At 46.3% G+C, this 72,089-nt stretch overlaps 1 protein-coding gene across 1 annotated transcript; it reads left to right on the top strand.

Moving 5' to 3' along the window:
- The first annotated feature begins 2,949 nt into the window (after positions 1-2,949).
- On the top strand, positions 2,950-41,641 carry LOC139057775 (uncharacterized protein DDB_G0284671-like). The gene is made up of 4 exons (XM_070536532.1): positions 2,950-3,213; positions 14,867-15,058; positions 18,345-18,536; positions 41,504-41,641. The coding sequence occupies exons 1-4, from the start codon at positions 2,950-2,952 to the stop codon at positions 41,639-41,641; spliced, it is 786 nt and encodes a 261-aa protein (XP_070392633.1).
- Positions 41,642-72,089: the final 30,448 nt, after the last annotated feature.

A 72,089-nucleotide genomic window follows, 5' to 3' on the forward strand; every position in this document is an offset into this window, starting at 1 on the left:
GACACAGCTTGCCAGATCGTTCGTAAATGGCTCGCAGTGTTCCGGGCTTCCCAAAAAGCCTGTATGACACTCGCCATAAACATTTTATAGTCCCCAGGCGCCTTCGTGCTACTGCTGTCTCCGTCCCGCCGTATTGGCCTCTCCAAAAAGCTATTGTCCCGCTACGACGGTACTTACAGGATGCTACGTCAAGTCACTGACGTCACATACCGAATCTAACCAGTCCACGAGCAAGCGCCATCTTCGCCACCGTCCTCTACTATCGTGCAAGTTGTTAGATTTAAGCCGTATGTGACGGGCCCCTTTGGTCCCTAACAAATAGCCCGGGCCGGTGCTCTTGCCCGAGCGTGTGTTGGTGGGGGGGGGAGGCTGTACTGCGGTGAGGCAGTGAATCAGCTGCTAGCGCCGGTGAATAGTGATAATTTTCAAATGCACTGTATTCGCGTAACAATACAGTGTCACGCTGTACTGACGGTAAAGAACAATGACGTGTGAAAAGTGCGAGTTGCAGATTGAAAACTTTATTGTGCACCCAGCCAAAAATGTAACACTCCAGCGCAACAATAGCGGTGATTTCCTATGACATAGTTACCAGCGCTAGCAAGACTAACGGAAAAAAGGTGGAACAGGACAGGGCGCTAGATATCAACTGACAAGCTTTATTCAGAAAAACATGCAAGAAACCACCGTATGCTCCAATAAATGCGCAGATAGACGCATAAACAAATGTACCATGTAAGAGAAAACCAAATGCACTACGAAGCTGATAAACGCTCACAGCAAGCCATTCCAAAGCATTCATCAGGTTCTTCTCAAGGTACACCTCTTTATCAGTGAGTGCAATTGATGGAGCGCTTACCCATTCATCAGTAGTTTTTGAATGCAATACGCCTAACATATTTCGGTATGTAACTGCCTAGCGAACCGTCTGAGCACTTGCGTGTTATGAAAACACGGGGAGTATTTACGTGTACACCTACGGCAGTGGCCAGCCAAGTGGCTAGCGCCTACCAGAGCGTTTAGAGCAGTCCATACGGCTAGTCCGCCCTCGATCTTTATTCACGTTGTTTTTCCGTAGGCAAGCAGTTTAAAGCTTTCATCATAGAGTAGGGATTCAACAAGAGCGAACGCTCCCATAGAGCCCAGGGGCCGAACCGACTGCAGCGCACCAAGCTGCTGGCGTTAAAAGCTAGACCACACTTCAGGCTTCGGCTTTGGGCGCGCGTGTTTTGAACGCTAGGTGGAACGCATTTCGCCGACTGCGCTTATCGCGCGGCATCTTTGTTTCTTTTACTGCTTCACCGCGCCAAGTCGTCATGCTGAATCGGTCTATTATTAAATAAAAATGACTGCGAACGATATTTTCAAGTCTCCATCAAATCTGTGTCAGGGGCACTTTCACAAAGTGAAATGAGGAAATGTTTGTTTTGCTTTAAATAAGTGCTCGTTCCGGGATTTTTTGCGTTCATCCAGCATTGTGGCACCCGGTAAGCAGCAGTAGTTCGTGTACTAAGCTCTAACGGACCGCTTCAGCTAAAGAAAGGTAAATTTCAAGCATGTGACATTTTGGTATTACAGCGTGTAGAGGCGAAACGTCGTGCGAAACCTTGCAGGGGCGTCTGTGTCAGCAGGCGTTTGGTGTGTTGCGACAGCATGTACCCGAGCGCAGGAGGGCTGGACCCTCAGGCATGTAACCCTGCACGGCTGAGCTGTGCCCGGCGAAAAGGCGATCCTGGCGGTTGAGCCGAAGCCGGGTATTTGGAGTTTTATGGCCCCTCGACAGAGACGACACCCTCTTTGGCCACCGCTTCACGTAGACGGCACCCCTGGGCTGATCCACCCTAGGGAAATCTGCTCGTCGCCTTTTGCTGTCTCCCTCGCCTAACTTTTTTCTTTCCTATATGATTTCTCAGTTGTCCTGCCTTCTCTTCTTTTCTGTTACTTCTACGTTTTCGTAGTCGGCTTGGGTTAACCTTGTGCATGTGTCCTATCTTGGGTATGTTATATTAGGTTATAGCAGCAATGCATGGCTGACGTCTGCAGCCTAACACCTTAAGGGCTATAGAGTCCCCGAGTTGGACTCCGTTTTGCGTTGCCACCATTGCCGCCGAAATAAACCGAACGATTATGGGGACATCTGCATTTCGACGTTTACTTGATCGTCAACCTCAAAAGAGGGGAGGCACCGATGCAATTCTAATCCTTTTTTAAGCCAAAAGAAATTTTTGCCCAATTTCATGTTGGGCACAGCGAAAAAACTGTAAAAGCAGCTAGACCCATATCTCCATTTCTTGTTGCAAAAGGCTTCACTGATGCCCTTGGTCCAGGTTATAAGGTCACCAAAATGGTGAGCGGGGACCTCCTGCTTGAGATCCGTGATAAAGAAAAGCACAGCAAACTAAACAAACTTGTAGCATTTGGAGATATTCATTTTACGGTTTCATCTCATCGGTCTATAAGCACAGCTCGCGGAGTAGTTTCTGATGCAGATCTCATCGACCTGTCCGAAACAGAACTAACAGAGGGCTGGAAAGAGCAAAATGTAACCAGCGTAGAACACATCATTATCAGACGAGAAAGTAAAGAAATTCTTACAAAGCACCTGCGCCTCAACATTGCCACTTGCGATCTGCCACAAACCGTAGAAACGGGATACACGAAAATAGCTGTCAGGCCATAGATTCCTAATCCAAGAACGTGCTTCCAATGCCTAAATGTTGCCACAGCTCATAGAGCTTCCGGGGTAGACTACGGTAGACGTACGAAATGTTGAGTCCAAGGTCACTTCTCAGGCAAGTGTGAAGCGACACCACACTGTGTAAACTGAGATGGTGAACATCCAGATTAATTTCGATCTTGTCCTAACTGAAAAAAAGAAAAAGAAAAGGTAATTATCACTCTAAAAGTTTATGAGAACATCTCTTTCAGGGAAGCACGTAAAAGGCGCTCATGATTCGCACAACGTATGCCGATACGACGCGTCCGCAGGCCGCGCCGCACCGGCCTCCGCCACCTGCCCGGCCCGCGCACAGCGAGCGGTTGGCTGTTGCACCCCGCGCTCTAGTGATTGCAGCAGTCAAATATTCTCCACCCACCAAGACACAGAGGCCGACTACCCTGAGTACGTTGGGCCTCAAGACCACGCCTCGCCAGGCGAGGTCTAACAAGCAAACTAGCAGCCCGCACGCGCGGATATCCAGTGCCTCCCAGGAGGCAATGGATACAGCAACGGCCGTTTGTTGCCGGAAAACCGGCGTGGCTCTCTCGAGCGCGCCAAAACTAAAAACCCATAATGGGGCCAGACGATGGTCCTGTTACCTAAAGTACACAACTACACGCCTCAACACAGCATATTTATCATTCTAACAAAATGGCTGTACAAATTATTCATTAGAATCCCCGTGGCATTCTAAACAATTTAGATGACATCAAGAAAGTATAAAAGAGTTTAAGCCTAAAACAATATATACAAATTTCCTAAAGACTACATATTATTCCATAAAGATTGCGATGATGGCCATGCCGCGTCGGGTGGCTTGGCCGTTATAGCTCAGAGATCAGTTCCTTGCCAACACCTTCACCTCCAAACTAATTTTGAGGGAGTAGCAGTTAGGGCAGTTCTATTCGACAGACTGCTTACGGCATGTTCATCAATGTACTACCCGAAAATCGTTTGTAACTTGGGGAACTTGAAACACTGGTCAATCCCTAAGCCATTCATTTTAACCGGTGATGTGAACGCCCATAATACGCTGTGGCGTGACTCGCGCTGCGTTGCAAGAGGGCGTACCGTAGAAAACTTTCTTTTATGTTCCGGTGCGGTTCTGCTAAATAAAAATAACTCACCTTCTATAGCGCCACACACAAGTCATATTCCTCAATAGACGTAACCACAGCCTCTCCATTTCTAATGCCGTACCTCGACTGGAAGGTCCTACAATGCCCTTACAGAAGTGAACACTTCCCTATTCTCTTAAATTTAACAAAACAAGCTGATTGCCTTTTACAGGTTCCTCGATGGAAAACCGACTAGGCGAATTTGGAACTGTTTCAAAAGATTACGTATTTAGAGCGCAATTTGATTTTTTTGGACATAGATGATGCTGTCGCATATTTGTTTTTATTATCGACACAGTGGAAAAATACATAAGACAAACTAACGAACTTGATACTAAGCGTCGTTTACTTTAGTGAAATGACGAACGTAGAGAGGCATGGAAAAAAATAAAGCTTGGGGCCTGCTTCGTGTCTCTCCAACTGCGGAGAACGTCATTAATTTCAAGCAGGCAAAATCACGTGGCAGGAGAACACGTCGACGTGCTAAGGGAGGAAGTTGGGAAAGGTACATATGTAGTATCAATTCATACAAGGATGAGGGTAAGGTGTGGAACATGGTAAACAAATTAAAGGACAGGGAAACACAACCGCTTCCTTTAGTAAACGCTCATGAAAGTTCATGAAACATTGAAAAATCAGGTAGATTTCGAGGCAAGCATTTTCAAAGTATTTCTAGTACATCACACTATGCGCCAAGTTTCTTAAAGTTCGAAGAACGAGAGCCAGAGCGCCTTGAGCGAAAGTGCCCAACAGATGAACCTTACAACCGTCTGTTTAGTCTCCCTGAAGTCAAGGCTTCTCTCAGTTCCTGGAGCGACTCAGCACCGGGTGGGGACCGCATGGTGTATGCCATGTTCAAGAATTCACGCCCAGATACATTGAACACACTTCGGTCTCTTTATAACAAAATGTGGGTATCTGGGCATATCACATCCTTGTGGAAAAAAGCGGTTGTCATCCCAATTCATAAACAACGCAAAGGCCCCGCACTAGCCAACAGTTATAGGCCAATAGCACTGACAAGCTGTATGTGTACGTTATATAAAAAAAGTGGTAAATTGGCGTCTAATCTACTTCCTGGAAAGCAACCGTCTGCTTGACCACCTTCAATGTGGTTTAAGGGAAGGTAGGTGAACAATCGATCATCCTGTTCGCATTGAGGTAAACATCAGAGATGCATACATACACAAACAATTCTTTACCTCTGTACATCTCACCTTCGAGAAAGCCTGTGACGCAACATGGCGATTCAGAATCCTCCGAGACCTATCTGCGGCCATAGCGTTGCCGGCAATAGGTTAAACATGATCGAAAAATACTCGTCTAACCGCACATTCCGTGTTACAGTCGGCAATGTCTTGTCCAGGCGTTTCACCCAAGAGATAGGTGTGTCACAAGGGGGCGTGCTTAGTGGCGCCCTCTTCATTGTGAAAATGAATTCCCTTCACGATGTCATTCTCTCATCAATGTATTATTGACTAAACATGTGGACGATGTGCAGCTAGGATTTAGGTCATGTAACCTTGCAGTCTGCGAGGGCCGAGTCTAACTCGAACTCAACAAAGTCTCAAAATGGGCAAATGAAATGGCTTTAAGCTAAACCCGCTCAAAAGCTCCTGCGTACTTTTTTCTAGAAAGAGAGGCTTTATGGACGATCCTCGTATTATACTGAATGGACACTACATCGCAATCAACACTGAACATAGTTTTTAGGCATTATACTAGACTCAAAACTAATCTTAATTTCTCATATCAAGTATCTGAAAGCGAAATGCCTGAAAAGAATGGACGTCCTGAAAATACTGTCAGACACAACATAGGGAAGCGACAGGAAATACCTCATGCACCTCCACAGAAGCCTTCTATGATCGCGGTTAGATTACGGTGCCGTAGTGTATCACTCGGATACGCCCAGTGCTCTCAAGATGCTGCAACTTGTGCATAATCTTGGTATCCGCCTCGCCACCGCTGCCTTTAGGACAACTCCGATTGAAAGCCTCTATCCTGAATCGAACGAATGGTCCCTTGATCTGCAGCGGTCACGTTCTATTTTTAATTATTTCCCAAAGTACGTGCTAACAAAAGCCATCCTTGGTTTTTCACCATAAGGGATATATCATCTGTAACACTCTTTCATAAGAAACCTACAGCCAGAGAGCCATTCTTGCTCTGTGTGAAAAAGCTGAGCGAGGATATGAATGTTCCTATTAATTAAAATGGTCTAATCGCTTCTGCTAAGCCGTTTCCGTCGTGGTTGTGGCACATCATTGACTATGACACGTCATTTGTGGAGGTAACGAAGCGCGCTCCACAGATGCGTCTAAATCACATGCTGGCGTGTCGTATGCAGTCGTCGGCCCATCCTTTTTGGAGGCTGATGTTCCTCACCCTAGCACAAGCATCTTTATAGCCGAGGCGTATGCAATATTGTCGGCTGCGAAACACACCAAGCAGTTAAAACTACATAAGGCGGCCATATACAAAGACTCATTAAGCATTGCCACAGAAATCCAATAATTGCAGATATTTTCTCTCTCCTCTGTACTACTTATGCCTCTGGCACACATGTAACGGTATGCTAGGTGCCTGGACACAGAGGCATTTCGGGTAAGGTCCATGCAGACCGAATTCCTAACCTCTCAGATACGAACGCTTGCAACCTGTCCGTAACTGTTCCCGCCTCACACCTAAAGCCATACTTGGGGAGAAAACTGAGAAACTACTGGCAGCATAAGTGGGACGTTCAAATCCTTAATAAACTCCACGTAGTTAAGCCACATTTAGGATACTGGCTGTCACCGACCAAGTAGAGACGAACTGGTGTTCTATCCTGTTGTCTCCGAATAGGGCACACTTATGGTACGCATAGCTTTTTGTTGACCGACGGTGAACATCCAATGTGTAGGAGATGTGGGGAGACACTCAGTGTTCAACATGTCATCCTAGAACGTCGCGAAACGCAAGTCGAGAGCAAAAGATACTTTCCATTAGCATACATTCACTGTATACCACTTCACCTCGCACTGTTTCTATGCAGAGAACCCCTATTTCACATGAAATCTGTTTTAGCCATTTTAAAGGGCGTTGACACGCTCCAGGTTTTCTCTCAAATAAATTTGTAACATGGCCTCTTGTGAGATGCCACGGTTGCGATGTCAAGCTTTGTTATAACAAGTGCTTCCGGTCCTTTGTACTGAAGTCCTGTTGTGCTGAAAGTTGAGGCTGTTGTGCGAATTGTTATCAACAATGACTTGTCCATTTTTATACATGTAACGCCATCACAACCTTGTTGCACTTCCTGTATTCATAGCACAGGCAACTTCAGTCATTATCATATTTTTATTCCTTCTATATTTTAAGCAATTTACAGCTCCTAGTTTTAGGCCTCTATATAACAATGTCACGTGAGCCATTAGTCCATTGAGTGCTCATCATTACTGCCTTGGTGGTCTTTCACCACACTTGGCCATTGCGCCATTAAACACTACATATTTTCATTATCCACTTCCTGCGAAAATGGTGAATTGGCGTCATCACAAAGCACTTAGCTTTTACATACATGGCCTAGAAAATACCCGACTCATCCCAAACGATATCATACATGAAATATGATGAAAACATTTAATTTACAAGCATTCCCCTATTCCCGCGCCTTATTTCCTGTACTTTAAGAGCAGAAATACACGGGCGACTGAACGTTTTCGACAGAACTTGACCTCAACTGACACGAGGCCACGCTACGTACACAGAGGTGGCCACAACACAGGATTCCAACCAGATCATGCTGGGCGCTCGTCGAATTTTACTCGCACTCGGGACAAATGCGTGGCTGAAAAGCCTGTTTTCAGTCGTTCAGAAAAACAGCTTCTTGGCGCAATCTTTTGCTTGTTCCCTCTTGCATATCGCTCATCGCACAAGGGTGGGTGCCGAAAAACGGTATATGTTGTTGGGGGATCACAAAAAGCGTGACAAACTTGTGCCACCAGTTTCATTACACGCCACGCTAACTTTCTCACAAGAGCCAAGCTGCTTTTCTCTAAGCGTGTAACGATAGGCGCAGAAAGCTAGACTCAAAGTTATCACAAAATGTAACGAAAACAGTGAACCATGCTTTGTAGAAAGTACAAATAGGCAGCAGCATTTGTATCAGTAAAAAACACGCGAAGGCCTGAGGGTGTTATCTGAGTCACTGACAAAACGCCGAAGGATAATCTGAAGCAAGCATTTCAAGTACGCTCTGCTCTAAAATAAGACCAAAATAACACCGGATGAAGGAAACCACCCGTAAATGCCTTTTCATAAGGCTTATGACGACGTATCTTAATGAAAAGCTAGGTCGGTATTCTCTAGCAAGATAGCTAAAGCGCAATCCAAGAAGCCTTTACACTTCATAACATAGAACTCCTTCGGTCTCAGAATCGTAAATGCCATTCTTCGGTATTAGAGAGTTTTAGTATAGCGTAAAACCCTTGCGTTAGCGTTAGCGTGCCACGCAACGCTAACGCATAGAAAGACTGCACTGCGCGGCACAAGGTAGTGTTTTAGAATAGCGGAACGGAGAAAAGCGTTAACGTTAACGCAAACAAATACAGCGCCATCTAGATGTAAAGACACAAAGTACTGGAAAGCCAAATCCACACGAACTGTCGAGCTTATCCAACGTTGAATCCGCAAGTGTGTCCCTAAGTCAAGCTTATCGAAAGCCACAATCGCTGCGTTAATTACGCATGTAGGTGTTTGGTTTGAGCGTTGTTTTGTCGAGAGTCGCGAAACATACCGATTAATCTTGGCATGCTGCGATCGAGTGTTCTGTGGGACCCATATTACGTGTCCTTTTTAAGTTGGGATGACATAGACACCCTCATGCTTCGGGAATGAGAGCGACCGCGCAGGTTCTACGTGTCCTAAAGATCCACTAAACGTCGAAGCTACATCGGAGGGGACGTTTCGCCGGCAATTTCTCTTCCAGAAAGCGGATTTCCCACTTCTTTGCAATTTTTTGCAACGGACGCCCACCTTGACGTCCATCCGAATGGGTTCAAGGCGAAAACCTCCTTCACGAGGTTCATATCGTCGTCGTTGGTAAAACGGACACGCATTGTGACCACAGCACCGACCACACTACTGTGTTTTGCCGCGGAAAACATGACATGCATCGGTTCCACATGCGGCTTCACACCAAGCGAACGAGCGAAATACACTTGGGCGCCATCTCGAGGCGGATACAGCAAACACTTTTAGCAAACCCATAGAGTTGTTCTACTAACTCTATGAGCAAACCCTCTCGTTAAGCCTACTGCGCCGCTAATCGAGAACGTATATCGTAAACAACGCCCATTTGTCACCTGTGCACCGCTGCCGAAACATCATCACACAAATCTAAGGCGAACACGAGCATTAGTGGGGAAGGATAGAGCCTAGCAGTGCAGGCAGACGGCTCGATAGATCCGAAGCGGGCTGCTCTCACTTCGACCGGCGCCGCCATCTTGCCGTACGTAAGGCTCCCCTTGCGTGCGTTAGCGTTCAACGCTAAATCCTGAAAATAGCGTACGTACGTAAGAGCTCCAGCAGCGTTTACGTATAGCGCATGCGCAGTGTGGTGCACGCAACGCTAACGCTAACGCTAACTCTTTGCGTTTGCTGCTTTACGCTATACTAAAACTCTCTATTATGATTAGTAATCAGCGCTTTTATTAGAACAGGATTTATGAAGGTACCGAGGATTACCTATCGCCGTTGAATTGCCACAGTAGCAAAATAATTGACTTAGACGGTGCAGAAGTCTACATTTCGCTGGATCAAATACAAAAATAAATTTCTCGATTTTTTCGAGCTCGCTTCTTCCCGACGCCGCCCCGGCTGCGAGACCCGGCGGGGACCTTCTCCATCAGCGTCGCCGTCGCTGGGAGCAGGCTCTAAAATGTTCTGAGATTGCAGACCAGCTCTGGGCCGTCCGGCAAGCCGTAGATGCCGCTCGAATCCGAAGACGTCAAGCCGCCACCTGAGGCCACCACAACAAAACTACCGGACAATTCATTAATAAAGTTTCTGCTCCTCGATCTTAACATGAACTTTTCTTGAGTTCATATCAAGTTAAAACAACCCTACACAGTTTCGCTGAAGAAATGTTAGTAAACTAATTGGCTGCGCTTGTAGAATTTCAATAGATCTCATATTGAGGAAATTGGTCGACGTCAATGTACCCGTGGTTACCTCTTAAGCTGTAGTGCAATTGAATGTACAAGCTGAAATGACACTACCGCATACGCAGTTAAAACCGTTTATCCGACACTCGACTGGCACATTACCAGCACAAACATATTTCTGTTTACAATGATTATACTGGACCACCTTGGAAACTAGCCCACGTAAGTGCGCCTGATGAGTGGAGGAAAGAGCCCAAAGGTTGCTGCGCACTAGCTGAGGCATTGATTTACACGGAATGAATTCTTCGCGAAAATGTCACAGGCGGCAATGTTAGGCAGGATAATAAACGGATATTTTAATAGAATTGGTCTATAGCAAGTGAATATATAATTTCACCATCTATAGCTTTATTGAAAAGAGCATTGTTTGTTTCTTTCGTATCCCGAAGTAACATTTACGTGCAACTTCACTTCCACAAACGCGTAAGCAGATGCATCCGATATGCAGGGACCCATTAGCCTTTGCTAAAAACACACGTGTTCATGAGGCTGGACAATGCCACTAAGCGCACTTGAATATACCGTGCGCTTGACGAAATGCCTTTGACATTGGTTTAAAAAAGGAACACGAGAAAAGAAATTATATCCTCTTGATTTCTTTTAATATAAAGTTATGCATTTGAAGATGACTCGATGTAAGGTTCACTCAAGTAGTTATCTACATTAGGCTACTTAAATGATTAACAAAAAAGCAGTGCCGTTGATTACAGTAGAAGACATTAGGCGCACCTAACGAGGTGTTCGTAACCGTCTTCAGAATTGCGAATACTTGACGCTGCTTACTTTTACAGCGTAATAAGTTCCGCTTAATTTTATTCAGAAAAGTGGAAGAGCAGGATGAGCGCAAGTGTCACGCCTTAAGCTGATGCCCACGAGTTACGTCACTGCTTGCGGTACACAACTGCACGAACGTGAAGCGAGCGTTGTTATCAAACCGCATGGAGAAGTGAAGCAAAATAAGAGAGGCCCTGACGTCACGTTTTTTGCAGCCGAAAGTGCAGCCACGTCAGTGTTTCATTTGCCTTTGCGTCGTCGATCTCCTCGCCGAAACAAATAGGCTAGAGCTTTGAATTTGCATTGCTATGAGCCGATCTGGACGCGTGTGCTGCCAACGCGAGTCAGAACAAACCCACAAAATGTGTTTAACAGTTTCAGTGAAGCTGACGTGCCCCTGTCAAGAGAGGGTAGAAATAAACTTGTTTTTTTTTTCACGCCTACAGCAGCATGGAGAGCTTTAGGAGGGCGGTTGTTATGGCAACGTTGATGTTTGGCACGCTGGTCCCAGCGCTACGTTGCGAAAAACACCAGGTGATTTCCGCCACACACACTTCAACTGATGCCTGCCAGCATGGAGGACGCAAAAATAGATGAGGGAGCATTACGTCACGCACGCAGCCAGCCTTTGCATAGAACGCTTCGTGAAGCCACAGTGACGGCACAACACGTGGCCTATTGTGTCGAGATCATGGAGCAAGAATAGAGATTTGCTGAAGCGTTTGGTTCCCAGAAGCTATGATAGTCGTTTTTATTCGGTGCAGACTTGTTTGTCTGCCCCGCCATGGCTCTGTCGCCATAGTGGGATCACCAAAAACCAGCAGCGCTCTTTGTCGACCAATCACGTGTGCGGCAATCAGGTTGGCTTCAATCGCGTTGCGGTATGCTCCCTCCTATCTTTTTCCTTGCTCCACGCGTGCTACCCTATGCTTCTCCTACGCTTTCCTTCCTCCATCTCAAACAGCGACCTCGCCTACTTCGGGGTTGCCGGATGGTGACGCAGAATCAATTAAGTCATGCACCAACGGCTAGTAAGGGCTCGAAAGCCTCGCCTCCGACTGTGCAGTTTCCTATTGCTGCGTTAAACTGGACGGAATATATAATGCTGCAGAAGGTCTAGCAGCGTCTACTTTTTGGAGTTCCAGAAACGCTTTAGAGCTGGGTTGGAGTGCTTCAAATGAGAATCGGCGGTTCTTTTGGTTAAAAAGGTGATTTTTGTAATTGGCATAATTTCTTTTTCACTTGATAAACTGAATCAGAGAGAGAGAGAGGTAAAGAGGAGAGACAGGGAGGTTAACCAGATATCATCCCCCGGTTTGCTACGCTACACTGGGGATGGGAGATAGGGGTTAGAAAGAGGACAGCGAGGAAGACGTTAAAAAAAGCACGAACAGACGGAGGCACACACACACAAGAGGCGTTCCAGTTAAAGGTGTTCAGAAAGGCCGGTAGATCGCAGAAAACGCAATATTGCCTGCATGGCTGTCTTGGATGGTAGGTCCTTTCGATGGTGTAAAATTCTTTTTTCCGATAGCCGTTGGTCGTCTAGCTGATCAAGTTCGTGGCGAAAGCATTCCCTCTGCGGACTGTACTGCGGGCAGGTGCACAAATTATAGTCAATTCATTCTTCGTGGCCGCAGTGGTCCCAGGTTGCGGTGTCGGTCATCCTATGCGGAATGCATAGGCTCTGGTGAAGGTAACGCCCAACCACCGTCGATATAAAAGCGTGGCGTCTCTACCGCGAAGCTGTGATGGCACTCGAAGACAACATAGGATCAAGTGAGTACAGTCGCGTATTTCTTAATTGTGGCTCATTCCACTCCGACGCGGTGCACTGCGGAGAAGTAGGTGGCGCTTCCGCGCTGCGTCAGTTCTAGAAAGAGGAATTGGGACGTCGGGCTCCTCAGTAAGGGCTGAGCGGGCAGCTCAATCCACCAGTTCATTGTCGATAATCCCGCAGTTACTTGGAAGCCACTGGAAGGTTATTTCATGGCCTGCATCACTTATTTGGTGTAACGTATCTGTAGTATGAAATACTAGTTGTTCGTGCGGTCCGCGTTGTAAAGGTGATAGTAGAGATTGCCGTGCCACCTTCAAATCGCAGAATATCGTGCACTTGTGTGGCGGTTCATCACCAATTTGATTAAGGGCAGTAAAGAGCGCTGCGAGCTCTGATGCCGTCGAGGTTGTGGCGTCGGTCGTCTTAAATTTGATTGTTGTAGATGTTGTTGCTATGACGATTTCCACCGCGGAGCTCCTTGGAAGGACAGATCCATCAGCATAAGTATGCGTAGAGTCATGGTAGTTCTCGTACAAATATAGTAGCCAGAGCTGTTTAAGGGCTGGTGATGATAGATCAGCTTTTTTCGAGATGCCAGGTATCGTGAGGTTGATTTTTGGCTGAGCGAGGCAGCATGGAGTATTGGAAGGTCTCGCAGCCGAAGCGAAACAAGCTGGCAATTACTCATCATATGCGGTTATCATTTGGCTGGAAGATGTGTGCGGTCTGTCCGCTGGTAGAGAGGCTAAGTGGTGACGAGGAGTCCTGGATATATGCCTTATATGGGTCCTGAGCACTTCCATTTTAATGCGAGAGAGACAGAGCTCTTTATTGGAAAAACCGAGAATTTTGCCGGCGCGTATATACCCGCTGGCATGATACTCTGTGTAGGGATGGGGAATGGGAATAAAAGATTCCAGAAGAGAGTGGGAGAAAAAGAGGAGAAAAATAAATATGAAATGTCCGAGTGGACCTGATACTAATATTTACAGGTGACATGGCGGGTGAATTTAGGCTTTCGTTATGGAGGGCGCAATTTTTAAAGCTTTCTGACTAGACCAATTTCTGATAGGTATTTGAACAATAAATCCAAAACCCGTCGCTGTTTTGAAAGGCCGGGCATTGGACCTAAGATGCTCGGTAACGTTAATGGTTCGTGGCTAATCATGTCCATTTGTTGCTCAAAAAATTGTCTCTCGTCGCGGTACGCGGGGCATTCTAGTAATATGTGCTCCACTGTCTCTAGGTTGCGACAGTTATCAGAGTATGGGTTAGCGGTAAGCCCTATGCGGTACAGATAATTGTTCGTGTATGCCACGTTCAGTCGAAGACGATGGTACAGCGTCTCTAAGTGTCGAGGAATTGGTCGTGGAATTTTCGGTCTCATTTCTGGGTCAATGTATCGCAGGAAGTTATCTTGGTGAAGCGGCAGATTCCAGATGCGTCCTTTTTCTTGATAGGCATAATTTTCCCATCTTTGAAGCGTCGGCTTTTGTAAAGAATGTTCTTTTGAAATTGCGGTATTGGAGTCCATTTCTGGCAGCTTCATCCGCTCTTTCATTATCCACTGGAACTTTATGCAATGCCCAGCAATCTTAGCCCTGTGGTGAAGATAAGCAATGTGAAATGCTGCAGATTGGTTATTGCAACGCTTGTTCTTGTTCCACATACTTCGTAGGGCTGCTTTGGAATCAGTGAAAATCACCCATGTCTTTGGCGGCTGCTGTCGAAGGACCTACACAAGGGCCTCCTTAATGCCATATAGCTCCGCTGAAGTAGATGATGTCGCTCGCTCGATACGATACGAGAATCGTTGCCCTGTAGAGGGAACAAAAAGCCCGCATGATGAAAGATGTGGAGTTGTAGAGCCATCTGGGTTGTAGAGCCACTGTTGAAGCACTCTGAGACAGGGCTAGACAGATTCGGAGCACTTGAGCCTGAAGTCTTTGTATTCTGCGTAGGTTCGTTTTACTTGTGTTGGTTAGTGCTGGCAAGCTGTATCACAGAAATCCTAGAAAAAGCACTGTGATGTTATTGGGGCCGGATCACTCCAGAAAAAGGGAGAAGCAGCACGCGAAAGCAAAAACACACATCAGACTTGTATTGACGTACACGACACAGATAACGGCACACACAAGTGACAATGTCCCAAAATGCCTCATAGGCGACATGCACTCTATCTATGGCTCGGTGGGTTATGATTGGCCTACAGTTCCGGCGGAAGCGTATGTCACCGTGTCTGAGACCTCGTTGAACCGATGCTGGCCAGCGGGGTCGAACAACAGCGTCGGCCGGCGGGTCGGACAGCCGTGACCAGCGAGGTCGGACAACAGGGTCGGCCGGCGGGTTGGACAGCCGTGTAGAACGGCCGGATCGGACAGCTGGGTCGGACGGCCGGGACGGTCGGCTGGGTCGGACAGCCGGGTTGGACGGCCGGGTCGGACCGCCTCGCGGGGCTCAGGTAACCGGCCGCAGTCTCCGGGTCGCGTCCACAGCTGGCGGGGTAGCCCCGTGGCCGCTCACCCGAACGCTCTAGCGCCCCGGTTCCGGACCGCTAGCCCTCCTGGACCAGTGCCCAGCGGAAGAGCGGGGCGAGGTAACCTCCCAGCGGGCGACAGTGTTGTTTCGGGTGTGGCGTATTGGCGCGGTCGGCGATAGCTCCTATGGGCCAGACGCCCAGCGAGGAAGCTGCTTTCCGTGGACCGCCGAACCTCGCGCACTGCTCACGCCACGGGCCACGGGCCACACTCTCGCGCCACGCTTTTTGAGGCGCCACTGCCGACGCTCCCAAGCCGGCGTCGATGATGATGATGATGACTCTCTTGCGGGTATTTGCCAAGATTCACTGTCCTCTTCGCCCCCGCACGGCGCACTGTCTTCGTATGTTTATGTTTCCACTCCCGCGTACCATATATTATGACAATACCCCCCTTTTCGAGAAAGTTGTTTACAACTATTCCAACACATGGACGCGGGATGAGAACAGAAAAAAAGGAAAATTGTCATGTACGTCTGTCCGATTGTTCATATGAGTACACGACACATCTTGCTCACAGGGCATTGCACCCAGTCAAAGAACGAACGCACAAGTCTGTTCGCTTTCAACTAAATACTAAACACTTGAGATGTCGCAATGTCTAATCACATTTTGATATATAAACAGGTGATTACGCGCGACTCGACTCAAGTAGTCAGCTCTGACATTGTCACAATCTTTTATGTAGTTAACAGTAAAAGAATACTCCTGCAAAAGGAGACTCCAACGCAACACTCTGTTGACGTGCCTGGCGCGCTCCTCTGTGGGCTTGTTTCCGGTGGCCTGGTCCCCGGCGCTTTCTCGACTTCGGAGGGTCTTGTGTCGGCGCTTCTAAGACTTCAGGACCGAACGGACTTGTATTCTTGCACGCACACACAAGCACACACTGACGAGGATGTGGAGCGGCCTGTACTTTCTCTTTAGCGGTTGTCTTTTTGCACTTGTCGCACGACTTCACGAAGCGTTTTACGTCTGTGTGCACATCTGGCCAATAAAATTCTTGTAGGACACGATCGGTTGTTCTCTTAATACCTTTATGTCCTGCCATGATGTTTTCATGAGCCACTTCTAATACGCCATGTCTAAATGCTTTTGGTATGACCACCTGCTTAAAGGTTCTGCCAGTGGCCCGGTGGTAAAGGCGATACAACAATCCTTTTTCTTCCACGAACTCGTAGCTGTTGCCCTTTCCCAAGTTAAACGACTTGCTTACTTTCGCAAAAATATGTTTCAGCGTCGGGTCTTTCCGCTGTTCTTCAATGAGTTGTCCTTTTGTCACGTCACGTAAGACGATTGACGGAACGCACAAGGGACGAACTTTGCCTTGTTCTTCAGTTCTGGCTTCAGCCACGCTCGATACATACTGAGGCTTCCTAGGCGCCCTATTCAGCTTCATTTCTATCGGCGACGACTCAGCGTCGGGAGCAGTGGGATGCTTCCAGTCAGAGTCCGGATCGTGTGGTCCTCTGATGCCTGGAAGATTTCCCAGAACAAGGTCATAGAGGGGCTCGTCCATACATGCCAGTGTTAACTTGCCTGTAAAATACGGCGTGTTCACTGGCACGACAGCTTCAGGCAGGTAGCTTGTTGAGCCATCCAGAAGAACAACGTTCCTCTTTCTTCCCGTCATATATACCTCTGGAACGAGTTCCCGTCTGACAATTGCAGTATTACAACCTGTGTCTCGTAATACACGAACACTTCTTCCCAACAGCCGGCCTTCAACCACTGGCATCCCGTCGATGGGGAAAGTTACAGCAGTCCCAGGGTTCTTGTCCTCGCTGTCACTTGACTGGCGAATCTTCTTTCCTGGATGCTTTGATTCTTTCACTGGACGAGTCCGGACTGGTCGAGATTCGGTGCATGCACACGCAGAACTTGGTTTGTTGTCCCCGTACCGAGTTCGGCAATTTTCAGCTGTATGTCCCGTTCTGTCGCACAACTCACACTTCAGCATACGCTTAGGTGGGGCACGGCAGTCAGGAGCCAAATGTCCAAACCGATGACAAAGGGTGCACATAAGTTGCGGTTTCCTGGGAGCTTCAATGTTTTTTCCACCAGAAGCCTTTGTAATATCGGGACCCTTTCCTAGGTTTGTCCAATTCTGCGCTTCAAGAAAGCGATCCGTCAAGCTAGCAAGTTCGTCAAGAGATTTGCACTCTCGCTCCTTCAAGAAAATGACTAGCTTTGGCTCACAACAACGCAGAAACTGTTCAGAGATCATGTGATCTCGTAGATCTTCATATGTTTTAGGCACATTAGCCATCTCAATCCAATGGTCAAAATAAGCTGAAATTCTTGCTGCTAACTGTCTTCCAGTTTCGCCCTCTACTGCTCGTGCTTTACGAAACTTCTCTTGGTAGCCTTGAGCCGTGAATTGAAATCTCTGTAGCAACGCTTTCTTTACCTTCGGGTAATCTAATGAATCGGTGGCAGTCATCCGACCAATCACAGTTAACGCTTCCCCAGTCAGACACATGCTCAAAGCAAGAGCCCATTTTTCTTGTGGCCAGTCCTGCCCTGTTGCTACGCGCTCAAACCGCTGTATATACGCGTGTAAGTCATCGCGTTTCTCGTCGAACAAAGGAAGTAACTTCTGTGGATTGAGGGATGACGAGGAGGTGCTGGGCGCAGTCAAAATTTCAGAAGCAGCTGCCGGCACATTGCGAGCTCCTTCCTGAAGCTGCAGCTTTAGCTGGAGGATCTCACGCTGCCTCTCGTCAGCTAAGCGCGCTAACTCAGCAGCTTGCTTGATTGCCTCTCGCTCCGCAGCTCTCTCGTCCCTTTGTTTTGCCTGTTCGGCCTCAATCCATCTGCGAAGTTCTGCGCCTGACAATCCTATTTGGAGTCCTATAGCCGTGATTTTCTCTAAATCCATGGTGCCGTCTACTAATGTGTGTCTGCGCTCAAGCGAAACTGCCCCCTTTCACTGTATTCACGAGTGAATCCTGGCAGGCTCGCCAGTTTGTGATGTTATTGGGGCCGGATCACTCCAGAAAAAGGGAGAAGCAGCACGCGAAAGCAAAAACACACATCAGACTTGTATTGACGTACACGACACAGATAACGGCACACACAAGTGACAATGTCCCAAAATGCCTCATAGGCGACATGCACTCTATCTATGGCTCGGTGGGTTATGATTGGCCTACAGTTCCGGCGGAAGCGTATGTCACCGTGTCTGAGACCTCGTTGAACCGATGCTGGCCAGAGGGGTCGAACAACAGTGTCGGCCGGCGGGTCGGACAGCCGTGACCAGCGAGGTCGGACAACAGGGTCGGCCGGCGGGTTGGACAGCCGTGTAGAACGGCCGGATCGGACAGCTGGGTCGGACGGCCGGGACGGTCGGCTGGGTCGGACAGCCGGGTTGGACGGCCGGGTCGGACCGCCTCGCGGGGCTCAGGTAACCGGCCGCAGTCTCCGGGTCGCGTCCACAGCTGGCGGGGTAGCCCCGTGGCCGCTCACCCGAACGCTCGAGCGCCCCGGTTCCGGACCGCTAGCCCTCCTGGACCAGTGCCCAGCGGAAGAGCGGGGCGAGGTAACCTCCCAGCGGGCGACAGTGTTGTTTCGGGTGTGGCGTATTGGCGCGGTCGGCGATAGCTCCTATGGGCCAGACGCCCAGCGAGGAAGCTGCTTTCCGTCGACCGCCGAACCTCGCGCACTGCTCAGGCCACGGCCCACGGGCCACACTCTCGCGCCACGATTTTTGAGGCGCCACTGCCGACGCTCCCAAGCCGGCGTCGATGATGATGATGATGACTCTCTTGCAGGTATTTGCCAAGATTCACTGTCCTCTTCGCCCCCGCACGGCGCACTGTCTTCGTATGTTTATGTTTCCACTCCCGCGTACCATATATTATGACAAGCACCCTGTACACTTGTAACATGGCACTTGTCGACATTCCCCAGGCCCTGCCAACGAAAAACATGAACAGGTGGCAGATGCCTGTCAACCGTTTTTTCGCGTATGATACGTGAGAGCTCCATGAGAAGTCCCTGTCGATTATGACACCTAGAAACTTGCACGATTGGACCCATCATATTACTTGGCCATACGTCATTACGCTGCAGTTTGCCATGGGTGTGCGCGTAAATGGCACTAGTGCGCATTTCTGGGAGAAAATTTCCAGGCCTCGATTACGGGGGTAGATAGCAGTTTGTGTGGCGGTTCTCTGAATTGTCGCTCGCAACTGTAGGCGTGCTACTGCAGACGTCCAGATGCACATGTCATCCGAATACATTTATAGCTTGACTGTGGTTGGCACGTGCTCAAGGAGAGCAATTAGTGTTAGATTAAATAACACGGGGCTAAGTACACCGCCTTGGGGGACGCCGCGGTAGCTATAATGTAGACAAGTATGGTCTTCCTCGGTGTTTACAGAAAAGGATTGCACGGAAATAGCTCCGTATCCATTGAAACATCCCACCACCCACTCCTACCCCTACGAGAGCAGAGAAGATGGCTTCATGAGTAACGTTGTCATACGCACCCTTAACGTCGAGTAATAAGGAAGCGCAGAGACGCTTACGCCATTTCTCATGCTGAATGCAGGTGACCAGGTCGACCACATTTTTGATCGATGATCTGCCGCGTCGAAAGCCCGCCATGGCACCCGGGTAGGTGTTGTGGCATCTCAAGTACCACACCAGGCGTCCTAGGACCATCCTCTCCGATAGTTCGCCCACACACGTTGCCAAAGCGATCGGGCGATATGATGAGAATTCCGACGGCGACTCGCCAGGCTTCAGCAGTGAAACAAGGCGGCTTGCCTTCCAGGTTGTTGGTAGCGTGTAATCTCTCCAAGATTCATTGTACAACTCAAGAAGAACACCTCTCACTCACTCCCTCAGGTGACACAGAGCTCGGCAGAAAATTCCGTCAGGCCCTGGCGCTGATGTTCGGCTGCACAAAGCTAATACTGCCTTAAGTTCGTGAAATCAGAATGGTTTATCCATGCGGTGATCACCTGGTGGCGGACAACTACTTGAAGGTGATGGAATGTTGGTAGCTGTGAGTTTGCCATATAATGTGGCGCGGAAACCCTATGCCACATCAACCTCCGCTCTCTTTTGAGAGAGGGCAAGAACCTTGAATGGGAATCGCTGGGCGGGGACTGTCCGGAGATCGCGCACCGTTTTCCATTGTTGCGATGAAGGCTTGCGTGGATCTAGCGACTTACAGAAGGCAGTCCAACGTTGCGATTCGAGCTTGTCTAACCGGAGCTTTGATCTTTTCTGTGCGTCTGCCAGTCCGTAAATCGTCCATTGTGTTCGTACGTAAGTGTCTTCGTTCAGCACGTCGTCGGATTGCTCGAAGTCGTTCTAGTTCCACGTCAAATTCTGTCAGTTTCGAAGAGCATGTGAGAGTACTTAAATTGTCTTGCACCACGCTCTTGATTGCCTCTTTCAAGTCGAAAGATAAATTGGCGTCGCGGTGTTCTTCCATAGTAGACTGAAATTTAGAACAGTCCACTCTTTGGATCATATCCCGTATTTCTGAAGGGGACAATCCTCTGATCTTGATGTACGTGGGGATATGGTTGCTTCGGTGCGTCTCTATGTCCGCAAACCCCCTTGCACATCTGACAAGGCTTCGTGAGACAAAAGCCAAGTCAAGACAGCTGCTGTACGTGGAGCCACGTAAGAACGTAAGACTTCCATCATTCAACAGCCAAAGTTAATTACTGGAGGTAAAAGATACGAAAGCTCTGCCTCTTAGGTCGACCTTCGGACTTCCCCAGAGTACACGATGGGCGGTGAAATCTCTAATAATGACCCAGGGACTGGTAGCTGAGGAAAGGATGTCTCGTAGTCTTTTGTGATCCAATTGTCTTGACGGGGAAAGGTAGGCGCCCACAAAGGTAAAGGCTCATTTCTTTTTTCCTTACTTTAGGCATATATATTGGTTATCGTCATTACGTGGTACAGGCTCATGAATGTAGGTGTAGATCACGCCGAATAAACACCGCAACCTTACTGCTTTCACCAACAGTTGACGACATAAACGATTCATATCTAGAAAGCCTGATCGTGTTCGATAAGTTTGACTTGCAAATGATGATAATGGGAAACATATCAGCATACACGAAGCGACGCAAATCCGAATGGCGCGCTCTTAGTCCGCGGGCCTTCCACTGAAAAATAGCTGCTCTTAGGACCTCATCTCTAAAAGACAGCGGCTGTGGAGCCACAATCTACTCAAGGGTTGCCAGCACCGGACTCAGAACGTCCAGTACTCAAAGCGCACTTCTGGCAGACGGTTTGTGCATGTTGCTTAGCAACACGCGAATGGCATTCATTAAAGGTCTACTAAGAGCTATCACTTGCTCATCGGTTCTCTGCAATTCCTCGGATACAGCACATTGCAGTACTGGGGGCGGCTTCTTCTGCGGCTCTTCTGGCGGTCGTGTACGCGGAAGTGGTGGCCATTCCTTTGTGGAGAGAGATCTGACTATTTTCTCCATTCCAACATCGGTGTTTGGAGTGCTGCAAACTCCCGCTGATGGTGCTGCTTGATGAGTTGACTTTCCTGAAAAGTTGATGTTTTCCGTCGTGATGACCTTCGATGGTGACGTCTTCTTCGCTGCACTTTCACGGCGCCCTCTTTGTGGGTAGAGTTGTCTCTCACCATTTGTTTAAGAATGCTGATCTCTTTCTTGATTCGGGGACAGTCTAAGGAAGAGGAGCAGTGGTCACCCTGACAGTTAAGACACTACAACGTGGTTGCGCTGCAGTTGTCTTCTGTGGGGGTTCGGCCCATCGAGGGCACAAGGCCCAATTTATGGAAACACCCTTCACATGGACAATCTTCTGACAATTGAAGCACTGCATTGGTCTTGGAATAAATGGTCGAACCTGGTGGCGAAAGTGACCGACCTTTACGTTGGATGAAATGCAGTCACCTTTGAAAGTTATCCTCACACAACGTGTGTTACCGGGGCGACCAACATGCACAATTGCGTTGTGTTCACTTGCTGGTTTTATGAGAACTGGGAGGTCTGCGTTAGGTATATTATTATCAACGTCATAGATGACTCCTCTTATTGTTGCACCATTCGCTGGCACGATGGAGCGGACCTTGAAATTTCCCAGTGGCGTTACATGTTGTAGTATGTTCAGCCCACTCGGGTTCATCACATCGATTGCCAGGATGTTTGGCCAAGTGTTTATCCTGAGATCCTTGATCTCATTCGCCACCGTGATTTCTGGATATACGGAGAGTGCTTGCCTTTTGAGGACGCGCAGGTTGTCAGTAGCGTTCTGTGGCAGAAAGAGGATGGAGTGAGGCCACGGTTGAGGCGCTGTTTTCAAGGTGTTCGAGCTGGACGCCGAAGATGAGTTGAGCATTGCTTCATTTCGCCTTGCGGTACTGGACAAGTCGCAAGCTGTCTTCCGATGACTCGTCACCTGATGTGGAGTACAGCTCTGTGTCCTCGCTATCACTCGAGGTATTTCCTTGCCTCCTTGAACCGAAGTCCGCGGGTGAACGGGAGCCAGGAGGGTCTTCTGGAGAAAGACGAAGTGCTTCTCCTGCGGAACATATATCACCCGTCTCTATGTTTTTCTGGACTTCTCACTGCACCTGTGGGGTCTGCCACCCCTTCCATCGTTGTTATGGATGTACAATTAAACTGAATCAACCTTTACTCTATGCCTATGGGCTCAAATCATTCAAGGGAAAATCAGTTATACATCCCACCTTTGATATTTAAAAAAAATCTGACGCAATTAGTGAAATGCCCGATTTACCAGTAGAGTTCATGCTAGTAGAGTGCGCTTTCCATTAAATTGTCCCAGAATGTGAAATGGATGCGTTTGTACTCGTTGATCTCACATAATGGATCCGGTGGTATAATCCGGTCTTTTTTCGGGGGCACGCTGAGGGCATACGCTCCTACGGACATGGAGAGCTCATCTGAGAGAGTCCGAAAGTCACGTCACATAACTGTTTGCCTGAAAGGGCAAAGAAGTGGAAATTAGTTTTCGAGTTCGCTGCCACTAGATAAAACGTTTCATGGATTACTGTGTCTATGTGTACGTCCAAAGTCTCCTTCCAACGTTTTTAGAGATACCTTAGTCGGATCCGGCAGTGTTTATATGGAATAACGTCCAACGTATCTGGATGGTTTTACCATAATTCACGTTATGATGCGACGGTCATAAGCATGCTGAACATGTAAATACATGTTTCCCCTCGCGTAAGCGCTTATTTTGTTTGTGTTGCACATCGTGCACTTTTTCGGAGGCGCCAGAGCAGATCGGCGTGCTTGTCTTTGCTGCAACTGCCGCATCTGGTTCCATAATGTTGATGTGTGCTTTCCCGGCAACTAAAAACGCATAACATTCGGAGCCCCTCGAATGAATGCTATTACAACGTCAGCTCACTGCAAATAGAGCAACGCTGTAACTGCCCTTCACAACCTATCTACTAAATGATTGGTGCAAATCTGTTTGTGTAGCTGCATTATACATTTACGAAGATATTTTCCATTCTGCTCATAGTAACATCTTTCATATCGGTGTGAACAGGGTTCCCATGCTAGTACTAAACAAGGTTTAGACACAGTACGACTGCTCGAATTCAAACGTTCTAGCCATAGCAGAAGCTGCCATGGCATATTCTCTACCACATTCCTTGATTCACGCCATGCTTTGTTACCTCCGTCGCCGTCTCCAATTCGATCGTTGGCATTTTAAAAGCTTTGAAAAGGTGAACGCTAGCACTTTTTTTCCATCCGTTGAACGTACACATTGTGACAGTCCGATGCTGTAAGGAACATCTGGTTGACATATACGGCTACGCGGGCATCCGAGAATAGCTTGACGTCTGCGCCAAAATCTACGTCAACACATTTTGACGTCGTAAGGCCGCTTCCAGGAATAATTATTCCAGGAAAAGGAACACAATATCAGGTATGGATGACCTTATTATAATCATCAAGGCGCCTGTGAATGTAGGAATTATGTTGTGATCATACGAACTTATTTGAAGAGAGTGCGTATATTTGAACTTTCGAACACGAATCCAGCATAACTTGTTCTTCGATTGGTATTTGATCCCAAAATTTTTCATTCCAAATTTCTATGTATTCATTCAGTTCGTATGCTGTAAGGACAACAGTGTTGCAGTATACCGGGAGCTGAGTCAATGCAAGTGGAGGTACTTCCAAATGATTCTGCCTAGGATAACCGTGGTTTCTCCCCAAACAAATGAATTCTTTAGCGAACCCCTGGAAATCATTTCTGCAACACAATTTATAGTCAGTGAACAAACATGCCTCTCCTTAAGCTGCCTATGAATTCCTTGCCTTGATTTGGCGATGAAATTCTTTCGCCGATTTTGTCAAATTTAATTTTGTCAAACAATGCGTGCTGTGTCAATATTGAGTTTTGCTATTTCTACGACGGCTACGCACTGCTACGTGCATATGATGACGTGCTGTACCTTTCTATAATTACTGTCATTGCCGTGGAGCACCAATAGAATCCAGTTTCCTTTGTTTCTGTTTGAAAACATACTCAGTTGAAATGAAGTTCAGTTGTTAGCGGCATTAGTAATGTCTATTAAAGCAAATGAGCGTTTTGCTGAAAACGTAATCAAGGCAACTTTCACATTTCTGTTTGTTTGGAAATTCCAAATGTTAGATATTCGAATGAACAATCGTAGGTTTCTTTTCTTCTTCAAATATTCGGATTCGACTCAATTCGAAAATTTTTCTGGGGTTCGCGCGCTTCCATTTCATTTATTTCTGATACTGCCCTACTCTGTTGACAGCACTGCCAGAGAAAATAAAAAAAGGATAGAATGTGTTATAATGGGGTGTACGTGCTCTTAATGAATGTTTACCTAGCCGGCCTCTTAAATAACAAAATAGGCATTCTACAAAAGTGCACGCTGTCCACACCCACAAACGGGGTGTGGCAATAGCTTTCAAACGACAGACTGCAGGCAATGGCGACGCTGTCCAGGTTTTGTCTCCAATGCTCCTTGAAAGGAGACAACATGGCGGTGCTTGCGAGGCAATGAATCAATCGGCTATGTTGGCGAATAATAAACAATAAAAAAAGGCTCCTAATGTGTCGTTTTGTTGAAGTGTAGTTGTTGTTCTATTGAGCCGACGGCGACTTTTAAAAGGATACACACTCCGAAATAACACATCGAGTTTACATAAAAGACCCAGAGGATGACGAAGAAGACGACGGGCCACTGTCCGCATCGGAACTTTGGAATTGTTGACTACCCTGAGGTATCTGAATGAAATCCTAAGCACCTGAAAGAAAGAGGCCTTAGTCACATTTTTTGAAGTATACTTAAGGTACGGGCTTCAACTGTGAAAGGGGGCGACAGTATCTGTATAAATTGTGCGAAGCCTAGACCATGTATTCTACATTTCCTCTACTACAACGAAAAGGTCATTGTGTTGCAATAATATTTAAATTGAAACGAGTAACCCGTTTGAATGTGTCACCGCAATGACAAGGCGACTTCAAATGAGCAGTCAAATTTTTTGCATCAAGGGAATTAATTGAAAGGGCGAGGTCACGATGTACTTCTAACTATGATCGCTTACTAAAGTGTGGAGAAGGCGTGATGAAGTGTGCGACGCTTGATAAAGAGCAGATAACGTGTGGGACGAACCTGATGCTAGTCCGGAGCATCAATGAAAAGTAGAGTTCCCTCTGAAACTTCGATGGCAGGGTGAGAAGTCCCACCAGGTTTTTAAGCTGAATGCGAGAAGTCCCCACAACTGAAATAAATAAGTAGGTAATTCGTTCTCTCTATATCACACCGACGTCTGAAGAGTCACAGAAACTTCGATGCCGTGTGAGCGTATTGACGAGAAAATCATTCCACCAGAGAAAATATTGTAAGGTCACAATCTGCGGCGCAATGAACTCGCACTGACAGTAAAAGGTCGCATAGATCCTGTTCTGCTCAAATACATACCCGCAAACGTGAGAACTTGCGGTGACTTAAATTTCCGCAATATTTAAAAGTGATGAGAAGCAGTGGGAAGGAACGTCGCTAGATCCAACGTTTTGAAAACGCGACTTGCCTACGTCAAAGCAGCAACTGCTTTCCTTGGCAGCGTTTCTGTTTTCCTGTAGGTCGCTCTCACCTTCAAGCAGAAATAGAATTAGCCGGGGCGGGCACATGCCTAAGAAGATGTGGGCACTTGCCTATTAGCACATTTCGGCCCACGTTTTTACGTTGCACTGTCCCAAGGAACGTCCTCTGATAAGATGCTAGAAAGATACCCAATACCAGATGATGGGGGTGACTCGCTCAGGTACACTTTGTCTTTAAAAGGAAGCAGGCAAACATATAACGAGTGCGCACTGCTGTACGTAAAGGCACACGAGCAGTCGCTCTGTGCGAGTGCACGTGATTGCCGCATTTATTAAAAGTTGTGATAGCGGCATTTTAAGATAAGTTCCTATGTTAGAGGTATTTGGTCAAAGTGCGCTATCACGATTGCGTGCGATCATGTCTGTAAATTATAGCGAGGGCAGTTTCAGAGAAGTCGTTGAAGAATGTTCTCGTTACAACAGTCATCACACAAGGCGTCGTCAGCCCATCTGATTCGCAAAGCAAAAGACTTGGTGAAGAGCACCCCTAGCCATATTTTATTTATTTTATTTATTTATTGATACATATTGCAGCGCAATTTGCGCTATAGCAGGAGTGGGTTTTCGTACAGAAAATGTACAGAAAATGCATTGGAGTATACAGCGGTACAAGTGAACACTATTAAAGAGCACAGATGAAAAGGGAAAGACACAAAAATACAAGTGAACATTTTTACAAAAGAGCACTGGTGAAAGAATACACAAGTTATACAAATGCTGCCAGGCATACCCATGCCTGATTATGCCCATACCCATGATAATGCATCTCGGATAGCGGTTGCAAAAATTAGGGAAGAGCATGAGCGAATGGATCCAGGTAATGAATTCTAGTCTTCGATTGAGCGGGGAAAGAAGCTGAATTTGAACATGTTAGTACGTGCGTAGTAGGGTATTAAGTTTAGGTCATGATGTCTTCTCGTTGATGATCCCGGCGTGAAGTTAATGTAATTATCATTTGAGAGCCTAACTGAAGAATTGACAATGGAGTGCAAGAATTTTAATGAGTCGACACGGCGACGAGAAGAGAGCGTGCTTAGGTTCAAGGAAGAAAGTGCTAAAGAGGGCGAAAAGTCTCGATCGTAACGATGACATATAAATCGCACAGCTTTTTTCTGTATAGCCTCTAGTTTATTAATTTCTAGCTGCTTATGCGGGCTCCAAACTACAGATGCATAATCAAGAACAGGGCGGATTAGAGATTTATACATTAGTAGCTTTGTGTCTTTAGGAGATCGGGTTAGCGTTCGCCTCAAGTAACCTAATTTTTTTAGTGCTTTACTGCATATGTAGTCAATGTGTTTGGACCATGACATGTTATGCGTAAAAATGACACCAAGATACTTATACTCAGAAGCCTTATCTACTGTACGGCCATTGGACGAGTAACTGAAAAGGGAGGGGGAAGATTTGTTGCAGAAAGACATCAGAACGGTTTTATTGAAATTAATGTTCATTTGCCAAGTGTTACACCAATCGCAAAACCTAGAAAACGACTCTTGAAGGCGATAATGATCATTAGAAGATTTAATCACTTCATATAAAACGCAGTCATCAGCATAGAGACGGATGTTAGAAGAGCAGTGAAGTGGCAAATCGTTTATGTATAATAAAAAAAGAAGTGGCCCAAGGACGGAGCCTTGGGGCACACCTGATGTCACATCAACAGTAGCGGAGTCAGTCGAACTGTAAGAGACGAACTGGGAGCGAAATGAGAGAAAGCTTAAAATCCAGTTAACTAAATGAGGGTTATTCAGTACAGCATTAAGTTTAGCAATAAGTTTAGAATGTAAAACGGTGTCAAATGCCTTCGAGAAATCTATGAAAATTGCATCGACTTGGTTGCCTACGTCAAGGTTAAATGAAATGTCATGCGTGAACTCAACTAGCTGCGTTAACGTGCTAAAACCGCGCCTAAACCCATGTTGCATGTTAGACAATAAGTTATTTGATTCCAGAAAGAGCCTGATGTGCTTATGAATGATGTGTTCCAACATTTTGCATGACTGTGACGTCAGTGAAATTCGTCTGTAATTCGACAAGCACTGCTTATCTCCAGATTTATAAAGAGGGAGCACTTTGGCTAACTTCCATGAAGAAGGTACACTAGAGGATGATAAGGACTTTCTGAATATGACGGTCAGATATTTTGATGACCACAACGAATAACGAACAAGGAACGCATTGTGTATCCCGTCCGGACCGGTGCATTTCTTAACATCCAGGTTTAATATAAGGTTGAGGACGCCTTCGCAGTTTATCTCAACGTCACTGATTGCTTCAGAAGAAACTATAGTGGTAAGTGTCGTGATAAAGTTGTTATCGCAAACAAACACGGATTGGAAATACTTGTTGAATGCATCGGATATCACCGCCGGGTCGTTGGTGACGTCGTTATCTATTCTGAAAGAAGTGGATGAAGCATCGCGAGGTAAAATAGAAGACCAAAATTTTCGTGGGTTAGTTCTTAACAAATTGTGCAGGCGAACGCGAAAAAAGAAATCCTTGTCATTTTGCAACATAAGATTCAGTTCTTTCTTTGCCTTAACATATCTATCCAATGCCATGGGATCAGTGCCTCTTCCGGAACGCCTTAACCTTCGAACGCGACGGGACAAATGCAAGATATCGCGAGTCATCCAAGGAAGGTTAGAATTTTTTTTCTTAGTCTTAATGGGCACAAAACGTTCGATACATGATTTGACAAGACGCTCAAAGTAATTAGCAAGGCAGTTGACGTCCTGGTTGTCTGCAAGTGCACTAAACGTATCGAAATGATGAGATAAGGCATCAGTAATGGAGTTGTCGTCCGCTCGAGTGAAATCAGGGAAACTAGTAAACGTGTAGGGGGATTTAGAAATTGGACAGGAGAGTGACACTAAGACGCCTTTATGGTCTGAAATACCATCAATTACGTCGCAAGAAAAGTCACGTTCGGCTAGGTTAGCGCTTAAAAAAAACTATGTCAAGGACGGAATTTTTTCTGGTTGCACTAGGAACAACCTGGGTGAGACCAAAGGACAAGGAAATGTTGATTAGTTCTTTACAAATAGCTGTGTCGCGACCGACTACAGACAATGACGGCCAGTGGATGCCAGGGGCGTTGAAGTCACCCATACAGATAAAACTCGACGACGCAATGTTGATCTCGCTCATGAAGTTTGAAACAGCATGAAGAACATCAAGAGCAGAGCCGGGGGGGACGATATACAACACTAATCACAATACACCGATTATGAAGGTAAATTTTACACCACACGGATTCTGTTTCTGGAGGAGAAGGCAAGACTGAGAATCGTATATCCGACCGGATAAGCAGTGCCACGCCACCACCAGTACCGCTAACTCTGTCTAAGCGCACGGCAATAAAACCGGGTGGAGTGAACTCGGATTCACAGATACCATTGTGCAGCCAAGTCTCTGTGATGCCGATAACATGGGGGGAATGAATAGTTATAAGGGACAATAAATCAGGAAATTTTTTAACAATACTACGAGCGTTTTTATTCAAGACAACAAGGATCTCAAAACAACCAGGATGAATACAGGAAGTGGATGGCACGGAATTCAAATGGCGAGACTCAGAAGAAACACGTTGAGCGGGTGCCATTACTAATGAGTTTGAACTGTCATCCCAGTTATAACGAACCTTGTTAATGAAAGCATGATCGTATCTCAACTTCACAACAGAACCGCTGTCCCGAAAAGAGGCTGATGCATCCCAGATTTTTTTCCGAATTAACCGAACCCTAGAAGACAAGTCTTCTGTAATCACGAAATTTGAGCCCTTGAGTTTTGAAACGTTCCTAAGAACCTCGGTTTTGTCGCTGAAGTTAGAAAGTTTAAGAATGACGGGACGAATGTAACCAGTGCGTGCTCTACCGAACCTGTGGCAGCGCTCAATACGAGGGCAGCTAGTATTCAGGCGCTGAGTAAACACAGATGAAACTGCAGTCATCAGGGTGGTAGCGTTTTCATCCATTACATCAGAAATACCGTGTATAATCAAATTGTTTCTACGAGAATGGTTTTCAAGGCTATCATTTTTTAAGACCAAGTCCGTTACCTTAGTAGTCAAGGTATTTATTTCATCAGGTAAATCACGCAGTAAACTAGAGTCTTTGGACATAGGAGTGGGTTCTAGTGCATGAACACGTGACTCTAAAACATCAAAGCGACGCGCGACTGACTGTTGAAATGACTTAATTTCCGCAACATCTCGTGCCAACTGAGTCTGCCCCTCCAATAATTTAGAGAACATATCGGATACCGAAGGGTCGTTCTTATCATGGCTATCAGTGGAAGGGCGAGCATCGTCATTCTCATCGGGAGCAGAACCGGATGCACGCCTACACTTAGACCGAGGGCCCGGGCCAGGGTTGATTTCCACATCTCCGCTTAAGAGGAGACAACTTGCGCAATACGATGCATGCGAACAGCAGGATACAAGACGTTGCGGGCAAGGGAGCAGCAGCAGAAAGCGATCATCAGATCGGATACACTCGGTATCGGAATAGTAACATACCTGCATGAAGAGCAAGCAGCGATTAAACATCGTGCCGGTGCCGCTGCAGCCTAGCCAACTGAAGAGTCGAACCACGCGCTGGACATTTATACCGTCGGCTGCTGACGTCACAGACCGAGAGTTGTCGATTATTCGCTGATCAAAGGACAGGGCATCGGGGTGACTGGCATGCTGTAGCTTGAAGTGGGACACACCGAGGTAATCGCCTATGGTAGCGATAGCGCAGTTGTTGGGCAAGCACTCGATGACGTCCACGTGCTCGACCGCCAAGGGAGCCAAGTCAGACGAAGCAGTTCCAAGCCATGTGACGCCGCAAAAGGGGGGTGCAGCAAGGAAGCCGAAGAATTGCATGAAGAGCAAGCAGCGAATAAACATCGTGCCGGTGCCGCTGCAGCCTAGCCCACTGAAGGGTCGATCCACGCGCTGGACATTTATACCGTCGGCTGCTGACGTCACAGACCGAGAGTTGTCGATGATTGGCTGATCAAAGGACAGGGCATCGGGGTGACTGGCATGCTGCAGCTCGAAGTGGGACACACCGAGGTAATCACGTGTGGTAGCGATAGCGTAGTTATTGGGCAAGCACTCGATGACGTCCACGTGCTCGACCGCCAAAGGAGCCAAGTCAGACGAAGCAGTTCCAAGCCATGTGACGCCGCAAAGGGGGGGTACAGCAAGGAAGCCGAAGAACTGCATGAAGAGCAAGCAGCGATTAAACATCGTGCCGGTGCCGCTGCAGCCTAGCCCACTCCGACAAAGCAGGGTAGCTTCGCGACGGCACAGTGCAGCTGGGATGCAAAGGCGTAGAGAGGAGTCTAGATTGCTCAGCCGGTTGTTTTGAAATCTTCTTCCGTTCCACAAGGAGTACGTGATACGACGGTTGAGCATTCGACGTTTTCTAGCGGCATCTGCGTTTGAAAATGATACCGGCTCCTCGTCGTCGCCTTGAAGAGCAGACCGAGATGCGTTTTCGGCGTGTCCGTTCACTATGATGCCGCAGTGTCTTGGAAGCCACTGAAATGTCACGTGGTGTTCTTTCTCAGTCAAGGTATGAATTAGATCTCTAATCTCGAATACCAGTCGTTCATGTTGTCCACGCCGCAAGGCTGATAGCAAAGACTGCAGTGCTGCCTTCGAGTCACTGAATATTGACCATCTTCGAGGTTGTTCTTGGCTAACGAGAGGAAGTGCAGCGCGAAGAGCTGCAAGTTCCGCTGGAATCGGTGTCGTTGGGTGGCATGCCTTGAAACTGATGGTGGTGGTTTTCGCTGGGAAAACCATGGCTCCAGAGGAACACTGGAGAGTTTTCCATCCATTGGTATAAATATGCACGTGGTTGGCGTACTTCTCGTGCAAAAGAAACAGAATTACGTGTTGAAGAGCAGGTGATGGCAGCTCAGATTTTTTCCTGATTCCTGGTACCGTGAGGTGCACTGCAGGTCGAGCTAAACACCATGAAGGAGTCGATGGCTTAGTTGCGGGGGTGAAGCCTGATGGAAGGCATGTGTAATATTGCGAAGTCGTAGTACAAAATAGTGCCTGCGGCCTTTCTGGCGGTATTGTTGCCAGATGGTGGAAGCGGGCACGAGCAAAGTGCACTCTCAGCACTTCCACCGCAATGTGTGTTTGTATAAGTTGTTTCCGAGCGATCGCAATAGTCCCTACTGTCGATGTGCGTTTTGGCGAACCAGCCAAGCTATCCAAGCTCGAGCTTGAATAGCCTGTAGAGCACGAAGATTTGTCTGGCAAGTGTTGGTCACTGCGGGCAAGCTGCATCTCAAGAAGCCCAGAAAAAGAGCCCTGTTCAATTCAACATTGCATGCACTGACATTCCCTAAATCTTTCCGCCCAGAAAGCTGTTAGATTGCTGTTAGACGCTGTATCAGTTAGGTCACGTGCGGGCTCCATGACAGATCTCTATCAATGCTTATGCCAAGAAATCTGTGAGTCTTCTCATAAATTATGCGGCCATTTATTGAGGTGGCATAGGTTGTCATTGATTTGCGAGTGAATGCCATCAGTGCACATTTGTTTGACAAGATTTCAAGACCTTGGTTGCGGAGGTGCATAGCTGTCGGAGTAGCAGCTTTCTGGAGACTTGCACGTATCTGAGGACGTGTCATATACATATGTCGTCTGCGTACATTGATATCTTGATCGCAGCTGGCAGATGATCAACGAGACCAATGAGTGTGAGGTCGAATAGGGTAGGGCTTAGCACACCGCCTTGAGGAACACCTTGGTAGGTGTAGTGTCGTACGGTTTGACCATCACCGGTACACACAAAGAACGATCTCATAATAAGCTAATGAGAAATTTATTGGAAAACTCGGCCACGTACGCCAACCATCGCAAGAATAGCGAGGATAGCCTCGTCAGATACGTTATTATCATCTTCATCATTTATTATTATTATTATTATTATTATTATTATTATTATTATTATTATTATTATTATTATTATTATTTATTAGGGGCATTACATAAGAGGGGGAGACAGCGATGGGAATGTGCCATACATCAGCTCAAAAAAAGGAAACAAAGGTAACATAAAAATAAATAACACACTGTGTAGAAAACGCAAGGCCCAGGCCATCAGTGATAAACAAGATAACGCAGTGGTACATAAAGCATTACTCGATATTCAAAAGACCCTAGCAGAGATACAAAAGTCAAATGAAAAACGGGACGAAATGACGAATCAAATGGTTAAGGCAATAGCAGTAATTATGAGTAGATTAGACATCCTAGAGGGAAACCAGTCACCAGGTTATGGACTCCTCTCCATTGCGTCAGGAGCACCACAATCCTTACCCACTTCACAACCGCATAATTACATAAGATGAGCTTCTCTCCAACCTCCCGTCCCCGTCCCATGGTCGCACCCGAAATGAGGCACGCTAAAAAAGGGTTCAGGATATGGCAGTGGAATTGTAGAAGTTACGAAAGCAAAAAGTCACTTTGGCAGCAGTATTTAAAAGACAAGGATACCCCGGACGCCATAATTCTGCACAAAACACACGGGATTGCAAAGCTAGCAGGAGACAGATCTTTTGGCCATGCCACAGGGGACACCAGGCCATTAACCACGCTGGTAAAAAGAAACATAACTTGCGTGCAGCACAACACAGGCATAACGCACATTTACCATATTCTATTGAAACTAATCCCACAAAAAAAGGCAGGGCGTAGCTTATTTATTCTCAACATAATAGCAACACCATGCTACATAAACACAAATTGTAGAACCTATTCCAGAAAACACTCAGACTTGCAGCAGAAAATGCGGTAGTTATAGGAGGAGACCTTATTGCCCCACACACCGCGTGGGGATACATATATACCAGAGCAAAAGGAAGGGGCACATGGAACGACTCGCAAGAAAGAGGCCTCACGCGCGTCACAGACCCCGCCACTCCAACCAGAGTAGGCACGGCGCTAAACAGGGACACAACTCCAGACCTAACCTTTACCAAGAATATTGAAAAGGTGACGTGGCACAACACACTGGAAGATTTGGGTAGTGACCGCTGCATATTGGAGTTACACGTCAGAGAAGGGCCGAATAGACCCAAGGAACGACAGATCAAATTAGTAGACTAGGAACTATTTCTTAGAACACGAGAGATGACACAGCAACGATCAATCGCAGACATATAACAATGGACTAAGGCGCTCAGTGAAGACGTCAAAGCTGCCACAAATATAGCAGCACCTGAATCTAACTTTGATAAATGCGACAGCAGACTTCTTCACATGTGGGAAGCTAAGCAGTCGCTTCCGAATCGACTTAGCGGTCAGAAGCATAAAAGGAAGTTAATAAAGCGCATGGCACTCCTCAACAAAAAAAAACAGAAGAACATGCTCAGCAATTGACCAAACAGCAATGGAACGATATATGTAATTGCATGGACGGACAATTAAGCACTGTCAAAACCTGGCAGATGCGCATGTTCCTGCTTGATCATGACAATAACAAGAAAAATCACATGCAAGCCATTAATAAGTTAATACACGCATATGAGGGCACAGAAGAGGAATTTCTCAATGAGTTACAGCAGAAATATCTAACACAGGCACCCGCTTGCTACTATCCTAGCTACAACGGGAATACAAACGCAAAATTAGACGAGGAACTCACGGAGGCAGAAATCGGCGTGGCCCTACAAAAGTTAAACACCAAATCCGCCCCAGGCCCGGACGGTATAACCAACAAGACTCTCAGGAACCTCAATGATGAATCGATAGCCAAACTAACAGAATACATAAACGAGTGTTGTGTAAAGGGAGAAGTGCCAGCTCAATGGAAGAAAGCGACGATAACGCTCATTCCAAAACCTGGTAAGAAGCTTGATATCGACAGCCTCAGACCAATCTCCCTAACATCCTGCGTCGGAAAATAATGGAACACGTAATTTTAAACAGAGTAGATAACTTCTTAGAGGATATAACATATACCAAGATACAATGATAGGATTTCGCAAAAATCTTTCGACACAAGATGTGATGCTCCAACTTAAGCATCAGATAAGGGCCATCTTGGGCCTTGATCTTAAAAAAGCTTTCGATAATGCCAACCACGCAACCATATTGGAAAACATCGAACGAATAGGACTAGCGCAGCGGACGTATAACTACATCAAGAGGTACCTATCAGATACGAAAGCAGTCATCTCCGTCGCAGGGCTCAAGTCGCCCGAGATTAACATAGGGGGGGCCGGCACGCCGCAAGGTGCTGTCATCTCGCCGATGCTGTTTAATCTCATCTTGATGGGACTCCCCGAAAAATATAAATCACATTGAGTCCCCGAATCACACAATCTACGCGGACGATATTACTATCTGGACCTGTGATGGCAGCGGCGGATCAATAGAACAACGACTCCAGACTGCAATTAACACAGTAGAGGAACACCTCATAGGAACAGACCTCACATGCTCTGCAGAGAAATCTGAACTTCTGTTGTATCGCCCCACAATTAGAGGCAGGCCTCCGAAAGGATACGACAGAAACAAGGCTCATGAGGAAATCAAGCTACACACCAAGAGCGGGCGGAATATCCGAATAGTCAACCAGCTAAAGATGCTGGGTCTGGTAATTATTATTATTATTAACATTATTATTCAGAATACCCCTAAAGGCCCTCTCGCAGGAGGGTATTACATAGGGGGGGGGGGTGCAGTAACGCATACAGATGTAATAAGTGAGTGATAAGTTGAAAACAACAATTGGGAACTGATAAACAATAATCACAAAAGATAATAATACAAGACGAATACGATTATTGTGGTAGTAATAATAATCAGAAGTGTACAAGAAGAATATGTATCACAAACACACGAAAATGGAGGGTAATCTGGGTCATAGAAAGCGCTCAGACCATTACTGTATAACAAATCAGTAAACAATACAACAAGTAAACTTAAAAGGAAAAGGCAAAACACCGCAATAAAATTAGTAATCTAGAATCTAGAATAGTAATAGTAATCTAGAACAAAGGCACAAATGGGGAAACCATAAAGAAGTTAGACACAAAAGTAACAAACACCATGACATTAATTAAACGAATTTCTAACAAGCACCAAGGTATGAAGGAAGAAACTATCATATGGCTGATACAATCATTCGTAATCAGTCAGATAACATACATAGCAGCCTTCCACAATTGGTTTGCAGCTGAAAAGCGTAAAATTAACAACCTGATAAAAATGCACACAAACTGGCACTAGGGATTCTCATCAGTACGAGCACGGATCTCTTGCTAAAGTTAAGATTCCACAACACACTGAACGCACTCATAGAAGCACAACAAACATCTCAAGCAGAGCGACTAACCGAAACCAAAACTAGACCACATATAGTAAGCAAACTAAAAATTAATTACCACAATTTATACGGGGAAAAGAGGACGATAACGAGAGAAATTCGTGACGAACTCCTAGTACCAAATATACCCAAGAACATGCATCCGGGTTACAACAACGGCAGGCGCAAGAGTAGAGGAGAGAAAATTATCCGAAGGTTTGGGTCAGACGACAGAGCAACCTTCGTAGACGCGGCTGAATACCTAGACAGAAATAGCTATGTAGCAGTAATCGTAGATCACACCCAAAAACCCCTTACAAGCGTGTCAGTTAATACAAAACATTCCGAGACAGCAGAGGAGGTAGCCATTGCACTAGCATATGCCTCCATGAATGCTCAGTACATCATTAGCAATTTTCAAGCGGCCATTAGAAATTATGCAAATGGTAGGATCTCTCCCGAGGCATGGCACATCATCAGAGTCAATGAAGCAAAATTCTCCAATGCAGAGAAGAACGGCAGGCCATTGCTCAGGTTAACAGCGCATACGACTCAAGACATTCCCGCAGTCAACCTCAACGAGGTAACACACCGCGAAGCTCGAGGGCTTACTCGCCGAGCTGAGCAAAGAGTGACTTCCATCGGTCAGGAGAACGCGGAGGAGCAATTCTGGAGAGAAAAAGATATATTGAGAAGATTTAGTGATATTACAAAATTCTATCAAAATCGGAGGCGAGTATTACCACCGCCTCACACTAAACTGAACAGAGCTGAGTCCGTTACTTGGAGGCGACTACAAACAGAAACTTATACGACTCCCGTGCAACTAAAAACTTTATACCCCGATATATACGAGAGCGATATGTGCAAGCTATGTACGTCTGTTAGAGCCATCCTTCAGCACATGTTGTGGGGATGTGAAATATACCAAAATAAAATGGCAGTCTCCCCAGAAAATCTACGGACGCGGTGGTCGGCCGTGCTGCTCAGCTCAGAACTTCAAGACCAACTTTGGGCCATCCAGCGAGCCAAGGAAGCCACACGTGAGCAGCAGCTCCCAGTGGCCATCTAGGCGGCCCCAGGCCCGGGCCTCCCAATCGCCGGATTCCAAATAAAGTCATCACATCACAGATGTAGAAAACATCAGGTATAAAAAGAACAATAAAAGTAACTCAAACTGAGTAGCATAAATTAAAAGAAAACTTCACGTAAATGTGAAAAAACGCTAAACAAAAGTGGCAAAGAGAAGAGAAGAAAAGGCCATGACACAAGCAAGTTGGATTGCTGGAAGAGGAAACATGAGGAAAAGTGGCTATTTTGGGTTCCAATGGTCTGATAGTAACTACCTAAATTTGGAGGGATTTGACTCTTAAACCACCGCTTCGGGAAGATTGTTCCATTTTTCTATGACGATGGGGAGGAAGGATTTGTTAAAGGCGTTGGAAGAACCATGCAAACGCTGTATGCTAAGGGAGATAAACAAGCGGTGAGTTGAGCGTAACGGAATATGTAATAAGTTCTCGCGCAGTGCAGGAAAGTTAAAATAGAGTTTGTGAAATAAACAGCATTGCAAGTTTCCGGCGGAGTGCTAGGTGTTCGAGTCCGAGAGGCAATTTCATGTCAGTAACGCTGTGCCAAGGTGATTACTGGGAAGTTATGAAGTGGGCTGCCTGGTTCTGGATGACTTCGAGCGACTGAATCAAGTAATCCTGGTGAGGGTTGCATATGGCTGAGGCATACTCCATTTTAGAGTGGACGTATGTTTCGTATGCTAGTTGCCTGATGGATAGAGGGGACATAGACAGCGATCTTCGGATGAAACCACATTTTCTGGAATTGTTAGCACAAAGTTTCGTGATATGGTCCACCCAAGTTAACTTGTCATTTCGACTTCCAGGTACCTGTATGAGTTTCCATTACCTGTATGAGTTTCCATCTTTTCCATTAGAGTATGCCACCTTGACATCCAAGAACAAAGTTGCAGGTAATCGTTTGCATTACTTTTGATGCTGGACATACGTAATGAGATCAACAACACTGTCTGCTGATGAGTGGTGTCGACTAAAACCAGCCATGCAATTCGGTAACGTGTTGTAGTATTCCAGGTACCACTCCAAGCGGGCAAGGATCATCGTTTCCATTATCTTTCCCACAAAGACGGCCAGCGCTATCGGACGCTATGAGGTGAGTTCAAGTGGAGACTTGCTTTGCTTAAGGAAAGGGACCAACCTGCTTGTCTTCCATCTTTCGGGAACCATGCCATCTTGCCAATATACGTTGTACAGTTGTAACAGTTCTTTCCATGCGCCTTTACTCAGATTGTTGAAGGCGTGGTAGGATATTCCCTCTGGTCCCGGGGATGAAGAACGCCTGCATAGAGCAAGAGCCACTTCCAGTTCCTCTATTGTGGAAGGAAGATCCATATGGCAGTCGCGGGAAACATGGACGTCATTGGGGGCTGGAGAGCCTGGACCGGTTGCTTGGTCAGCAACCCTTGCACAAAAGTCTTCTGCAACATCAGCGTCCAGTCACCCCTGGAGGAGCGCCAGTGCTTTGAATGGGAAGTGTTGCTCAGGGAGGGAACGCAGATCACGTATGCTTCTCCAGATATGGGAAAGTGGCTTTCGGGGGTCTAGTGACTGGCAAACATTGTATGACGTCGGGATGCGAATTTATCCATGCGACGTCCAATTTTCTTTTTGTAGTCGTCTGGCTGTCCTAAGGTCTTCGATGGATTTATTACGCCAGTAACACCGCTCCACACGACGACTGAGCGCACGAAGTCGCTCTAACTCTATATCCAAATCCCTGTGCTTCGATGAAGGAGTGACCATGCGCGTGATGTCTCGCATTGCAGACTTGATTGTTTCCTCTAATCCAAAGGACAAGCCCTCTCGACAAGCACCTCCCAAGGCTAAAGTAAAATTAGTCCAGTCCAGGACGTGCACATCCCTTTGATGACAAGGTACGTGGGAATGTTATCACTCCGCTGTGTGTCGATATCCGAAAACCATTTCGCACATCTTGTGAAAGAGCTGGAGACGAAAGCTAGGTCAAGACAGCTGCCATAATTCCCGCCTTGCATAAACGTTGGGCTGCCGTCATTCAGGAGCGAAATGCCGTGGTTGCAGGAGAAGTTTGCAAATCTTTGCCCTCTTGCATTTGTGCTTGTACTTCGCCATGCCATTTGGTGAGCATTAATATATTCGATGATGAAATATGGAGTAGGGCACACCGACAAGATGTTCTTTCAGCTTTTGGGATAAAAAAAATTGAAGGCGATATATAAACGCCTAAAAGTATAAACGTTAGTTTGTCCTTTTTAATTGTTATAGAAACATGTTGATTGTCATCATTGGGCAGAATCGGCTGGTGAACATTAATAAGTTGCAGGCGAAAAAAAACGATGACTTTGCTGCAAGCATCAGATGTTGCGGATGTAACAGCCTCGTATCCCGTTAATCTGACTGGTTTTGACACGTTAGGCTCACATATGACAATGAGCGGGAAAATTTGTATATATATAGTGATGAAAGTCTGAAAGGCGTGACTTTAGTCCTCTTGCGTTCCACTGGATGATTGACGCTGCCTTGGCTTCTCGAAAGGATGGGCGATGGTTGGTCATGTCTCTATTCGAGAGACTCAAGTACTGGGCTTAAGGCGTCCGGTACATTCTGTGCACTTCGAGCAGACGTGATTCCATAGTTTGACAGAATTATTTGAATGGCATATATCGGGGGACGCAGCATTGAAATGACTTGACAATCTGCTTTGGGCGTGTAATCAGTGGCAGGAGTAGGCTCCCGAGCAGGCTTGACAATCTGTGGTTCTGTGCGAAGTTGCTGGCTTGGAAGCGCCGGCCATTCTTCCTGAGAAAGATTCCTTTTAACCGACTTTCTTGTGCTGTTCAGCCCCTTTTTCGCCTTATTGGAGTATATGGGTGCTACAATGGAAGGGCCCCTCTTTTTTCGTGTCTGAGCCTTTTTTGAGGAGGCTCGGTGACACCGACTCCGGATCGTTTCAGCAGCCTCCCTGTTTGTCGAATTGTCCCGAGCGATTGCTTGAGAACAGCGACCTCTCTCTTGATGCGAGGGCAGTCCCTAGACGAGGCAGCATGGCAACCATTGCATTTGCTGAACTTGAGGACAGTAGCCCGGCAAGGGTCATCCGCTTGAGGTTCAGTACACCGGGGACACAGTAACGAGTTTGGACACACCCACGTGGCATGTCCAAGCCTAAAGCAGTGATGGAATTGAAGAGGCTTTTGTACGCATGGTCGAACAGGGTGTAGGATGTCACCGACTTTGACGTGAGATGGTGTGCAATCGCCTTTGAAAATCAATTTGATGCAGCGCGAAGTTCCCAAACGGCTCACATACGTGATGACAACACCCTAACTTGCTGGCTTGACGATTTGACAAGGATAGGCAAGTCCGCGTTGGGAATGGCGGCATCGATGTCATAAATTACACCTGCTGTGGATGCATCGTCCATAGGGATATAGGAACGCACTTTGATGAGTCCTAGCTCTGAAATTTGCTTCAGTTTTTCGAGCGCACTTCCGTTTCAAACATCGATTGCGAAGACATTTTTGCGTGTATTTATCCAAATATCCTAAATTTCATTCGGCAGGACACCTTCCATGAAAACATATAGTTCTCGCCTGTTCAGCAATAGGATGTTGCTTGACGGTCCCTCGGGTACGAACACGATGGCGTGATGCGAGCGTTCAGGACTTGACTTCAGAGTCGCAGTGCTCGCTTACGTTGATGTACTCGCGTTGACAGTCCTCCTTTTGGCCCTCTTTCTGTGGACGGAGATGAAGCTATCATATGATGAGTCTTCACCCGACACGGAGTACAGCTAAGTGTCCTCGGGGTCACTGAGCATGCTTCCTCTCTTCCTCGTGAAGGACGGCCTTGATGACCTCGGGCAAGGAGTGCCTCTGGAAGGCTCCGCGTCCATGGCCACAAGACCTGGAGCCGAGGCACCAGGAAATACCGAAGATTTCGCCAAGAAACAGAGAACTGAGATAGAAGCCTTCTACTAAGAAGATACTTCGTCGTCGTCCTGCGTATGCAAGGAGCGTTTCTTATAATGTCGGCGTCACCAGACAATGTAAATCCAACGCACTCCGATCATCACTGCCTAGATTATTGCGTCATCCACCGCTTATTATACAAAAAGAAATTTCTAATCAGATCTGTGCATATGTTTTGGCGTCACCATAAGTGTTCTTTCCCTTGCAGCAATCGGCTATTAGAAGTGAACAAAGATTGTGTGTTCGTCGTAGTATATGAGTTGCCTCTTTTCCCTTGCTACTTTCTTTAGCACCGACACGCTTGCCACATTAAAGACACCTAGCATTGCCCGTTCTGTCCATATTTAGGACATATTTAGGACGCGGCCGCTGTGTCCACGTGATCCCTCATGTCAGGTCATGCCGACGGTGGCGCCAGCCTTTCCAGTGGTGGAGCTCGCCGCCAATACCAGCAGGTGTCCCGAGATGTAGCAGTTGCATATAGCTGTTGCATGCTTCACGCAGCTGGACCTCATTAATCAAGAAGGCTAGATTACTCTATGTAAGCACCCCGTTTCGAAAGGGATTGCAATAATACACCATTATAATCATCATCAACAGCAACCTGCTCTGCCATGGGAGAGCTGCCCTCAAGTTCTCGTTCTTTCCCCTGGCGATCAGAGGATGGCATAACCTGACCTCCTCTATTACCCGTAGCACATATTTAGCTCGTTTCTTTAAACTAATTTAAAGCGATTTGCTAGCCTTGCAATTTTGAAACAGTCATTATGTTTTTGTCTTTGTGTTGATATAAATGAAGAGCCAACGTCATTTGCCTGTGTAATTTAATTTTGTAGTTTTTGTAGTATCCCTTAAAGCCGTCAATTGCGCGACATTTGGTGGTATAGGGCTTTATTTCTACTTTTGCCTTGCATTTGCCCTCCTGTTTTACTCCATATTGGAATTTACACTATGTACAAATAAATAAATGAATAATTATGTGACATGAGCGCCACTTCACTGAGAAAAAAGAACAAGGACATGTGCGCCGCATAGTCTGGATACACGAGTCTACGAACTTTTGTAACTTTTTTCCTTATATCCTCCATAAACTTGCATATTTATTGGAAGTACTCCTGTCCAGTATTATATACACACGCACCAAAGTCACGAAATCCCGTATTCTATGCATAGTCTGGTCTTCGTTCTCGGAAATCAATGTTCTCTGCGCAGGTACAAGTACCTTTACGGTAGAGGCGTATGCATTGCTCTTGGCTGTAAAACAGATAAAGGTACTAAACTACAAAAAGCTGCTATATTTACTGGCTCACTAAGTATAGTAAGAGCTTTAGTGCCTCTACAAAAACATAGGAATGCATTAGTCGATGACCTCTACTCATCTCTATGTACTATGTATGCGTGCGACCAATATATCATAATATGTTGGGTGCTAGTGCACACAGGCACAGTGGGCAATATGCTTGCACACGAACTTGCAAGGTCCATGACAACGAGAGTCTGTAACTCTACCATAGCAATCCCTCCCGCAGAAATGAAGCCTTTCATGCGCAGAGAGCTGAGAAACCTTTCGCTATCTATCTGCAACCGTGAAATCTCTTATAAACTTCATTTAATAAAGCCACAGATACGAAATTGGCCTTCAGTAACAAAACCGTGCCAAAGTGATGTCCTGTTCTGTCGACTGATAATAGGACACACATACGGTGCTCATTCTTTGCTGCTTACTAGTGGTGATTCTCGCCACAGTGGAAGGTTCAATGTGAGGCTGACCATTCTGCCCGTCCTCGTGCAGTTTCGGGAAGCAAATGCTGAACGAAAAAAGCGCTTTCGACTAGCACACCGATGCCACATTTGCCTACATCCGTTATTCGTTCTTAGAGCAGAACCAACCTATGACGATAAGTCGGTTTAAAAATTTTTAACAAAATGTAGATCTATGGCGCGTGATAAGCCTACGAGATTTATAGCGCATCTTCTCACAACTACTACTGAGGCAGTAGTACTACCTTTAGCGACGTATTTTGGTATATCACCTATTTCTAATACATCGCTTCTGCATTGCATACGCCATGTATCATTGTCTACTCTTCTTGCGCATATATTTACGTACTTTTCAACGAATATTTTTAGGTCTTTATACAGCCATGTTTCGTCCACATGTCGATATTCAATATCCACACATCAATGACAGCCTATAATCATGACATTGGCGCTGTTTGGCCACATCGCGCCCATGCGCCAATAAACTCCTTTAAGATTTATCACCAAGGGTCACTCGCAGGTGTGCACGAGCAAGAACTGAAAGCAACTTCAAGAACGGTCAGCGAAGCAAACTGTATGGAGATATTGCACTTTCCCGATGACATCGGATCGTCAGAAACTGTACGTTCAACGTGTGAAAAAAAAGGGCTGCCGTTCGCCATTTCAGAGCTTCTAAAATGTCAACAATCGAATTGGAGACCATCATCGAGGGGACAAACCACGGCATGCCTTATAGAATATGGGAGATCTGATGCCTCGGCAGAGCCCGCTTTGGCTAGAATGTTTGAATTCGGGTCATCGTACTGCGTCTAAACCTGATTCAGTAATAGTATGGGAATCCTGTTGTCGTCGATATGAAAAATGTTACTATGGGAAGAATGGAAAAAGACAGCTATTATAATTTTTCCCAACCAGTCATTGTGTTGTCTGTGGTGCACAAAAAACGGTAAATATATTGCCAAATGGCTTGATAATAGTAAAGTGTTCTTTAAACTGCCATCACATCAGCAAAAAAGATAAGATAATGCAACTCATTCTTCGCCTCGGCGAAATGTCTACCTCGCGACGATGTTGCACACAGAATACGCAAAACAGCGAACCGTGCTTTGTAGAAAGTACCAATAGGCAGCAGTATTTATATCAGTAAAAAAACGCGCGACGGCCTGAGGATGTTATCTGAGTCGCTCATAAAACACAGAAGGATATTCTGAAGCAGGTATTTCAAGCAGGGTCTGTTCTAAAATAAGACCAAAATAACACTGGCTGAAGGAAACCATCCATATACCTTTTCATAAGGCTTATGACGACCTCTCACAATCAAAAGCGAGGTCGGTATTCTGTAGTAAGCTAGCTAAAGCGGAATCCAAGAAGCCTTTGCAGTTTATAACATAAAACTTCTTCGGACTCACAATTGTAAACGCCATTCTTCGGTATTATGATCCCATCTTGTCGTGTAATCAGCGCTTTATATTGAACAGGATTTATGAATGTACCGAGGATTACCTATCGCCATTGAATTGCCACAGTACCAAAATTATTCACTTAGACTACGCCGAAGTCTACATTTCGTTGGAACACATAAAAAATAAATTTCTCGACTTTAACACGACTTTTTCTTGAGTTCATATCAAGGTAAAACAACACGACACAGTTTAGCTGACGAATAGTCAGTGCACTAATTGGCTGCGCTTGTAGAGTTTCAATAGATCTGGTATTGAGGATATTGGCCGACGTGAACATACCCGTGGTTACCTCTTAAGCTGTAGTGCAATTGAATGTACAAGTTCAAATGACACTATCGCATACGCAGTTAAAACCGTTTATCCGACAATCAATTGGCACACTGCCTGCACAAATATATTTTTGTTGACAGTAACTATACTGCAGCACTTAGAAGACTAGCCCACGTTAGTGCGTATAACGAGCGGAGGCAGCTGCGCACTAGCTGAGGCATTGATTTACATGTAAGGAATTCGTTGCGCATATGTCACAGGTGGCAACGTTTGCCAGCATATAAAAATATTTTAATATAATTGGTCTATGGTAAGTGAAGATATAATTTTGCCATCTATAATTTGATCGAAAAGAGTATTGTTTGTTTCTTTAGTAGTCTGAAGTAACATTTATGTGCAAGCTCACTCCCCACAAATGTGTAAGCAGATGCATCCTATATGCAGGAACCCATTAGCGTTTTTTAAAAACATACACGTGTTCATCAGGCTTGAAAATACAATTAAGGGCAGTTGAGTATACCAGGCGCTTGATGAAATGCCTTTCACATTGGTTTAAGAAAGGCAACATGAGAAAAGAAGTTATATCCTCTTGATTTCTTTTACTATAAAGTTATGCATTTGAACATGACTCGATGTAGGGTTCACAAAAGTAGTTATCCACATTAGGCTAGTTAACCGATAAACGAAAAAGCATTGCGGTTGGTTCCAATACAAGACATTTAGCGCACCTAACGAGGTACTCATAACCATCTTCACAAGTGCGAATGCTTGACGCTGCTTACATTTACAGCGTCACGTTTTCCGGCAAATTTTATTCAGAAAAGAGAAAGGGAAGAGCAGGATGAGCGCAACTGTCAGGTCCTTACAAGATTCCCACGAGTGACGTGACAGCTTGCTGTAAGCAGCTGCACGAACATCAACCGAGCGTTGTTGTCGAAACGCATGGAGGAAGCAGCAAAATAGCAGAGGCCCAAAGGTCACGTTGTTTAAGCCGAAAGTGCAGCGATGTCAGTGTGCCATCTGCTTTCGCGCCTTCAATCAGCTTGCTGAAGCAGATAGGCGCGAGCTTTGAATTTGCATTGCTACGAGCCACTCGACACGTGTCCTACCGACGGGAGTCAAAACAAAGCCTACAAATGTTCTGTAACAGTTTTAGTGGAGCTGACGTGCCTCTGTCATGTTATGTGGCACGTTGAAGTAAGCGACGAAGACCTGCGTCGTGATTTCGTGAGTGCCTGTGTAGCTGGCCGACCTTCACACTCATACCCTAAACGGAACTTTCAAGCTTACTCAGCACTTTCCAAAGTCAGATTGTCTATCGAACAGGATGTGCTGCGAGAAACACACGGGCAGAAATAAACTGATTTCTACACGCCTATAGCAGGAGGGAGAGCTTAGGGAGCGTGGTTGTTATGGCAACGTTTATGTTTGTCAGATGTGATCCCAGCGCTACGTTGCGAAAAACACACGTCACTTCCACCACACACTCTTCAAGTGATGCGGGCCAGCATGGAGGACGCAAAAATAGACGAAGAAGCATTACGTCAAGCACGCAGCCAGCCTTGGCAAGCGAACGCTTCCTGAAGCCACAGTGATGGCCCAACACGTGACCTATTGTGCCGAGATCATAGAGCAAGAATAGAGATTTGCTGAGGCGTTTGGTTCCCGGAAGCTATGCTAGTAGTTTTTATTCGGTGCACGCTTGTTTGGCTGCCCTGCCATGGTTTTGCCGCCATAGTGGGATCACTAAACCAACTGGCGCTTTGTCGAACGATCGCGTGTTGGGCAATCAGGTTGACTTCAATAGCGTTGCGGTATGCTCCCTCCTATCTTTTTCCTTGCTCCATGCGTGCTACCCTATGCTTCTCCTACGCTTTCCTTCCTCCATCTGAAACCGCGACCTCGCCTACTTCATGGTTGCCCGACGGTTAGGCACAGGCAATTAAGACGCACACGGAAGGCTAGCAAGGGCTGGCAAGCCTCGCCTCCGACTTGCAGTTTCGTACTGCTGCGTTAAACTAGATAGAACATATAAATGCTGCTGAAGTTATAGCAGCGTCAACTTTTGGGAATTCCGGAAACGCTTAAGAGCTCGGAAAGACGTTTCAAATGAGAACCGGTGGTTCCTGATGTTAAAAGCGTGATTTGCGTAATTTGTACAAATTCTTTTTTGTTGCTAAACCGAATGATCTTGTACTGTATGCCTAAGGGCTCAATGCAATGCAGGGAAAATCAGTTAAGCACCTCACGTTGTATACTTAAAAAAATCCAAACGCAATTCGTGAAACGCCTGATCTACTATAGTAGAGTTGATGCCGGTAGAGTGAGCTTTCCATTAAATTTTCACAGCATGTGAAATGACCCTACGCGAATCACGGAATTCGCACAATGGACGCGTTTGTACTCGTTGATATCGCTTAAGGAATGCGGTGGTACAATGCGGTGTTATGTCGGGCCGCACGCTGAGGACATACGCTGATACGAACACGGAGAGCTCATCTGAGAGAATCCGAAAGTTACGTCACATCACTGCTTCCCTGGAAGTGCAAAGAAGTGGAAATCAGACATGGAGTTCATTTCCACTCGATAAAATGTTCCATGGTTTACTGTGTTCTAAAGGTACGTTCAAAGACTCCCTCCAACTTTCTTTACAGGTACGTTAGTCGAATCCAGCAGTGTTTATATGGAATTACGTGCAACGTAGCCGGTTGGTTTTACCATATTTTACGTTAGGATGCGATGGTCATAAGCATGCTGAACAGGTAAAGACATGTTTTCCCTCGCGTAAGCGCTTATTTTGTTTCTGTTGCATATCGTGCCTTTTTCGGAACAGCCCGTGCAGATCTGAGTGCTCCTCTTTGCTGCAACAGCTGCCGCATCTGGTTCCATGATGTCGATGTGTGCTTTTCCAGCAACTAAAACGCGTTACATTCGGAGCTCCTCGAATAGATGTTATAACGTCTGCTCATTGCAAATAGAGCAACGCTGTAACTGCGCTACACTACCCATGTATTAAATGATTGGTGCAAATTCGTTTGTGTAGCCGCATTCTACATTTACGAAGATATTTCCCTCCTTGTCATAGCAACATTTTTTATATTGGCGAGAACATGCTAGTACTGAACAAGGTTTAGATGCAGTACGATGACCCGAATTCAAACATTCTAGCCAAAGCAGGTGCTGCCGAGGCAGATTCTCTACCAGATTCTTTGATGCACGCCGGATTTGTCACCTCCATGACGGTCTCTAATTCGATTGTTGACATTTTAAAAGCCTTGAAAAGGTGAACGGTAGCCTTTTTTTTCCACACGTTGGACGTACACTTTGCGACGATCCGATGCTTCAGCATCTTCTGGTTGACATATGCAGCTACGGCGGGCATCCCGAGAATAGCTTTACATGTTCTGTGAAATCTACGTCAACAGATTTGACGTCTTAAGGCCACTTTCAGGATTAATTTTTAAAATGCGCATGCTTGCTCAAATGAAAACGCAATGTTAGGTATAGATGACTATTATTTTTATTTAGTCCTAATGTTAACCCTCACTTGAGCGTGGTTAGAGGGAGGGTCAGTAATTCAATTGTACATGGAACAAACATTGAAGATGATTTGTAGGAGAACATTTGTAACACATAGAACATTCGTAGAAAAAAAAAACACAGCTACATGCAAGGAACAAAAAATTAACTATACAGTTTGAGCGAAATACTTATCAAGACCAACCTCAAGAAAACTCATAGCATTTTGTGTACCACATCATTCGGTAATTCATTCCACATTTTAATAGTGCCAGGAAAGAAAGAAAAGCGGAATAAGTCTGTTCGGGCTATTATTGGTTGCACGAATGTACTGCGTGTTGTTCATGGTAACCTTTTGTTAAATGGTCATTAGACAATCATTCTTCCTTATTTTCACATCTGCGTGTAGTATTCGAAAAATAATTCCAATCACTGCTTCTGCCTTCTTGATTCCAGTGGTTCCAAGTTAAATATTTTTAACACTTCAGTTACCGAGTCACCTCGTGAATATTTAGAGCAGATAAAGCTCATAATCATCAAGGTGCCTGTAAATGTAGGAATCATGTTGTAATCATATGAACTTATTTCATGAGAGTGCGTATATTTGAAATTTCGAACATCAATTCGGTATACTTTGTTCTTCGATTGGTATTTGATCCCATTTTTGTCCATTTCGTATGCTATAAGGATAACAGTGTTTGTTACAGTATACAGGGATAGAAATCAATGGAAGTGGAGGCACTTCCAAATGATTCCGCTTAGGATAACCGTGCTTCCTCCACAAACAAATTAATTCTTTTGCGAACGCCTGCAGATCATTTCCGCACAACCGTTTAAGTCATTGAACAAGCATGCCTCTCCTTAAGCTGCCTATGAATGTCTTGTCTTGATTTGGCGATCGAATTTTTTGGCCGAGCTCGCCAAGTTTACTTGTTTTCAAAGAATGCGCGTTGCGTCAATTCTGCGTCTTGCTCTTCCAGCGACGTGCTACGTGCATATAGTGACGGACTGTACCTTTGTATCGTTGTTGTCATTGCCATGATGCGCCAATTTATTCCCGTTTCCTTTATTTTTGTTTGAAAGCGTTCTCAGTTGAAATGAAATTCAACTGGTAGCGGCATTAGTAACGTCTATTAAGGCAAATGAACATTTGTTGTAAACGTAGTCGAGGCAACCTTTACATTTCTGTTTGTTCCAGAAATTCCAGATATTAGATATTCGAATGAACAACCGTAGGTGTTTCTTTTCTTCAAATATTCGTATTCGACTGAATTTGAAGATTTCTCACTTCGCGCGCCTACAATTCATTTATTTCCGATACTGCCCCACTCTGTTGACAGCAGTGCCAGAGAGAATGAAAAAAAGTATAGAAAGTGTTATAATGTGGTGCACGTGCTCTTAATAAGTGTTTACCTAGCCGGCATCTTATTTAAAAAATAGACACTTTACAAACGTACGCACGGTCGACACCCCCAAAGGAGGTGTTGCAACAGCTTTCAAACGACGGACCGCAGGACAATGGCGACGCTGTCAGTGCTTGGTCTCCAACTTCTCCTTGAATGTGGACAACATGGCGGTGTTTGCGAGACATTAAATTAAGCGGCTGTGTTGGCGAATAATAAACAACAACAAAAAAGGCTCGTATTGCGTCGTTTTGTTGAGGTATAGTCGTTGTTCCACTTAGCCGACTGAGACTGTTAAAAGGATACATACTCCGAAATAACACTTCGAGGTTATATAAGAGACCCAGAAGATGATGAAGAAGACGACGAGCCAAAGTGCGCATCGGAACTTTCAAATTTTGGACTCCCTTGAGGTATCTGAATGAAATCCTAAGTACCTGAAATAAAGAGGCCTTAGTCACATTTTTCGAAGCAAATTTAAAGTACGGGGGAGGACTACGAAAGGGGGCCACCGGATCTGTATAAATTGTGCGAAGCCTAGATCATGTATTCTACATTTCCTGTTCTACAATAAAAAAGTAATTGTGTTGCAGTACTGTTTCAATTGAGAAGAGTGACACGTTTGAATATGTCATCATGATGACAAGGCCACTTAAAATAAGTCTAATTTTTGGCATCACGGGAATAATTCGAAGCGCAAGGTCACGATGTACTTCTAGGCTATGATCGTTTACTATAATGTTGAAAAGGTGTGATGAAGTGTGGGATGCTTGATAAATTGCAGATAACGTGTGGGATCAAGCTAATACTAGTCTGTAGCAACAAATACAAGTAGAGTTTCCTCTGGCACTTCGTTGGCAGGATGAACAGTCCTACCGAGTTTTTATGCTTAATGCGAGAAGTCCCCTTAACCAAAATAAATAAGTAGGAAATTCATTCTTCTATATCATACTGAGGTCCTAAGGGTCACAAAAACTTTGTTGCCGCGTGACTGTATTGACGAGAAGATCATTCCGCCAGATAAATTATTGTAAGATAATCTGCGGTGAGAAGAACTCGCACTGTCAGTAAAAGGACGCATAGATCGTGTTTTGCTTAAATACATTCTTGGAGACGTGAGAACTTGCTGTCACCTAAATGTCCGCGACATTTAAAAGCCATGAGCAGCAGTGGAAAAGAACGTCGCTCGAGCCAACGCTTTGAAAATGCGACTTGCCTACGTCAGAGCCGCAGCTGCTTTCTTTTGCAGCGTTTTTGTTTTGGTGTAGCTCGCTCTCCCTCACTTTCAATGAGGGAGGACAAATTGAATTAGTCGGGGATTAGTGGCATAGGCGGGTGATTGTCGTCAAAGGACTCGGAAAAATAAGAACATGCGGGCACATCCCTATCAGCATATTCCGGCCCCCGTTTTGACGCGGCACTGTCCCAAGGAACGGCCTCTGATAACAGCCTAGAAACATATCCAATACCAGATGGTGGGGGTGACTCGCTAAGGTAAACTTTGTATTTAAAAGGAAGCAGGGAAACATATAGCCTGTGTGCACTGCTGTACATAAAGGCACACGAGCAGTCGCTCTGTGCGAGTATGGGCGACTGCTGCTCTAAGTAAATGTTTTTGTTCGGCGAGAAGTTTATACGGCGAGGTATACACGTAGTGCGCCAAATTCAACACAGGGACGTACTAAGGGTCTGTTTTTAGGCGATCATGTACGTTTGGCGTATAGCCCCAGAGAACAAAAGGCGCTGTTGCCATATGATTCTGCGCACTCTAAGTTAGTTAAGACGGGGATCGTTAAAGTTTGCATGGGATCTGCTCTCTGAGGAAATCGCGGCCACATGCAACGCAGAGTGGTTTCAGTGATCAGATAACTTGAGTGGTTAATGCCGGCTACAACTGCGCGGTCGTAACGACAATTGCAGTGCTTTCGTGTGAGAGAAAGAAGCAGTGCGTTCCAGGGTGCACACCGGGCGGCTAATTAGGAGTAGTCCAGAATTGCTGCCATACATGCATCCCCTATCACAGAACCTGAAAAACGTAGCGAGAACGCACAATGTTCCGATAGTTTTTCCTGCCCAGCGCTAGCTGGCTGGGCTTCGTCCCAGAATCTTTTATGAAAACAAGAAAGGAACCCGGAGGTTGCGGCAAAAATCCCGTTCGGGGGTAGGTGAAAGGCGGGGTTGACGTTGTCTACGAGATTCCACTACATGGTGGAAAGTCATATCTACGGCAAACCTGTCGTTGGGTTAACGATCATGCAAAGCAACTTGAAGGTTCAATTAAAAATAAAGGGAATGTTCATTTGCCTACGCAATATCAAGCTTTTATGTGTGTTCCGGATTTTCGAAAAATAAGATCACCCTCAAGCACTCCGTACAGAAAGTTAACCAGCGAAGCTGATGGTTGCGCCCGGTGTTTATAACTGCAATAATTCCGACTGTTCATGAAACGACAGCTTACCGTATCCTTGTTACGCAGTTGCTGCTTGTGCTGGGCTGCACGAGTCTGTTCATGTGCCCGGGCTGCAGCATCGGCCCGGCGTAGACGAGCTCGTTCGTGGTTCTCCTCGCGGCGTTGCTAATCGAAAGCTGCCTACCCCTGAGGAGTACGTATGACGTGTGGCCTATTTCGGAGCCGGGAAGAAACTGCTGCGCCGCACTCGGCTCCGACGGAGAGCAACGATGTCACTAGGGGCGCATGCCAATCGCGCGCCTCTCTTCGTCTTTTCGTTTTCGCGCATGCGCATAGGGTTATCGATGCAGAGTTTTCGGCGTACAGGCGACGGACGGAGGGACGAATCGGATAGCCACGTACAGTTGCGTGGTAAAAAATCTTGGGTCAAAGGCAAGCTACCACTACCCGGGAGCTGATGGAAGCTTTCTATATACTTCTTAAAGGGAATGTTTGCCTTAGTGACGCATCTATTTCTTTAATGGATAGTGAGAAGTGTTTTTTGCGCGGGTTGCTCTAATCTGTGACTCTGACAATGTGAGTACGTGCTTTGCGCAGGTGCGACTAAGGACATATATTGCCGTGCAACGAGGAATAAGGTAGTTCAAACTTAGCGCTTGACCCTGTGCTTCAGTACATCCCTCTGTTTAATTTCGCGTAGTACATTTATTGCTTCACATTGGTGCATTGTCATCACTAACTGCGCTTAAGACACAGCGTACAACACGAAAACGTGGTTTTATATCTTATCCTCTCAACAAATGCTCTTTTTTTGCGCAAGAAACCAGTTCGGCATACCACTTGGTGGCATGTGCACTAAGGGTCCGTTTAAGTGATTTTATCCAGACGCAGCATCTGCAAAGTGTTTTTGTGTTTTCTTTGCGTACGAGAATTCATTTCGTAGTGAAAAACTTTCCTCACTTCCAAAGCGCTAATATAAAGGTCCATGAGGGCGCCATGCTCGGTGTTCTATGTGAACGCCGGCAGCCAAGCAAAGCGCAGCGCACTGTGCTGTCCCGGATGCCACGTCAACGGCGCGCTTCAGGCAGATGGCGCCATCGTATGTCATCACCGCCACTATTGAATGGAACGCATTAAGGGAATTTTAATTTAAGAAAATATGGTCGCGACATACACACATATTTCAGAAACTAACTGCTCTACAACCGCAAACGCGCTTGCTGGCTGGCTGCTGGAAGTTACATGGTGATCAAGGTGGTGTCATTGAAACAACTGTTGATTTCTCCAAGAGCAAGAAAATATACTTCATTTCTTAGTGCGAAATAATGCTTCGTAATAGATATGTCGATCGCTCATTGATTTCTGTGAGAAGAGAAATAGAGATTGATTTCCTTAGTCATATCTGCAGTTTTTCAATGTGCAGGGCGGTAGAATTTTTCATAGTTTCTCTCTGAAGGGTGAATTCCCAAGGTTTTTGAGCACAATTTATAGCCACAAACACCATATATAGTAGTTTTTCAATACTGAAATGGTGGGTTGACTACTTTTCACAGTGAATACTGGACAACAGGCATTATCGAACTTAACAGATCCACCTGCGGCTGGTAATATTACCACCGATATTACCAATCAGTATCCTATCGTTCTAAGCCTGCGCAGTCACTCACAGCCTTATCTAACACGTAGTTTTAGAGTTATACTTGACAAAGAGATGTTCTTTGCTTGCGTAACTAAAACTGACTGGTTAGAGGTTGTGTCATCTAATGAACCTGAAAAAGCTTTTTCGCAATTTTTAACGACACTTTCATCGCATTTCAACAGCCACTCTCATAAAATAATATGCTGGAAAAAGGAATCATCGCCAGAAAATCCGTGGCTTACAGATAACCTTCTGAAAGCAATGCGGTCACGTGAAAATTTGTATAAGAAAACAAAGAAGCAACGTTTCAATACTAAATTATTTGCCCGTTATAAAACATTTTCTAGCTCGCTTTGTGCACAGCTGAGAAGTGCGAAGAGAAATTATAGGGAACAAAAAATTATAGAATGTGGTAATAACACTAGCAAAAAGTGGAAAATAGTGAACACCTTTTTAAACCGTAACTCTCAGAACGTCATTTCGAGAATCATTCACAATGACGTGGTCTACGTTAATCCACTTAATATTGCAAAGGCCTTTTGTGATGCTTTCTTCAATAACACTTCTGATTCCGCTTCATGCTGTAACATATTCTTTAAACGCTTACCTCATTCATTTTTTATTTTTCCAACAACACCTGATGAAGCAATTATAGTAAGTACAACAATTAAAACCCCTAGTGCTGGACTAGATAATATTAACGGCTACCACATTAAAATTATCGCGGAACATATCGCTAACGTCCTCTCAGCTATCATTAACCTGATTTTTAAAACCGTTGTTTTTCCACGTGGACTTAAAAGTGCTCGAGTTGTTCCCACTTTCAAAAAAGGTGGTCGCACGCTTACACATAATTATAGACCCATTTGCGTTCTTCCATTTTTTAATAAAGTTATTGAACAACTTGCCGAAAAGCGTCTAGCAAAATGTTTAAATAAATTCAGTATTCTTTCCCCCTATCAGTTTGCCTTTCGTTCTGGCTTTTCAACTAATCTAGCACTTACTTCTCTTACTGATTCTCTTAAAAAGCGATTGATGATGTTAATTTTGCAGCGTCGATATTCGTTGATCTATCCAAGGCCTTCGACACACTTAATCATACATTTCCTTGTGCGAAACTTGAGGCCATCGGAATAACTGGTCCGCCTCTACTTCTAATCCGCAGTTACTTCAGCATCATCATAATCATCATCATCAGCCTGGTTACGCCCACTGCAGGGCAAAGGCCCCTCCCATACTCCTCCAACAACCCCGATCATGTACTAATTGTGGCCATGTCGTCCCTGCAAACTTCTTAATCCCATCCGCCCACCTAACTTTCTGCCGCCCCCTGCTTCGCTTCCCTTCCCTTGGAATCCAGTCCGTAACCCTTAATGACCATCGGTTATCTTCCCTCCTCATTGCATGTCCTGCCCATGCCCATTTCTCTTTCTTGATTTCAACTCCGATGTCATTAACTCGCGTTTGTTCGCTCACCCAATCTGCTCTTTTCTTATCCCTTAACGTTACACCCATCATTCTTCTTTCCATAGCTCGTTGAGTCGTCCTCAATTTGAGTAGAGCCCTTTTCGTGAGCCTCCAGGTTTCTGCCCCGTAGGTGAGTACAGGTAAGACACAGCTATTATATACTTTTCTCTTGAGGGATAACGGCAACCTGCTGTTCATGATCTGAGAATGCCTGCCAAACGCACCCCAGCCCATTCTTATTCTTCTGATTATTTCTGTCTCATGATCCGGATCCGCAGTCACTACCTGCCCTAAGTAGATGTATTCCCTTACCACTTCCAGTGCCTCGCTACCTATTGTAAATTGCTGTTCTGTTCCGAAACTGTTAAACACTACTTTAGTTTCCTGCAGATTAATTTTTTGACCCACTCTTCTGCTTTGCTTCTCCAGGTCAGTGAGCATGCATTGCAATTGGTCGCCTGAGTTACTAAGCAAGGCAATATCATCAGCGAATCGCAAGTTACTAAGGTATTTTCCATTAACTTTTATCCCCAATTCTTCCCAATCCAGGTCTATGAATACCTCCTGTAAACACGCTGTGAATAGCATTGGAGAGATCGTATGTCCCTGCCTGACGCCTTTTTTTACTGGGATTTTGTTGCTTTCTTTATGGAGGACTACGGTGGCTGTGGAGCTCCTATAGATTTCTTTCAGTATTTTTACATACGGCTCATCTACACCCTGATTCTGCAATGCCTCCATGACTGCTGAAGTTTCGACAGAATCAAACGCTTTCTCGTAATCAATGAAAGCTATATATAAGGGTTGGTTATATTCCGCACATTTCTGTATCACCTGATTGATAGTGTGAATATGGTCTATTGTTGAGTAGCCTTTATTTACAAGATACTTAAAGATACAACATACGCACTTACTTACAGGATAGAAAACAAGTCGTTAACATTTCTGGTTACTACCCTAAAAAAGCTACTACTAACATTGGTGTACAACAGGGGTTCATTTTAGGTCCGCTACTCTTCCTAATTTATACTAATGATCTGCCTAGTTGCCTCTCCTCATCGAAGTGTATGCTTTACGCTGATAATACTGCTATATTTAGTTCTAACAATTGTATATCAACGCTAACTCGTAAGCTAAACGAAGATCTCGTGAAAATTTCCACATGGTGTCAACTTAATAAGCTGCAGATTAACCCTAATAAGACCAATTTTGTCGTCTTTGCCTCACATCAGCGATCGTCTGAGCTCCTTCAATCTATTTCCATCAACAATCACTTATTCACTGCAGGTGATTATTGCACCTGTTTTGGTGTGGAATTTGATCGTCATCTTAAATTTCGCCTTCACATAGCTATTGTCAAAAAGAAAATGGCATACGGAATACGCATTTTAATCAAAGCACGGCCATATTTCTCATTTTCAACTTTGAAGTCGCTTCATTATGTTTTTGTTCATTCTCATAATAACTATAACATTGAATCATGGCGAAACACGTATAACAGTCACCTAACTTCGTTGCAAGTCATTCAGAATCAAGCTATTCGACTAATAACATTTTCACGGCGTAGCATTAGCGCAAATCAGCTGTTACATACACATAATTTTTTTAATGTGACTGATATTCCTAAATATAACCTTGCTATATTTATTTTTAGGGCATTAAACAATGATGTTCCAGTAACCATTATACCAAAACCTTCCCTTACTAATGTAATAAATACTAGATTTGCAGGAAGTATCAACTTCATTTGACGCATTGTTCGCTCCAACTATGGTAAGCAGTCATTACGCTTTTCAGCTTTATCCATGTGGAACACAGTACCAATCCCTTTAAAGTTGTTCAAAACTCACAGGTTTCGTACAGAACTAAAGTATTTTCTTTTAGCTTCCTCCGACTTCCCCATTTCAGTGTACTATGTGTTGTATTTTTAACTTTCACTTTGTTTCTTTATATGTCTCGTATTTTTCTTACTTTTTTTCTTCTTAATTTATTTTTGTACTTTTATCTTTAGTTGTATAATCTAAAGCCTTGTTATCGCTTAATACATTCATCTGCTGATTTTCTGTTCATTTATGCCTTGTCTCCTAAAACGTTTATTATCGGAAATTTCACATGTTGCCATTGTTGTTTTATTAATTCTAGACATCAAGCACAGGAGGTCCCATTTCAGTTTCGAACTACAGGACCTCCTTCTGTATATACTTATCATGTAATTATCCCCATTTTTTGTCTTGAATAAAAGTGATTCTGATTCTGATTCTGAACGTACTATAGTACTTTGATATTGCGATTTTCGTTAACATGACACAGCCTAGCAAATAACTATTACTTCCCGCTTGATTGTTTTCTCAAGAATCATCGTGACGTTCGTAAATACCAAGAATACTATTGACGCAAACGGCAGTCTTAATATTCCTTTCAAGGTGTTCTTGTGCATTCTTTCTTTAGGAAAGTGCATATGATGACGTCTGTAATTAAAGAGAAACCTTTATTTTCTCGCTCCTGGGATTGTATAGCCTATATAGGTTCTTAATGCGCACGAGTGAGCATGTAACAAAGTCCTTATCAGATATCTGAATTTTACTCTATTGTTAAAGTAAAATGATGTCCCTCTTCTTATTTTTCGCGGGCATTATATTATGCTGTGGAGCAGACTCCTATCTTCATGATGCAGTTGAGTGCAGCAATTGCTCCCTGATGGACGAATGGTAGGTGAGTGAAACAATAAGTATCGTATGCAAGGAACGTTTCTTATAATGTCAGCGCCCCCAGGCAGTTTAAATTCAAAATATTAAGATGGTCACTGCCTAGATTATTGCTTAAGACCCGGTCAAGCGTCAGCCGAACCCATATTATATAAAAAAATTCTAATGAGACCTGTGTGTTTATTTTGGCGTCACCCTAACTGTTCCTTCCCTTGCAACAATCGGTCATTAGAAGACAACAAGGATTATCTGTTCGCCGTATTGTATGAGATGCCTCCTTGCAATTGGTACTTTATTGTGCACTGACACGTATCGCCACATTAAAGACACACCTAGCCTCGCACGTTCTGTCCATCGTTACGACGTCCAAGGTTTCCTTGTCGCTGCGCTATTGGGGACTTTTGCTATACAACAGTAGCAAACACGGTCAGTGAGTGTCTGGTATGGATAGAATCTAGACTTACAGCTGAGATGCCAGTGATACTGGTACTGGCCCATTTACATCCCATTGTACGGGGGGTTTATACGATTTAGTAAGATCCCCAGGGGAATTTAATACTGACCAATACAGAACCCGTAGTAGCCCCGCAACCTTCATTGGAAACAGTGATGAAAAAAAAAAAGTCGCAGACGAAGACGTAGAAAGGAACAGAAAGACAGTGACAGCGCCGTCTCTAGGTGTTCGTTTCTTTCTACGTCCTTCTTCACTCGCGCTTACAGATTATATCACGGATTAGAAACAGCTAGCCCGCCAACGTGTTTTACCTATATTAACAAGCACGGTGTCACGCGCATAGGTCAACATGAAGACATCTCGCTTGATGAGCGCGGAAACTTGCTCTCAAAATGCTGCAGTTACGAATCGCTGCAGCAGCTGCGACCGAAGTGACCTTCGTGCATCTCTCCGTTCGACGCGAGCGAAACGTCGAAGTCTCAGCGCATTCGAAGCTATTGGCACTACGCGCACTCTGCAGATATCAAAGATTGCAGTGAAGATGGGCTCGCGCGGTCGCGCAATTGGCGACGTTGTAGATTGCTTTCAAGACAGGGGGTCCACAACGCCTCGCCGTAAGCAGCAGCCTCCGGAGATCACCTCACCCTCACCCCCGTGCCTTGCGTGCGACAGGAGAGGGCGCGCTTCCAGGCGGCCCGACGCGAGATGGAGCCGCGTTCGCCTGCTCACCCTCGCACGCTTTCACTCATACATACAACGGCGACGATTTTTACCGCTTGGACTTTATACGGAACTGCACGGCGACGGCAGAAATGCTCCTGTTGTGCCTATATAATTGCTATCGCAATAAAAGAATACAGATGTACCTTCTAAAGCTAGTGATGCAGTTAGAAAGGCTTTATTTATTTATTTATTTTATTGTACTCTCAAGACAAAAGTATTACAGAGGGGAGTGGGTAAAAAAAACATACACAAGTAAATAAACAAAGCAGCAATAAACAACAAATGTGATTAGTTAATTGCATCTGGGAGTGATGATGTCTGATAAGGCCGAACGAAACTTTGAGTTGTCCTTGATTGAGACAACTGCGCCAGGAAGGTGGCTCCATTCCTGAGAAGTCCCAGGAATAAATGATTCGTTACAGGTTCTGGTGCGGCACTGAATGATTCCAACCTTATGGCTATGGTCGATGCAAGTCATATCCAGACAAAAGCGGCAGGAAGAGATGAAAGGACAGCCTATATTTGATAAAAAGATAAACTCGCCATCCCAGCTCTTTGAAAGTGCATGTCCAGCATTACAAGAACTTCTAATGTGTTCCTTAAAGTCTTTTGAATTTGTTCAATAGAAGTGAATTGTGTTTATATTGATTGCCTATAGAATTTGCCTATAAAGTTCTAAAAGTCATTTGGCCACCTCGTCCTTATGGGAGCACCAAAGACACATATCTATGATTTCTGGAGTGAAGGCGCTAAAATGACGGAGGACAAAGAAGAAACACACACAGGGCGCCACTTCCAACCATGTTTAATCAGGCAAAAACGCCACCGATTTATACTGCGAGCGCAATCACAGTTTCTCAGGGCGTATTCGCGTTCAAGTAAAGCAGTTCTTTGCGTGACAGTGACATGGATGCAACACTTACGCAGTTATCAGCTGCTTCAATGATTCTTTTGGCCTCAATTATTATTCTAACCCATTTGTCACGGCTTCTGGCAACCACAGCGCAGGCGTGGAAGTCTGGCTTACATCTGCAATTTCTACAATGAATTGCCAGGTGGCCCTCCCTCCCATTGTTCACTTTGTTATTGTGTTGCCTCAGCCTGTCATTCACGCACTGCTCTGTTTGGCCCACGTACTTTTTTCCACAATCTAAAGGAATCTCATAAACAATTCCTGCCTGACAATCTACGTATTTGTTTTCGTGCTTTGAAGCACAGGCCGGTGCCTTGCGGGAATAAGGGTTGGTCATTCGACATAGCTTAGAGAGCTTGCACGGGGCAGAAAACACGACATTTACGTTAGCTCGCTTTGCAATCTTTTTCAAATTATGTGACATGCGGTGTATGTAGGGTATGACAGCAACTTTTTCTTTTTCGCGGAGTGACTCCTGGTCCGGTTGGCGGATTCGCGACTTCAGGATTGTTTCCGCTACGGACACTAAAACAGGTTGCGGGTAGCCTGCCTCTTCCAGGCGGTCAATCTGCTTAAGAAAACTCGCCTCAGCTCGATGTGGACAGGACTTCTTAAAAACATTCAGCATTTGCTTTATTTGAACGCGAATGCGCCCTGAGAAACTGTGATTGTGCTCGTAGTATAAATCGGTGGCGTTTTTTCCTGATTAAACATTGTTGGAAGTGGCGCCCTGTGTGTGTGTGTTTCTTCTTTGTCCTCCGTCATTTTAGCGCCTTCACTCTAGAAATCATGCTTGACCAACACGCCCAACTATCCATCCTAACGACATATCTATGGTATCGCCGAATGGACTTACCTTAAAGGGCCCCTAAATCACCCAGACGCTGAAATGGCGGTGTTGAAGTTGTGTTGTTGCAGTTGTGCATGAGTCTGCAACATACATGAGGCCGCGAGAATTTTAGGAAATGGTGCCGTAATTGCGGAGGTAACCATGTTCGATGACCGAAACGCGGCCTTCGCTCGCTTCACTCTTTCCTTCACTTCTCTCCGTTCGTCGGCTGGTCTCCTCCTCGGCGACTACGTCATGCGTCTCCTCATGCGTACGTCTCTTCCTCGGCGAGTACGTCATTTTCTTTAATTGTGGTGTTTTACATGCCAAAACCACGATCTCAATGAGGCAACCGTAGTGAACGACTCCGGAATAATTTGAACCAACTGGGGTTCTTTAACGGGCACCTAAATCTAAGTACACGGACGTTTTTGTATTTCGCCCACATCGAAATGCGGCCGCTGTGGCCGCATTTCGATTCCGCGACCTCGTGCTTAGCAGCCCAGCAGCATAGCCAATAAGCAACCACGGCAGGTATGTACACATTGCCACATTCCGAGCAAGCCGAGTTGGTTCGATACTTGGTTCCGAACCGTTTGCCTCAGCAGTGCAGATCGATAAAGAACCCATTCGACCAAAGGCTACCCCGTGACCCTGGTAGGCAAGAAAACTGTTAGATACGAACTTTATTAAGGATAGATAGATAGATAGATAGATAGATAGATAGATAGATATATAGATATATAGATAGATAGATAGATAGATAGATAGATAGATAGATAGATAGATAGATAGATAGATAGATAGATAGATAGATAGCCTCGGAAAGTGAGTAAAGTACCCAAACAATGCTAACACATTAACAATGAAGCTAGCTTGGGCAGCCGACCATTAGAGTCCCAGAATTGGGGCCAAGGGAAGGAAAGCCCATTCGAACATGGAGAAAATTAGGTGCGGTGATAAAATGAGAAAATTTGCAGGCGCCAGTTGGATTCAACTATCGCAAGACAAGGGTAATTGGAGATTACTGGTAGATGTCTTCGTCCTGCAGTTCACATTAATATAGGCTTCAGGTGCTGCTGATGATGACACGAGGTTCAAATTTGAAGGAAAATAGAACAAGGTGTACTTTTGTCTATGTGCTGAAAATGGAATACCATTACTGCGCGAAAGAACGCTTACACATTGCTGAAAGTAGAGCGCCTGCTTGGAAGAATGAGAAAATTATTGGTTCAAGCTGCCTTCGTACCACGCACGCCGGCTATCTTCTGCTCCCTTTCAGTCGTTTACGGCTGCCTGCGAAAGAGAGAAGCCGCGAAGCGGGAAACCGGTGCTGACAAGGCACGTGCGACCGGAGCAACTTGCCATCTGCTCGGGACACGAAAAAGGAGAGTAGTGGAACACTTGGGGAAAGACGGTGTACGTTGGGGCCAGGCTCTCAATTCGCGACTTGTAGGGTTCAAGTTTGCCCAACATGAACTTGTGGCGACGAGTGACCACGTAGACCGGTAAAGTATCGGGCTCTCGCAGGAGAGGAAGCACCAACACTCGATCACTTAGCGTAGCATTCTTTTGATAATCTTGTCCTTCGGAACGCTATCCCGTGCCGGAGCGTGCCAGCCGCTCGAGCCTCGTGCAGACGCGAGCGTCTACGTCAACTCTCGTGCGACGCCGATGCTGCTGCCGTTACAGAGGGCTCCCCCCCCTAGAGAGGAGGAAAGTTCGACGAACGATGGAAAGTCCATGTGACGCGGCGTGTCTTGGCGTTGGTCTTGGGTGTCACGTGCTCTGGCGACGGCGAAGGATGCAGCAGGGTCACGTCGCATACTGATGGAGCTGATGGCGCGGGTGCTTCGATGTAGGCGGGTTTGAGACGTTCCAGGGCAATTGTGTCTAATCGGCCGTTGACATTGACAACAAACGTCGTCGGACGACGCTCTAGAACACAATATGGCCCTGAGTAGTGTGGTTGTAAAAGCTTCCGCACGGCACAGTTACGCACGAAAACGTGGGTAGCAGAGGCGAGTGCGGGAGAAAGGTACGGGGACCTTGCTTCTTGTGAACGTGTAGGCACGGGGCGTATCTGGCTGAAGAAAGCTTGCAGTTCGGCAACGTAGTCGGCAGGTGATGGCATAGGCGTTTGGGGGGTGGCGACAAAGAAATCACACGAAAGGCGTAGGTGAGTGCCGTAAACGAGCTCAGCACAGGAGCAACCTAGGTCGCTCTTGAGTGCGGCTCGGATGCCGAGTAAGACGAGGGGCAAATGTAGGACCCACTTCTCCGGTGATTCATGTGCCATAAGGAAGGCCTTTAGATGCCGGTGTAAACGTTCAACTAGTCCACTGGACTGCGGGTGGTAAGCAGGTGTGCGAAAACGTGTCGTTCCCAGTAGTTTGAGTAGCTCGTTGAAGAGTGCTGAGTCAAACTGTCGACCGCGATCTGTGATTATTGTGGATGGGCAACCGAACCTTGCGATCCACGTAGACACGAAAGCTGCTGCAACAGTGGGCGCTGAGATGTCAGATATAGGTGTAGCTTTTGGCCACCGTGTGTAACGGTCGATGCATGTCAGTATATAGCAGTATCCTTTCGAAGGTGGGAGAGGGCCGACGAGGTCCAGGTGTACGGTGTCGAAACGAGCATCCGGTGGAAGAAAAGACTTGGCAGGCGGAATGGGGTGACGCTGGATCTTCGAACGTTGACACGAAAAACAGCAGCGAACCTAATCGCGAACTTGTGCGTTTAGCCGAGGCCAAACGAAACGACTGGAAAGAAGCTTCTGTGTCGCACGTATGCCAGGGTGCGACAGGTTGCGCACGGTTTCGAATAGACGTCTGCGAAGGGATGCCGGAATGTATGGTCTGGGTGTGTCGTTAGAAGTGTCGCAGACGACGGACGTACCATCTGAGGTCACAACGACGTCTTCCAATTTCAGGGACGTTGACGAATTCCGGAGTGTACGAAGTTCAGTGTCGTCACGCTGTTGACTGGCGAGTAAGTCGGCCTCGATGATGAAAGGTTCCGATGTCAACGTGGAAACAACATTGACACGACTCAGAACGTCGGCTGGAACGTTGTCGGTGCCCTTGATGTGGCGGAACGTTCTTGTAAACTCGGAGATGTAGGAAAGGTGTCGGATCTCGCGCGGCGAGTAACAGGACGCCGAACGATTCGTTGCGTGCACAAGGGGCTTGTGGTCAGTCAAGACAGTGAATGCACGCCCTTCGAGGAAATGGCGAAAATGCTTGATAGCCATGTAAACAGCGAGTAATTCACGGTCGAACACGCTGTAGCGGGACTGCGCAGGCTTGTTTCTTGGAGAAAAAAGCGAGTGGATGCCACGCATTGTCGATGAATTGCTGCAGAACGGCACCAACGGCGGTGTTTGAAGCGTCGGTCATGATGGCAGTGGGTGCGTCTGGCTTTGGGTGTCTAAGCAGTGTAGCGTCAACGAGGGCAGACTTGAGTCTTGTAAAAGCGTCGGTGGCCTCTTCAGTCCACTGAAGCACTTGTTTGCGTTTGTTTACCAGGAGAGCGTCTAGCGGAGCCATAAGTCGTGCGCACTCGGGAATGAATCGGCGGTAGAAAGTGACAAATCCGAGAAATTGGCGAAGCTTGGTGAGTGTCGTCGGTCGGGGTAGGTTTTCGATGACGCGAATCTTGGACGGCAGAGGTCGAATGCCGTTACCGTCGACGATGTGACCGAGGAACTCGAGTTCGGTTTGACCGAATTCACTCTTGGCGGCGTTGATGACAATTCCTTTACTGGCAAGGCGTGAAAACAACAACCGGAAGTGGTGAAGATGTTCTTCTGCCGTAGAGCTTGCGACGAGAAGGTCGTCAATGTATGCAAAAACGAAAGGCAAACCTCGGGTGACGGAATCGATGAAACGCTGAAAGAATTGGCCCGCGTTCCGTAAACCGAAAGGCATGCGGAGAAATTCCAAAAGACCGAAGGGTGTGGTGATGGCGGTCTTGGGAATGTCTTCTTCAGCGACCGGTAGTTGATGGTAGGCGCGAACGAGATCGATCTTACAAAAGATCGTCGCACCATGCAACGCTACCGTGAAGTCCTGAATGTTCGGTAGAGGATAGCGATCAGGAACTGTGACGTTGTTTAATGTCCGGTAATCACCGCATGGGCCCCAGTCTCCCGTCTTCTTAGGCACCATGTGAAGTGGTGATGCCCAGTTACTGGAGGAAGGGTGGATGATGCCAAGTTGCAGCATGTGTTCGAACTCCGCGCGAGCGATCTTGAGTTTCTCCGGGGACAAACGCCGGGGCCGGAAGTAGACCGGTGGGCCGGAGGTGACGATGTGATGGCACACGTCATGTTGTACCGGTTGTGTCCAGTCCGGCAGGCGCGTCAAAGTGGGAAACTCGCGTAGGAGCGCGGCGAAAGGTTCGTCCAACATGGCAGAAATGGGCGCTATGGGCGATGTGCCTGATGATGGGACGCCGGGAACGGATAGCTGGGTCACGGAGTCGATGAGACGGCGTCGTTGGATGTCGACAAGGAGTCCGTAGTTATGTAAGAAGTCTGCTCCAATGACTGCATGACGGACGTCTGTAACCAGGAAGATCCAGCGGAACGCACGTCGAAGGCTAAGGTTTAGCATGACGGAGCGTGACGAGAAAACTGGAATCCTGGTGCCGTTGACGGCTTGCAAAAACGACACAGGAGTCGGTTTTCGGTCGGAGCGCTGGGCGGGGAGAATGCTGACGTCAGCACCTGTGTCGACTAAGAATCGTTGTCCCGTAACTCTGTCCGTCACGTAGAAAAGGCGACTTGTGTGTTGCGCCGGACCACTCGTCGCCGTTAGAGGTCGGCCGGCCTGTTTCCCTGCCAAGCGCAGGGACGCCGACAGTGACGAGCGTCGTTTCGAAAGCGGCGGTGGTAGTAGCAAACGCCAGGCGTTGTAGCTGAGGTTTCATTGCGGGTGTCCGTGCGTCTTGATCTGCTGGAACTACGGCTGCGTGGGTGACGAGACGCGCGGCGATGTTCCGTTCCACAGATGATGCGTTCCAGGCGCTCACACAAGGAGTCGAGCGGAGATTGCACAGCGGAAGAGCAGGGAAGAGTTTGCAAAGTGGTTGTATTGTCACCCGGAGACGGTGACGTGGCTGCGATGGTTGGGGTGGCTACTTCCATGACTTTGTCGGCCAAAGCGGCAAGTCCGGTAAGGTCCATGGTAGAGGCTGTCGCCAGGACCATCTGCACGTTAGCCGGGAGTCGTTGCAAAAACAGTTCGCGCAACAGCGTGTCGTCGATGGATCTCGCATTGTTTCCGAGCAGCTGGCTCATTCGGCGAAGAAGTTGACTAGGGCGTCGGTCGCCGAGTTCTTCAGCGGACAGAAGCTGCTGGATGCGAGAACGCTGTGGAGCTGCTGTGTGCTGTAGCAGTGCTGCCTTGAGATCGTCATAAGCGGCGGCAGACAATGGGGAGTTCAACAAATCTGCTACCTCGTCAATGGCGGCGGGCGAGAGTGCTGCGACGGCGTAATGAAACTTCGAGGCTTGAGAGCGTATACCAGCGACTTGAAATTGCGCATCGGCCTGAAGAAACCACGCCGAAGGATGCTGCTCCCAGTACTGTGGGAGGCGGACAGCGATGGCGGAACAGGAGGGCTCACCACGTTCCTCGGAAGGGTTCTGGCCTTGAGCTCTCGTAGCGTTGGTCTGGTCCATGGTGCACATGGTGCATGGACCACAGGAGCGTATGGCAGTATCACGTCCGGGTCACCAAACTAGGGCGACGAGCGACCACATAGACCGGTAAAGTCTCGGGCTCTCGCAGGAGAGGAAGCACCAACACTCGATCGCTTAGCGTAGCATTCTTTTAATAATATTGTCCTTCGGAACGCTAGCCCGTGCCGGAGCGTGCCAGCCGCTCGAGCCTCGTGTAGACGCGAGCGTCTACGTCAACTCTCGTGCGGCGCCGATGATGCTGCCGCTACAAACTAATTAAAGTGCTTTCTATCAGCTGTGTGCTACAATCGCTCAAAGTTGGTTGAAATTTTCTCGCCTTGCTTCAATGGAGCACTACATACCCTGGACATGGTTAGAAAAATAGTAGACGCCTATTGCATAACATTCGGTGATCTCCACCATGGGGTTTTCCGCGGGACTATTACGTGAAAACTCGTGCCTTTGTTTCGAGTTGTTGATATGTTCTACTTCGCCCTGCCATCTGCTACCCGCCTGGTTATTTCAGATGGTAGAGTGGCCACCCCGGAAAGGCGGTGGTCTACGGTTCGAGTCTCGGACGAGGACGAATTTTCTTCAGCTGCGAGGCTTTTCTTTGTAAGAACCTGTAGGGGTTTCTTTTGTAGCAATTGCTACGATTCGGTGGATGTTCTACATTTCATTTTATAAATAATTTAAAAAATTGGAGGACGCTTAAGCTTCGCCTTCAAGAGTGGAACGCGACAGCGTTCCCGTCGACCCGCCAAGGGGTATAAGACAATGCGCTACGGCACAGCGATCACTTACGAGGCGCCCCCCACCGGACTTAGCGCCCACCTATCACGCGGTGAGCGTCGAGCAACGCAGCGTTCGGCGCGACAACGAAACGTGCGCCTGAGCGAACGGAACGAACCAAAGAACTCGGTGTCTCGGAGGGGAAACGATCTACGACAGCCAAACGTCGTGATCGGCACGGGCCGAGAGATAGATAGATAGTAATCTAAAGAAAGGAACGGCGCTTGATTCTGCAACCGGGAGCACGGCGAAGCGTCGTCAGGGGAGAGGGAGTCGGGACCGCGACGCGCCTGGCACCGGTCCCAATGCGCGCGCGGCGCGCCTTCTGTCGGGGCAGCGCCGAAAATTGAGAGGAGGGGGTCTTCTGTGTTTGCCGCAAGATGGCTCTGCGTGTGCGGAAAGCGCAGAAGAAATGCAGCGGAAACGCACTTCGCAACTCGTGTAATTGCGACTTCTGTAAGTTACATGTTCATAATTACCGGTATACACCGCAGTATAACTTTCCACGGCTCGTTTCGAAGGCAACACCGCATTCACTAGAGACGCGTTTGTACCGCTTGGAAGCATCGAACTCGTGGCTGAGTGGTAGCGTCTCCGTCTCACACTCCGGAGACCCTGGTTCGATTCCCACCGAGCCAATCTTGGAAGTTGCTTTTTATTTATGAAGCGCCTGCCGTGATTTATCGCTCACGGTCAACGCCGCCGACGCCGACACCCGACACCGACGCCGACGACACCGGCTTTTCTGTGACACGAGCTCCTTAACGCTATCGCGTTAAAACTTCTACCTAATTAACCATTGGCACGTACGCACCACTACCATCTCTGATGTCACCCAAGTGAGACTTAATCTAAGCCCTATCCGGGTGCTTTAATCAATTGCTTCACGACGTTGTTGCAGGTATTTTCCCACGCCCACAGACTATGCTATAGGTTGAGACGATATCAGATATAGAGCCTTCGTCACTGCTCGCTACATTGCTTTGGTTCTCCGAGGACTGAGAAGATAGGCTGCATGCGGTATTTTGTTGACAAAGCTCCCTGGTTTAAAGGACCACCGCACACTTTTCTGGACCACTCATTTGCGAGTGGTATGGTCGAGTAACCATTCTCAGCCGTGTGGGCGAGCAGGGGTCAGGCAATGAACAACATTATCGGAAGAATAAGCAGCGGTATGTATACAAAGTACTGCTGCAGTGGGTCACGCGCAGTACACACACGTAAGTGTGGCACCGTACTTAATCAGCCTTGCTATATCTTCCGTTTTACTGGGCAATTAGGCTGTGGTTAACATATCCGCCGTTGATGGTAGCGACAGGGCTTACTTCTTTGTCTTGTACTTATCCGTAGTACTTAGTAGTAGTAGTACTTCTCCGTACTTCTCCGTAAGCCACTGAACAACCTTCGCGGAAAGATCAGTAATATCAGATGCTGTGATGGACGGCCGATCTGCTGGGGGCGTGTCGCTGGCAGCGACGATGCTCCCTGCTGTCGGATTCGGATGCTTCGCGCAGGCGGCACACTCGTCCTAGATGGCTACACCGTTATCCATCAAAACGCTGTACTCCTCAGCCTGTATGTGTAGATATTTGCACTAAAGTCACTGTTTGCAAGAAGCATATGATAAAAAATTGACGCAGAAACTCCTCCTGTAGTTGCCTAAGTAGGCAGTCCTCTACTACGGCGTGCCTCATAATCAGAAAGTGGTTTTGGCACGTAAAACCACATAATTAAATTAAATATTTGCTTAGGAGAGTATGCAATGATTTTTTGGTGATTCAGATGTTATTTATTGAAACCTATGCTCCTAGTTGAAAGGATGTTCCACATTCGCCGCCAAGGTTTGTGAGTGTTGGCACTGGCTTAAACTTCCAGACTTAGTTCTAGTAGTAGAACATAAATACCCAAGAAAGTGAATTGGAGAACTGCTCCACGGCAGCTCAATTGGTAAAGCATCGCACGCGTAATGCGAAGACGTGGGATCGTTCCCCACCTGCGGCAAGTTGTTTTGTCAACCGCTTTCATTTCTATTAATTTATCATTCCTTTATTTCAATTACTACAAGTAATGTCCCCTTTGTTGTCCTGGGTGTCAGTGCTTGTTAGATTCTTATGATTAATACAAATCGGTTCCCTCGGTTAACCACTTTCTTCTCGTTCATCAACATTACATCACATCTAGGTTGTGACCCGTTCAGTGTATATACAATCCTTACAGAATATGACACGTTGGATCGTTGAAAACAAGGGCAATCGTATGTATAACAGTTACTTTAACAGCATTTATTTGACCACTTGACAGAAACTTCACTTCGCATAGATTCCAATATGTGCACTGAATATGTATTTTTTTTGCTTAATTATGTGGTCATTACTGCGTAGCCATATCTTGTACATTTGAAAACAAAGTCCAATAACTTACTTTGTTGCAACTTATTTTTTAAAATGCGCACAACACTGCGATTGTAACAACAACTTGATGCAAACGCGCACGCTATAGGATGCGGACAAATGCTCACGACAAACTCCAGAATGTTTGGAGTTATGAAACTTATGACAGTGGACAGTTTCATTCCATGGCCGTTAGTGAGAGGGAGAAAGAAAACTTAACTGTGTTCTGGAACAAATTTAGAGAAACAGTCACTGCTTAACACTTTCGAAATAAATACTTGTAGCTTGCTATCGACATTGAAGCAGCCTTTCAACAGCAAGAAAATGAATCAGTTTTTCGAGCTTTGAGCTTTGAATTGCAGGCAGTTCAAGCGCACATAAAATTATCCTAATATAGCCTGTGTAGGAGTACCAGATAGGAAAGAACATTGAGGCTTTTCTTTGTGCTTTCTTTGGCTGAGCACTCTACTTCGAAATGACTCCTATTGTAATGTCGTAACAATATTGATCTGATACATGTTAAATAACTCACTAGCTTCAGAAGTCGGCGTAATTGCTATATCTTGCACTGAAATATTTATAGCATCTAATAACTTTAATAAGATAATAATAATAGTATTTCTTTCGACAAAACAAGCTAAGCGTGAGCGGCGTACGACGCTGATCGGAAAGGGGAAAAACCCTACGGCAAATGCGGGTGCCATCGGCACACGTTTCTGTAATCTGCATAGCACGTATTGATACGGTCTTCTTGTTAGAGGTTCACAGTATACTAACATGGCGTGGCACAGGACAACAAAGTGCACGAAAGGCTTGTTATTTAGAATGCTATGATGCCACGTACCGGTTTCTAGGCAAGCGACTGTAGCTGCTAAAAAAATGATGTCCCGAGCTGACGTGTGTCCCAACCCGGGAAGCAAGTGGTGTCGCACCTGCGGCACACGATCGCCTGCGGAAGATCACCATTGCGATCCTAAATGCATGTTGTGCGGTGGCCCGCACCCCACAGCGGCCAAAGAGTGTAGGGACAAATTTCAAGTTCCGTATATCGTCAGAAGACGTGTCGACGCGCCGTGCAGCTCAAGCGGGGAACCGACGTCATCGCGGCGGGCGGCAGGAGCCGTTCGCGCACGCCAGCTGCGCGGAAGCGCGGTGCAATCAGGCAGCGCTCCATATCAAGACGGCGCTCGGTGTCCGGCGTGAGGATCCAGGAGGAGCCTACCTGGGCGGATCGTGTCAAAGGGAAGACGAAGAAGGAGCTACAGAGACCCTCGGAGGTAACGTGGTTGGCTTCGCCAGAGCACGGTAGTAGATGGCACGTGGACGCATTACTAAAGGAAGTTAAGGAGCTTAGAGAGGAGGTACACCGACTCGAAGCCGCCAAGGCAAACCCAAATTCCATTGAAATAGAGGCGAGCGACCAGACGCCACAGGTAATCGAACATATACCCCATGGGGGACTCACTAAAGGAAAGCGTAAAGCCCCCTTCCTAATGACGAGAGCGACTCGGAAACGTCTGAGCGAGAGGTCCAGCAAAGAAAGATGTTGGAGGAACTACTTAGGATAAGCAGAGAAAATCAGGAAAGCGTAAAGCTTTTGCTCCAAAGAGTGACGGTACTAGAAAAAAAAGGTGGCGATTAAAGCCAAAGCCAAGGTCCGAGCGCACAGCAAGGTAGTGAATCACTCCGAGGTTGCTCCAGCTGTGGAGCAAGTTATGTTAATGTAGCGTCATGGCGGGCGATCACAAAGAGCTGGTAATATAGCGGTGGAACTGCGCTAGTTTTCACAGGCGCAAGTCTTCTCTACGGCAATGTTTGGAGAATTAGGTGGAAAAACCGCAGATTTGGTATTATAGGAGACGCTATGTGACGACCCTACCCTCTCTGGCTTCAACACTGTGTCGGTCAGGAACGAGGGCGGCAGAGGACTAGCTACGACGATTAAAAAAATCTAGCCTTTATTGAACGTCCAATCCAATCTACATGGGGAAGATGGAGACCCTTTTGTGGAGGTTATACCGCACGGGCAT

Source organism: Dermacentor albipictus, chromosome 3 (genome assembly GCF_038994185.2).
Source record: "Dermacentor albipictus isolate Rhodes 1998 colony chromosome 3, USDA_Dalb.pri_finalv2, whole genome shotgun sequence".
NCBI lineage: Eukaryota > Metazoa > Arthropoda > Arachnida > Ixodida > Ixodidae > Dermacentor > Dermacentor albipictus.

Coding starts and splice junctions, on each gene's coding strand:
- LOC139057775 (XM_070536532.1), top strand. CDS start 2,950: ATGATTCGCACAACGTATGCCGATACGACGCGTCCGCAGGCCGCGCCG. Junction 3,214..14,866: donor TATCCAGTGCCTCCCAGGAG/GCAATGGATACA, acceptor GATGCTGGCCAG/CGGGGTCGAACAACAGCGTC. Junction 15,059..18,344: donor GACCGCCTCGCGGGGCTCAG/GTAACCGGCCGC, acceptor GATGCTGGCCAG/AGGGGTCGAACAACAGTGTC.